Here is a 72,089-nt window from a genome sequence, read left to right as displayed (position 1 = left end):
CTTGTATATAATGCACTTTAACTTCTTTAATCATCTTGGAGCCAGAAAATATTAATAGACAAATAGATTTTTGAACAATAGAAATAAGAAATCCTTTTCCTGTTTTTGTTAGATTATTGTCCCACATTCTGATGACTTATTTTCTATGCCCCACCCTCAACAATTAATATGTAGCGACGTAGACATCTACAGTACATCTACTCCCAAGGTCACCGAGCACTTCCAAACGCTATCTGTAGTGAAGCAGCAGCAGCGGTTTCTCAAGGCTTACTCTGGCTTATTCTGTTATTTTTTTCTCTGTGCTTACTAAAACCTTGGACATTAGCAAACTACAATTGGAAAAGTAATGGGAACTATGCAAGGTCACACATCTGCTGCTTTGCACACTGTGTTATCAGTGATGTCACAGCCATCAAGGACCTTCTATTCATTAAAACAGTTGAATCACCAAGATGATAAAATATGCTGCTAAAACATTATTTTCCCTACGGAAGCTTAAAGAATACCACTACCTGTGTATTAGATAGCTAAATAATATACATGAAATAACCACAAGGTTTTCACAGAACTAAATTATTCCTCCATACTCTGTTTCACCCCTCTGCATGGTTTATAGGTGCCAGTGAACAACTTTAGAAATTAGCAAATCTCCTGCGGTTCATGGAACATTTTGCAATAGGGGCTGATTCATTTACACATCTTTTATCACAGGTCAAACAAAAAAGTACTTTAAGGGTATAAATATAATTTATAATTTTCTGCCTCCTCCCTGGTAAGTTACTTGACTTTGGACAACAGCCTAACAATAGCTAAAAAATGGTCTGGCCATTCAACCAATCAACAGGCAGTGACTGGAGATCACTCCAATTATTTCACAGTCGCTCCTCCCCTCCTCTGTGTGTGGTGGTCTTGTGCAGTCTATGGCCAGCTTAAGTGGCGCTGTGGCAGGGACTGATGTTAATAATTAAACATTCTCTGCAAAGCTCTGTGTAATAATACATTGGTCTAAATATTTTATCTTTTTATTTTGAATCAAGTTATTGTTAACCATTAACTTACAGAACTGCACTACCACCTACCATGAACATTTCAGTGCACCACTTTAAAATGGCTGCAGAATGGGAGTGTGATCTGAAGGACCATTATAAACATACAATCCGTAATTGTGGATTCACAGTGGGGATCCAGCTCACCCCCCCCCCAAAAAAAAAAAAAAAACACAAGCAAAACAACCCTCATGCAACACCAGCACCATTAAAACAGCTGCAGTGAGTCACATTGATGTCTTAGCAATGCTCCTCTCCTTGCATATGGGGTATACCAGCTTAATGATAACTGTGTTAGAAACAGCACTTAAAAAAACAGGTTGTCTCTCTCCAACACCAGCCGCTAGCACCAACAGCCTTCACTGGCACTGGTCTACAGTCATGCTGTAGTGCACATTGCTGACAGACAAGAGACAATGCTTCCTAACTGAATGATTAACTTGTAGTTGTGCTGATTACCATTCTGGTCCATATTCTAGGCAAAAGCTATATGGGAGTAATTTTTTCTATCAGATTCTATTTAATTTAAACTCATGGTTTTGTGCTAGAGATGTTCAGTTTGGTTTCCGCATTGATATGGATCAATTGATAGAAGAGCAGGAACAGCAACCCAGTACTAGTGCTGCTGAACATTTGATAGAACATTATCAAGTTCACAGTCAGGATATGAAAGACTAATTCCTAGCAAAGAAATACGATAGACAGTTGGTAGATGAAGCGTACCAGAAAGTTGAGGAAATGAATAGGGGTACACTACTCAAATATAAGGAGAGACACAAAGGGGCGAGTAAGCCCTTCAAAACTGCATTCATTACCGAATATAATAAAGACACGAGGAAATTGAAACACAGTTTGAACAGACACTGGCATGTACTGCTAGAAGACGAGATCTTAGCAGACATATTACCAGACAACCCCACAATTATATACAGAAAGGCCTAAGATCTGAGACAAAGATTAGTGAAGAACCACTTTAAAAAAGACAAATTGGTTCAAACTATACTACACCATACCAACATAAGGGAGGGGTTTTATTACTGTGGTACCTGCCAAAATTGCAGGAATGGATATAACACAACCAAGAGGATAGACCAATTTAGATCCATTTCCACTAATATAACCTACAAGATCAAACAACATATCAGCTATGACAGCACAGGGGTCATTTATTTGATTCAATGCCCCTGTGGATTACAGTACATAGATAGGACCACACGGAAATAAAAAGTGAGAATTTCAGAGCACATTCTTAAGGTGAAAAAAAGGATTGGACACGCATAACCTTTCACTACAATTTAAGGAGAAACATAATCAGAACCCACAGGGCCTGAAATTCTTAGGGATTTCCATGAATGAAAAGAATTGGAGGCGGGAGGCTTAGAGAAGGTGTTAAATCGAAATGAACTAAAATGGATTTTCATCCTGAAAACCCTAAAACCCTGCGGGCTAAATGCAGACAATGAAATCAAGGCAGTAATCAGCAATTAGTAGACATAGAACCACTTGATAGTACTGACACAATGAGAAATTCTCCCAAAAAAGGATTAAAAACCAATGATCAACAATGATACTTATAACATAGGATTGACATTCCATCACCCTAACATAATATTATTACTTAGATATACTCTACTACTGTCAGAATACAATCATCATAATATGCACAACCTGGGGATCCGAAAGGGTACTAAACATAGTGTCAATTAGAGTCACCTAGGAGACACATTGCCATCACTAAATATGGAACCATCATAAATTTGACCACTACAGACATTGCTCCCATAAAGAATACCAAGAATTCCCACGAAGGTGAGAGAATTATGTCTATACCACAACAAAGATGGTGTCACACCCAATTCCTAATAAGTCACCACACTAAAGATGGCGCATACTGAATTTGCTGAGGAAGGCCTAACAGCCGATACGCTTTGGAAGCAACCACATTCAGACCTGATCCCACATCAAACACCGCCAGAACAACACCATCCTCACATTGGTTGAGTAGAGCAACTGGCCCAGAGCTGAGGTACTGGGGGCTGCGCAGTCTCGCAATAGCCTGGTCTCCCAGAGTCTTGCGACGGACCAGTGAATACACTGCTGCCAGTTAGTGTGTGGTCCTACATGCTAGCACACAGAGGCGCAATGGCCGGAGGATACAGAGGACAGCCGCAATGCTCACAAGGAGGTGAGCGCAAAATTGGGTAAGTTGTGCACCTGGGGGACACGGGACGCCGCTTCACCAGTCACAACCCCCGGACATTATTACTAACTTTCACTTTGGATTTTATACGAACTGCAGAAATACAGGAGAACTGTTCATTATAACCATACCCGATTAGGGTATTAATGACATTTATATTGTATTCAAAACCCCGGTTAGGGTACTAATGACATTTATACTATATTCAAAACCCCATTCCATTGATTCAGAGAAGTATGGACCTCATTCAGAGTCGGTCGTTGCGGTCACACGGTCGTATGCCACCGATGTTCTCTAAACTGCGCATGCGTCAAATTCGCAATGTGCGTGCGCAAACTAGCTATTACGATCAGAAATTGCTCTCTCCTTCAACTTGGCCAGGTCGTTAGTTTGAGTGACAGGATGAGGCGTTTGTGGGTGGTAACAGGGGAAGGTGCTTGTGAACGGGGGAGTGGAGATCCGAACGCAGGCGTGTCTGACTATGCAAACGGTGTTTTATGGGAGTGCATAATTAACTAAATAGTGTCATGGCACATGTGACATGGGAGGTTTTTATACTGACTTGATCGTAGTGCTTAAGAGAGGGTATGGTCAACCTCAAGGTCTACGACCAGCTCCGATGGTTCCCGATGGTCTCGAGTAATCCTTATATGCATCCTCCCCTCGCTCGTCCAGCTAACGATCCCATCTTAACGACGCAACTTGCGAGCGCTTCATTTGCATATCCGGTCCCTTTTACCTTATGACCATGCGGCCGCAACGACCGACTCTGAATGAGGTCCTATGTCTCTAGCACGGACTCATTACATTAATTAATAAATAGAATTTTAAAACAAACTCTCTAGTCTGAGCATACATCTTAATGACATATTTTCATCACAGGTGGTAAGATTGTTTTCTACCCCGGCATCCCGTACCCAACCTGTGCTGCAGCTGCTGCCAGCAGTAATGATAGTACTTCAACATCTACTAAAGGTGGACTAAGGGAAATAAAGTTTGAAGAAAAGCATTTGAAATCTAAACAATATTTCACAATGTTAAAGAAAGCATCACTTCTAATAAAGGAGGGGAAATTTACTGCCGAAAAACATAAAATTGCCAACATTCCATATACTACACACAATGGCAAGAAAAGGTTCAGGCCATGGCCTTCCTTTGCAAGTGCTACTGCTTTTCATGCACTAGAATGCCTATTGCGGAAGATGGGGCCAAACACAGTCAGGCATCTTCTGAAACCTCACATGCAACACCTTTTCACTTTAGGTCTATATGTGTCACCTTTAAAAACAAGCATATCAGTTCACCAAAACAAAAACTAATGCTAAAGAACAAACTGCGTGTTCATAAACTTCACAAATCCCTTTTCACATTATTTTAGTTTCACAAAAAACTACTCCAAACCCTTAAATTCGTAAATTTTTAGTAAATCGTAGGGGAAATGGGGGGAGCCCTGCTTAATGCCATCTCCAGGTGACGTTAATATCAATGTATGTTTTTTACAATTTTCTTTGGTAAATTTGAAGCAAATCGCATTTCCCATACTGAAACCATCTAGGAACCAGGGGCGTATCTATAATGGGTACAGGGTGTGTGGGGAACAAGGGCCCCTGGGTCCAGGGGGGCCCCGCACCGCACACCCTGCACCCATAATATTACTTACCTCTCTGGAGTCCCACGTCGGTGGGGGTCTGGTGCTGTAAAATGACTGGAAAATGGCCGCGGTGGCCATTTTCCTGTCATTTGCGCATGCGCAGTACAGGGAAAATGGCCGCCGCGGCCATTTTCCCGGTGACCTGTGCATACCCTATAGACTCTGGGCACACTCTAGTGCCCAGAGTCTATAACTCCGGCGCTGGCCACGCACAGCTCTGTGCGCTGCCGACCACCGGGCGGAGAGGAGGGCGCCCGTGTCGGAGACTGCACACGGGCCCCCTCCTCTCTAGAAAACCCCCTGCTAGGAACCTCCTCCTTGTTACGTCATTTGCAGCGAGTTCATGCAAAATTATTTGGGAAAAGCTCAAAACTCCTGTAAAATAATACCAAGCTGTGTATCATCAGATAGCAGCAGCATGGAAATATCCCAGCACATGCAATCTCCACTGCCAACATCTTCACCATCAATCTCCTCATTAATTATTATTATTATTATTATTATTATTATTATCCTTTATTTATATGGTGCCACAAAGGTTCCGCAGCGCCTTACACAGTACATAAATGAGCACACAAGAAAAACAGTTATTAGCCGTACAATACAATGCAGGACAAGAACATGGTTTATAGACATAGCTGCATAACACAAGCAGCAGGACATAAGCAACCAAGTGTTAGGTGCTGTTGTGGGGAGTTAGGAGTAAATTATACTATACGTAGGGGGAGGAGAAGCACATGAGGGACGAGAGCCCTGCTCGAGAGAGCTTACATTCTAAAGGGGAGGAGCAGACAGACAGGGGCAACACAGATGGGGTAGATAGTGAGGAAGGAGCATGGAGCAGTGGGTTAGGATATGTGCTGCGGAATGTGTGTGTATAAGATGACCTGATATGTCAAAATTAAGTCCTTCATTCATATATCTCCATGTCAACAAATAGATTTTGATTGTGTTATTTACATGAGAGATGTACAAAATAAAGTTGTAGCACTTTAATTATTGTGTGTTACATTGTAGCATCTAAATACATCCTGATAGAAAATGCAGCTATTATGGGATTGTCCCGCCATCCTAATACAGTAGTGACTACTTTAGTCCCAGCTGCTGGGTGCTATGCCATGCTCCTCTGAGTAGGTGCATCTCACATGCTAGACCCATCCACAAATGATCGGAGGTAGTCCTCCTGCATCTAATTTGTGAAAGCTAACTGACTTCTTCCCTATCCAGGATTCCCCAGAAGAATCCTTGCACACTAGGGCTGCTGCTGCTGCTGTTGGGGGTGAATCTTCATCCCAGTAGGGGACCAAGAAGACTAGTTTCAAACAACAATTGACAATCCTTTGCAAGAAGAAGCAAGTACAAAAGCAGCCATCCAGTTGCACAGCGGATCACTGAAGCCATGACAACTTTGCTAGCATTAGATCTGTGTCCAATATCCACCATCAATGCATGTGGTTTTAGACAGGTAACAGATGTTCTGTGTCACCACTACCAAATTCCATCTCTATTCCATTAAACAAAGACAGTAATTCCTCGTCTGTACCGTGACGTTAAAAAAAACTAGTTCTAGGCCTAGAAATTGCCATTGTACCCACTATCGACTTAAGTGGACAAGTGGTGCTGGTCAAGCTAAAGATTACATGACTGTGACAGCTTACTGTGTGGGTGTATCATCTTCAGCAGCAGCAGTATCTAATACACAACACCAGCTCATTCACAGGCAGGCTACTCTCTGTATCACATGCTTCACTAAGAGAGACATACCAGTGTCAACTTGTTAGAAAAACTCAGAGATATCATAGGAAAATGGCTTACCCCACTAAGAATCTCCTCAGGACTATAAATTCTGATAACATGAGTAACATTGTGAGAGCATTACAACTGAGTGAATATGAACACATCCTATGTTTTGCCTACACAATGAATTTAGTGGTTCAAATGTGTTTTTAAAATAAAAGGGAGGTGTAGGAGATTCAATTCAATTCAATTTCAACTTTATTGGCCAAGTATACATACATACATAAATATACAAGGAATAAGTTCCGGATTAACACTCTCCCATAGAACTCACAACAACAATGCCAATCAATCATACCTCAATGCCAGCCCCTACCCCTCTACACCCTCATCTATTTAACACAATAACAGCCTATGGAAAAAACCTGTTCAGATGTCTAGAAGTTCTCACCCGCTGCGACCTATACCACCTACCAGAAGGCAACATTTGAAACAGATGCTGGATGTGATCCAAAAAATATCTGGACATTTTCGGCATTCAGCAACTGCATGTAGAAGATTGCAGTGGCTGCAAGAGCAGTTCAATTTGCCATGCCACCAACTGAAGCAAGAGGCACTGACCAGGTGGAATTCCACCTTTTATATGCTTCAGCGAATGGAGGAAAAGCAACATGCCATCCAAACTGCCACAGCAAACCATGACAAAGGGAGAGGAGGGAGAATGTACTTTAGTCCAACACACTGGAGAATACTGTCTATTTTATGCAAGCTACTGAAACCATTTAAAGTAGTAACTAATGAAATGAGTACAGACACTGCCTCCTTGAGTCAGGTGAGTCCATTAATGACACTACTGGAAAAGCAGCTAGAGAAACTGAAGGAGGAAATTAAATGAAGTGATTCCGCTAAGTAAGTTGGACTTGTAGATCAAGTTCTTTATTTGCTTCATCAGGACCAAAGGGTTGTTAAGTTCTTGCAATTGGATCACTACATTTTGGCAACTATTCTTGATCTTAAGTTTAAGAAATACTTAATGTCTTTCTTTCCAACTGACACAGATCTTAAGAAATGCAAACAGCTCCTTGCCAGCTCAAATGGCATATGACAATGTTGTCTCCTGCTTCAGTTTCTCCTGCAAGTGCTGCTGCCATGAAAAAAAATTACCTTTTCCAAGAGACCCACTGAGGGTGAGAATGATAAGTCAACTAAGTGCACCAAAGTGAAACACCATTTTGACCAGTGGCGTAACTAGGGCAGGGCGAGTGGGGTGCGTGCCCTGGGTGCCGTGGGACTGGCGGTGCAGGGGGACGCCGCCGGCCACGGTACCGGCCCGCCCGCCCTAGTTAGCCAGTGTAGCACCGACCGCAATGAGTGCGGTCAGCGCTACACATTTACACAGGACCGGAGCTAGGCTTCCAGCGCCGGTCCTGTGCTGCACAGCTGAGCCCGTTCCCTCGCCCTGAGCGCTTGCCCAATAGCGCTAGGAGGGCTCAGGCTGTCCATAACACACGCATTGCCACCAGCGCTGGCGGCGATGCATGTGTTAAACAGCAGCCAATGAGCTTCCGTCCGGCTCCTGCAGTGAGTAACGGGACAGACGTCATGACATCATGATGTCTCTCCCATAATGCTGAGCGCGCCAGCCCGGAAGGACTGGCGGGCGGCAGCGGGAGCGATGTCGTGGACCGGAGCAGCAGCAGCAGAGTGGATTCAGGTAAGTATATTTTTATATATATTTTTTTTAAACCTGTCTGCACTACTGGGGGCACAACGGGGGAGGGGGGTGGCTACTACTGGGGGGACCTCTACTGGACCTCACCATTATTGGGAGGACCTCTACTGGGGGGGCTACTACTGGGGGCACTTAATCGGGAAGGGGGAACCTCTACTGGGGACTACTACTTGGGGGGGGGACTACCACTGGGGGCATTATAAAAGGGGCATACTACTAGAGGCACTGCACTGGGGGGACCACTACTGGGGGCAATAATAGGAAGGGCCACTACAGGGGGCACTGGATCACTACTGGGTGCCTGCATAAGGGGGACCACTACTGGGAAAACTGCATGGGAGGACTACTGCTGGGTAAAGGGTACTGCATAGGGGGGGACTACTACTGGGGGAATTATATAAAGGGCACTGCATAAGGGGATACCGCTACTGGGCGCACTGCATTGTGGGGACTGCTACTGGGGGCACTGCATAAGGGGGAACACTACATGGGGCACTGCATTTGGGGGGCCATTACTGGGGGTACTGAGTAAGGGGAACTAATTGGGGGCTGTGTAAGGGGGACCACTACTGGGGATACTGTATAAGGGGCACTACTGTGGGCCTGCATAAGAGGGACCACAACTGCATACTGGGGGTACTGTATAAGGGGTACTACTGGGGTTAAGGTGCATATGGATAGAAATGTTCAGTGTGAATGAAAATAAAGGGGTGTGTCATGTTGACACGCCCCAATTTTAAATGACCACACCCATTTTTTGGGGCGCACGCACATCGGGGGGGGGGGGGGCTCCCTTTTCAAATTTTCCCTGGGCTCCAAATACCCTAGTTACGCCACTGATTTTGACATCTGGTCAGGCTTCAAATAATTGCCAATTATTGATACCTCTACCATAATTCAATCTAATACACTAAGCAGCAATAGAATGGTGGAGGATTATTTTAATGACAATGTACAAATTAGCATGTCACACAGTCCTTTTAATTCCTGGAATGAAAAAAGGCAAATTGGAGCCCTTGTACAAACTAGATTTGGGGTACTTAAGCTTCCCACACTCCAGTGTTTATTCGGAAAGAGTTTAGAAGGCTATGTCCAAAAAAGTAAAAAAATTCATGTTCATAAAAATGAACTTCAAATTCTATGAGGTAGACTTTTGCCATCAAATGCAACAGAGACTTCTATAATGGTGTATTCCAGTGGGAGTGAGCTAATATTGTGTGATGATGATGTTAACACTGATGAGGGTGAGGAGGATGAGGATGATAATGACATCTTCCCAATGTAGAGATGATTAACAATGCTGTTAGCCACCTTAAGCCTATTGGTAGCTATTGGTAGCTTGCTTTGTGGGAGCCCAAAGAAGCCAAACGTGGCAGTCTCTGTTGCTTAAGTGCTTGATCTGTTAAACTGTGCATGTCCTTTTTAAAACACAACATAAGGGTTGGTGGGTGGTAGGGCCCAAGGACAATTCTATTGTGCACCATTTCCATTATGGGCTTTGCCAAGATTGTGTGTGTTTGACAGGCAGCGTATACTGCAGTACCTTACTGGGGCATTGGTGTTCTGTAGCTTGCAATACCATCTCTTTTTTTCTGTCTCTGAATAGTTATAGTTTCTTTTTGTATCCATGTAGTTTTATTGTAACACAGCAACTTTAACAGTTAAAACTGAGCATTCTTCCTTTCCAGGAAATAAAAGTGTGAAAAAAGCAAGAAGCTAAACTGCATGGCTGCCGTCGGTGTGTGTGTGTGTGTGTGTGTGTGGGGGGGGTGGCGAGACTGCCGAGACTATTGTCTCGGGGCCAGACAGAGAGAGGACCCGCTGCTGCAGCTGTGGATGAGGGCTAACTGTATAGAAATATCTTTAAACAAAATGGCCACCACCATGGAGGAGCTAAAACAACCAACAATATGGACTAACAATACATAGGAACACAAGGACCCATAATGTTTAACAGAAGTCAGAGAGAAGGCAACATTATTTCTGCAGGATCTCAGCAGACCAACTAGCACACTGGGAAACTCTGTCTGACAGAAGTGAGGCATGGCTAGGATATATATATCTGTGAGAGCAAGGTAGCTGGGATATATGCATGTACGATGGAGTTGGCCGGTACAGGGCTGGGGTATATGTGTGAGAGGGAGATGGCTGTCCCGCCGACGTCATCCATAGCGGCCGCACTCGGCCAGACGCCAGCGGCACGTGGAGAGAGAGCCAAGGCCAGGCTGCTCTCCACCAACGCAACATCAGAACCCGGACCTGTCCCGCTGTAACCATCCATATGAGGGCAAGGTAGGGACAGTTTTGGACTTATACAGTGCGGTATTACAAACGTGCAAACCGGACCTCACCTTAAACATCCTCATAAAGGAGCTATAAACACTGTGTTTTAACGAATTACTTTTCTTTACAGGTGCCACCAATTTATTCAATTCCTTTATAGCGCTCATAAACATCAATACTTCATTCTTATGAAATGAAAGGGACAACCAAGGTAAATAAAATAAGTGCGGACATGAAACTAAAGGGTAAAGAGGGCCCTGATCATAAGAGAGTTTTCATTGTAATAGAAGATGAGTTTTCAGAGAGCATTTAAAGCCTGTATGAGCATCTGATTGGGAGTGGTAGGGATTTCCATAAGTAGGCAGTTACATGGGAGAAGCCTTGTAGCTGCGAGTAAGAGATAGTTATCAGATGAGGGCAGAGGTAACTTTAGCAGGCTGAGAGGGAGAGTATTTTGAGGTGAGATTTGCGGTGATCAGGGACAGAACAGGGCATACAGTAAGCGATAAGAGTTGTTTTAGTGAAAATGAGAAGTGGATCAGATCAGCAGTGTTTAGGTGTTGTTATGGGCATGTGGATTTAGGTGCAGGGCAGAAGAATGAGGTAAGATGAGTTTGAAGGAAAGAATATTTTAATCACAGAGTGAAAGAATGAAGGACGTGCGTGCATTCATAAATGTACCATTGGGCACCGCCTTGAGGAGATGGGATGAACCTCACTGCTTTTAGCATGAGGATGGATTTTTCTATTAGAGTGAGCTGCATTTTTTGTGGGCCCGATTTCTCTATCCCTAGGCTGAACAGGCTGAAGCTGAATCCCATTATGACAGGAGTTCATCCCTCTGCAGCTTGTGCCTGTTACAGTGGGACCAGGGTATTGATTTTTCTGTGACTATGCCAAAGGAAAATGCAGATCTTATGCAATAAAGCAGATGTATGTCCAATTCTAAATGAGCCTCTCAATGTACAGTACCTCTTTATGGAACAAAATCAGTACATTTGTATTCTTTGTGGTTGGTAGCAATTTGATGTAATGTTGGGCTACACAGTAACTGTATATACTATAGTGTATTTATATTCTAATGGATTAAACATATGTTTTATTAGTTTCAGCTATGGAACATTCAAGATGACATATGCATTGAGATATATAGATGACTAATCTTTAAACGCCGGAGAACAAAAGAGACATTTGTGTACTTTTTAAGCTGGGGACGATAATGATTATTACTATGTTGGTTTACTGTTTGATTTGCTACAGTTATTTGTTTTTAATATAATGTGATATGTTTTTCTACAGTAAAATATGCTTAAATACCAATTAAAATGTAGATTCATGGTTCTTGTGTGAAAGACAAATATTACAGTGATCTGGAAACCCCCAGAAATAAAATTTTCCATTGCTAAGAGTAAAAAGCACCTGAGAAGTGATTGCTAGGATATGCAACGGTCACAAAATTAATTGAAAACAGAAAATAAGACAGCAAAATAACAAACTATCATTAACAAGCTAGAAAATGATTGTATACATTGTAAGAATTACATTTGCGTAACACCCACTGGAAACAACTCTGCCCTTAAACTACCCCTGAACTATATTTATTTATTCATAAAAATAATGTACTGTAACTAGGAGTGTGTGAGCAGCATTGCAGCCCAGCGTACAAGGCTGTGGGGACGGCACCATCACTGTCCAAGTGGCACCTATGCTGTATTCGGATTGCAGGGTGCCTTGATTGGCACCCTGCAGCCTGGAGAACCACCTGGTGGGTCTTTAGGATGTTTCCGGCACTCAGATTCCTGGTTACAGCCCCCTCTTCTATAAAATCATGATGTCACATGTGCTAAAGACATAAGGTGGCAGGGCCAGCCCGGGGCATATTATTGCCCTGCAATGGCAGTGTGTATAAATGTATGTTGGAACATGATATAACCTTTAAACTTACAAAGTTTTTTGCTATTTTGTATGAATTAAATTGTACATAATAATAATAATAATAATAATAATAATAATAATAATAATAAGAATAAATAAAATAATAATAATAATAATAAATGAAAAAAAAAAAATAATAATAATAATTGATTTTTCCTACTCCTTAATAGCCTGCAAGCAAGTAACTAAGAGGCCAATTTATCAAAGGGTGAAAAGGATTATTTCTTGTTAAAAAAACAAGTTGCCAATGATGGGTTTGTTGACGATTCACCCCATATATGTAGGGGGTTACTAATGTATCACAAGCTACTGACTCCGAAGTGTTCCCCGTGGTTTTACATTGGCTATTAATAAAGTTACATAAGAATAGACTGATACAATCAAGTTATCAACCTCACATTAATACATAAGTACAATGTGCCATTAGTATAATAATGTAAGGAATACAAAGGGAAGAGGACCCTACACAAGTTTCAAAGTATGGAAATATGGGGAAACATAATAGGGCAGTGTAAAGGAGGGCACAGTCTAGAGAAGTAGGAGGAGGGATGCTAGGATAGAATGATAAAAAATAGCTTTAAGGTCATGTTTTAAGGCTGGGAGGCTGGATAAAGTTTATTCATCTATTTTAAATGAATATGGATGTTACACAGAAAATAGATGTTTTTACGAGTGGCAAATAATTGTAAATACACTTTAACTTAAAATAGTAAATATAAGTCAAAAAGAGTTTTCAATTCAATGGCCCCCAAGCAAGCTCAGGAAAGTAGAACAGGGACCTGCAGAGTAGTAGGTAATTCTTATAACTCTAGTCTAGATAGTTTTTGCTGTGTATTGTATATTGCTGTAATAAATGCAAATTTAACAAATTGGCTCCTTAGATCTAAAATGTAAATGAACAAGAAACATAAAAACAAGTTCCCTCAAAAATCCAAATAAAAATACACAACTTATAATAAATAATAAAATACACAAAACACAAAAATTGGACAGACTGTATGGACTTGTAGGTTAATTTCTGGCATGTTTCTATGTTTAATGAAGAATCTTTTTAGGAGAGATGACAACCATGGTATTTTCATATGGCTGTTCGTGCAATAAAATTTTAGATGGTCATGAGAAGATATGCCGTCAATCCACCCAACTCCTTCTTTTGTACTCATGCAGATGCCACTTTCTTGTCCTGCAGATCCATATGGTTTGACCACAAAACTACACCAAACACCTTTGCACTGCTGTGTTGCACTTTTGTGGTTTATAAATTACATTTAATGATAAACATTTTTTTTATTTTAAATATGGAAAATGCATTATATTCTTAAAGTAATTTAGGGGGTCTATTCATGGAGCAGACAAAAGTCCTGTTTTGCAGTAAACAGGGCTTTTCTCTGCTTGGTGCAATTCACAAAGCGGGGTTATCGTGGAGAAGTTAATTACTTCTCCAGCGTCTCCCCCGCTCCATGGCTGAATCATATCGACATACTTTTGTATGGTGAGTGCGATTCATTAAAGGATGGATAGCTCTGCTTTCCTCTCTCCTGTGTGTTCAGATTCGCCATCTGCTTATAGCGTAATCTGAACACCGTCACGCAGTGGGCAGAGAAGTTGGCGCTGGCTCTACCCTCTTGATGTCCCAGCAGCTATTGCAGCCTCCCCTGATCTCAGCCGCCGGCGCATGCACAGGAAGGACCTGCCTTTGTTTCCCATCTACTCATCCTGGACATCAAAGCCGAAGACAGGACCACTGGAGCCCTAGATACCGGATCGCATCGCCGGAAAGGTAAGTATACATAAATTGCTACTTAACAAGGCTATAGATCGCATCGAAGCAATGCGATATATAGTGAAAAGTAACAATTCAGTTTTAATTTCCTTTATGAATAGACCCCTTAATGAGCGAATATCCTTAAAGAACCAAAATGCTGGCAGTGATTACCCAATGACGAAATACAGATTACTTTTTTAACAGGAGCAGTCATGTGAAATAGTGGATGTATCTTTATTTGGGGAATGACTTTATTATTATTTTAGACATGCTCTCTAAGAATGTATGTGTGTGTTCGTGTGTGCGTATGTTGGACAGCATACCATATCTCATCACACATAATAATTACTCCAATTTCCTACTTGGTAAATTACCACCAGTCTCCTACCAAGCAATAGACCACCATTTCACTGTGCAGGCACACAGAGGTCCTCCTGAATGGTACAGTCGGGATCCTGGCGATCAGAATCCCGATGCCGGGATCCCGACAGGGTTAACATACCGACACTTGTTGGTCAATATGCTAACCCTCCCCCTCTGCCTATTTTAACCCTCCCTCTTGGGTGCCTAACTCTAATCTCTCCCCTAGTGCCTGAACCTAACCTCCCCCTCACTGCACCCTAAACCTAACCCTCCCCTCTAAGTGCCTAATCCTAAACCCCCCCAGTGCTAAACCCTAACCCCTAAACTTAACCCTCCCCCTAACCCCGCTACTTACCTTCGGTATCCCGTCGGTCGGGATGCTGGTGCCGGACTATATCCGGCGTCAGCATTCCAGCACCGATAATGTAAGCATTGGCATCCTGACTGCTCGGATGCCGAACTCATCCCCCAGAACCTGTAGATCAGTAAAATGGAGCCACCAGGCAGAAATATCACTGGTTGAGGTCATAGAACACAGGTTCCCAAACTTGGTCCTCAAGGCACCTTAACAGTCCAGGTTTTAAGGATATACATGCTTGACCACAGGTTACATAATTAGTACCTCAGTCAATGTGATTTAACCATCTGTGCTCAACCATGGATATCTCTAAAACCTGTACTGTTGGGGACCGTGTTTGGGAACCTCTGTCATAGAGGATTCAGCACTCATTGGTCTGAGAAAATATGTGCAGTCACATGGGAGGTGGCAATAAATATGCAGCCAAGCACATTAGAAAGAGGAATGGTGTACACAGGTAAGGGAGTACCATGCCCAATATGTTTTCAGAAGTATATACAAATATTTTTTTTTAAGTTTGTGAGACATAGTCATATTAAAAAATAATCATTACAAATCGGTACCTCATTAATGCCTATATTTTATATACACATTTTATGTACAATACATTTAATTTAACTTTACATAAGCTTTATATGACATTATCCGTTTTATAGCAGCACATAATATTTTCTATAGTATATTCTTAATATGGTACTTTAGTTATTTTACAACTGTAAGTCTAATACTTTTACCTAAATACCAATAGAAATAAAGCTGACGTCAATAAGTCACTCTTCTGATATGAACTTTGAAAATGTACATACAGAGAAGTGAGCCTGAGCCTAGCCCTGCTTTTCCTGAATTACTTAGTTCTTGCTAGTCTGGCCCTTTCTTACTTGTTGTTTCAAAAACACAGAGAAAGAGCTACTGTATGGGGATAAAATACATGTCAGGAGGGAGAATTAGGGCTTATATACAGTATCATACATACGTGTGGCTCCAGGTGCCATGAAGAAAGTAAAAATAAATGTTCTTAAGAAATAGTGGCATAAAATCGACATGCAAAAATGGGATTAAGGGGCAATAAAATATGTTTAATGCTATTAGGGTGGTTACATATATACTGATAAAGGAAAACATAATGGGCAGGATGTACTAATGGGAAAATCCGTCAAAACTCTGAAAACTGTCAAATTCGGAGGTTTGACCATATTTCCCATATGTATCAAGCTCCGAAAAGCAAAACTTTCTGGAGCTTGTACACAGTAGGCAGCGCCATCTATACAGGACATTGCCTAATAGAAGGCTATGGGCTTCTTTCCGCATAATTTCCATAGTGGGATTCATTACGATGGCTCTTGCACCGCTAAGGACAGCTCTTAAAGGAAGACCTATCCTTTGTGGTTTTAATCGTAAATCCACATGCATACAGCATTAATAAATGGTGCTATGCATGCGGTAAGTGGCGGGATGTATTGCATTGAAAATGCGATGCTTGATACATCCCACCCAATAATTTATAGTAATTACAATAAAATAGGCAGTTTAAGGAGTGATTTACTAATGTGCAGCTTACCCATTTTTATGAGCCATTTGTAATTTTTACAAATGGAAAGAAAAAAATGTATCAAGTTAGACCAAATGTAATAGCCCGGAATATGCGGTAGCCGGCGTAATTTCAGTGAGCTATCACTAGATTTAAAGTAGCAATTAGTTTAAAGAAAGAACCAACCTGGTTTTGCCTTTAAACTAAATGATGCTTTAAGTGTAATGACTATTTCGCCAGGATCACACCAGCTCCTGAAAATCCCAGGCTAATACATTTGGTCCTCGGTCTGCAAAATTGCAGGTCAGGCATTTTGCTTAGATGTGGTTCTGATAGGCGAGATTGCATGACATTTCAATATGAGTTGGGTTCTATATTATCTGGAGTGATTTTATATACTATAGCTAAGTGATAGGCAACACAGCAGTATTAAGTTTATATATTTTAATGGAATAAAACAATTATAAATAGTATTCCAAATGTTCTTTACATGTGCTGTTAACTAGTCTTTGGTTGGTATAAGTGATGTCACCTCCCTGAAATATTTAGAATTTAATATGAGTTTTTTCTTTTAATTATATTCCTTTAAGGGAATGGACAATTTTAGAAAATAATATTGTGCAGAGGGATCACATTCATAATCTTAATTTTAAGAAGTAAAAAATAGCCCCACATGCCCCTAAAAAATAACTGCAGTGGCAGCCCCACATGACTCTACCCAAAATACCACACATGCCCCTACTTGCCAAAAAATGATCCCACAAGCATTCAGATCCCACTTGCCATAACAATTTGGACCATATACCCTCAGAACCCATAAATAGTATAAAGCTCCCCCACATGCCCTTCAGACTTTCTCACTTGTCCTAAAGGCCTCTCCAAATGCCACTCAGACATTCCAATATGTCACTGAAACGTTCCCATATGCCCTGCAGATGTTCCCATGTGCTACTGAAACTATGCAAACTCATTTTTAATTTTTGATGTGGAGTGCCAGCTATCCTAAGGGAAACTTCGGAGGGAACTAGTTACTTAGATGGTTTGATCAGCCTTTCGACTGATATTCACACCACACACAGCTACCAAACATGCCATTTTTAATCTTACTTTGTCATCTATTTATATTGCATGCTCCATGCCAGATTCCAGCATTAATATAAGTGAGCCAATATTCTATATAGGTCATTATCAAAATAAATTATTTATAAACCTAATGTGCAGGGGCGGATCCAGAACAAAATGACAGGGGGGGCACTATGATGGAAGGGGAGGGGGGACTTTTTTGTGTGCGCCCTTGGGAAAGGGGATGTAGCCTCACAACAAGGGGCATGGCCTCAAAGGGAATACTGTATCTACAAGTCACGCCCTTGTTGGAGAGGCAATGGGTGACTCCAGGAAGAGGTAATGGGTGATGCCAGGGAATGGGTGACAGGGGGAGTCAGAGGGTGATACCAGGGGATGGCAGTGGGTAATGTATAGGATGATGGGGAGAGGCAGTGGGTGACAGGAGAGATGGGTGATGAGTAGTGGGAAACGGAGAGGCAGTGGGTGACAGGAAAGGGTGATGGGGAGAAGCAGTAAGTGATGGGGAGAGGGTGACGGGAACAGACAGTGGGTGATAGGGAGAAGCAGAGGGTGATGCCTTGCAGAGGGCAGAGGAAGACAGGAGAAAGAGGGTCATGGGGAGATAGCGATGCAGGGAAGAAGCAGAAGGTGACAGGGAGAGGGTGACAGGGAGAGGCAGAAGGTGACAGGGAGAGGCAGATGGTGACAAGGAGAGGGTGACAGGGAGAGGCAGTGGGTGACAGGGAGAGGGTGACAGGGAGAGGCAGAAGGTGACAGGGAGAGGGTGACAGGGAGAGGCAGAAGGTGACAGGGAGAGGCAGACAGTGACAAGGAGAGGGTGACAGGGAGAGGCAGTGAGTGACAGGGAGAGGGTGACAGGGAGAGGCAGAGGGTGACAGGGAGAGGGTGACAGGGAGAGGCAGTGGGTGACAGGGAGAGGCAGATGGTGACAGGGAGAGGCAGTGGGTGACAGGGAGAGGGTGACATGGAGAGGCAGAGGGTGACAGGGAGAGGGTGACAGGGAGAGGCAGTGGGTGATGCCAGGGATAGGGTGTCATGGAGAGGTAGTGGGTGATGCCAGGGATAGGGTGTCATGGAGAGGTAGTGGGTGACACCAGGAATAGGGTGACAGGCAGTGGGTGACGCCAGGTAGAGGGTGAAAGGCAGTGGGTGACAGTTAGAGTATAATCGGGAGAGGCAGTGGATGATATATAGGAGGACACAGGGCTGGAAGGAAAGAGGGCATATATGGTGGTAGGAGAGGGGAACACTAAGCTGGAGAAGGGGTACACTAGGCTGAATAATGGAGGGACACTGTGACTGGACTGGTTGGGGGTTTCTTGCTGAGGGGCAGTTAGATGGAGGCAGTGGGATGGTTGGGGAGGGAAGGGGGTAGACACTGGGATGGGGGAGTCAGGGGGACACTGGGATAGATGGGGGGCACTGGGCAGGATGAGAAAGGGGGCAGTGAGAAAGGGATGGGAGGGAGGATCACTGTGACTGGACTGTTTGCATAGTACCTGTGCTAAATAGAATTGCACATAGTACAAGTGCTGGGGTTTTGGAATTGTAGAGAGAGAACAGATCAATGATCTGCAACACAAAAGATGTGATCTGTGGAACTGCTTTTCCACATCTTTTGTTTTTACAGCTCATTGGACTCTCTCGCTGCAATTCCAAAACCTTGGCACATGTACTATGGGCCTGATTCAGAGCCGAAACGCTCTTTCAGAGCTCTGAATCAGGGCCGTCCTTCTCTTTTTTAGAGCAGCCTCCTGGCTGCTCGCATAGCTTTGGGTGACCACCCACAGCTATAGCGAGCGGCCAAAAAGATGGGTGTGATGGTCAAGACCATCACGACCATCGGACTTGCGACGAGACCCTTGTGGTATGGTCTCGTCTGCCGCAAGCCCTGGAGTGCTTTCGGCTCTATCAGAGCCGAGAGCAATCCCACTGACATCACTTGTGATGTCAGTGGGGCCGGCCTCAGATGGTAGGCGTTCCCATGGGAATGCCTCACTCTGGGCAACCACGCCCCTGGCATGCCCCCCAAAGGGGGCATGCTGTCACTCACCATCGACAGCACGCCCTCTTTGTAGCGAGACCCATAGTGACAGCTTGCCCGTCGCTATCTGAGTCTCGCGCATGCGCACTACGGAGCCGCCTCTGTCGTGCGCATGCGCACTGGGCTAACATCGACCTGCTTGCGAGCGCTCATCGCTCGCGCGCGGGTCTGAATTAGAATCTATGTGCAATTGTAATATATTTGGCACAGGCACAGCATGTGAATACGAAATAAAAATACACCTGACCTTACCTATATGGTGGTTTCTTTGCTATGGGGAACCTCTGAAGTAATTGATCCTCCCTGGGCAGACAATGTCTTCAGTCGGTATTCACTATTCATGTAGGAAATCCCATTGTCCAGAAGATGCCTGTTTGTGTAGGAATATAACTAATGTCATTATCATACAACAGAGGTTCAACCAGATTCGCCACCTGTGTCCCCTCTGGCCTCCTGCCCACGTGTCACTCCAGCCTCCTGCTCCATGTCTCATCTCTCCCCGTGTCTTTCCAGCTGCATGTCCCATGTCATCTCCAGCCTCCTGCTCACTGTGTCACCTCCAGACTCCTGCTCCCTGTGTCACCTCCAGATCCCTGGAACATTCCAGCTTCCTGCCCTGTGTCTCCTCCAGCCTCCTGCTCACTGTATCACCTCCAGACTCCTGCTCCCTGTGTCACCTCCAGATCCCTGCAACATTCCAGCTTCCTGACCCTGTGTCCTCTCTGGCCTCCTGCCCACGTGTCACTCCAGCCTCCTGCTCCATGTCTCATCTCTCCCCGTGTCTTTCCAGCTGCATGTCCCATGTCATCTCCAGCCTCCTTCTCACTGTGTCACCTCCAGACTCCTGCTCCCTGTGTCACCTCCAGATCCCTGCAACATTCCAGCTTCCTGACCCTGTGTCTCCTCCAGCCTCCTGCTCGCTGTGTCACCTCCATATCCCTGCGCCATTCCAGCTTCCTGCCCTGTCTCTTTCAGCCTCCTGCTCCCTGTGTCACCTCCTGCCCCATGTCCCCTCCAGCCACCTGTATCTCTCCAGCCCCCTGCCCCGTATCGCCTCCAGCTCCGTGTCACCTCCATCACCATATCCCCTCTGGCCTCCTGTATCTCTCCTGCCCCCTGCCTTGTGTTACCTCCAGCTGTTTCACCTCCAGCTCGCTGTGTCATTCAAGCTTACTACTCTGTCATTCTAGCCTCCTGATCCCTTACTGCCTTATGACACTCCAGCCTCCTGCCCCCTTGTCTTTCCAGCCTTCCATCCCCTTGACAATAAGAAATTATTGGTCACTGGGATGTATCAAAATACACATCCAGGGACAGGGGCTGCGATATGAGTTTGTCCCTGCAATGTGTAGAAGTAAAGTGATGGCCGATGATCACCTTCACACTTTTTACTGGATTCCATGGCACTACTGTGCATGCGCGGTCTACTGACCATGCATTGTCAGCTAATGCCATATAAAAACGACGTTAGCTGCTCACCGAAAGACATTTTATCTGACAGGCTGAAACCCATCAGATAGTGTGGGCATTCAGTGTATAGCCACCAAATCTGCTGTTCTCCCCTGCAGAGGAAACATTTCCCTGTTCCTACCCGGTGAATGAACAGGAGAAATTTTGAGTGGTCGGCTGCGGCACAGAACACGCCAACAATTGGATCAGTTGGGCATGTTTGGGAGATCTTTTATGCCCTTCCGACCGATCATTGCTGATCAGTCGTGACCATACACTTTGCAAGTACTGGCCCCATCTGTTGGATCGGGCTGATAACACAGGTCTGCGAGATTTAAGGTATTGAATGCTTTTTTAATAATACTTTTATATTCTTAATTATACTCCTGCGTACATCAAGAAATAGTATATTAAAAAAATTGCCACATCACATTTTTACCCTCAATTTTTAAGAAAAAACAAGAAGTTTAATTGTTTTTGACATATTTATTGTGAAATCCAAAGAAGTGTAGATGATATCACTGTGTTTTTGTCTTAATTACATAATAAAATAACAATAAAATCAAACAACAATAGAAACAAGACCATAATTATTGAAAAAATTGTTAATATCTTGTTTTTTTTTTGTCTTCAAACTTCGTTTTGACACTTTTTGCTTATAAGCTTTTTGTCGTCTCTGTGTATCATCCAGCAGTAGTCAGCCATCATGCTGATGTCCCAATGACCCTGGTGTCTTCTTTCTACATCTTTAACGTCTGGGTGGAACCGTTCGCCCTTTTCTTCACTGTAGTCTCCGAGATTATTAGTGAAATGCTTAATATGGGAATTCAAAAAATGTACCTTTAAACTCATATTGCAGCCAAGGTTTCTGTAACTATTAAGCATTTCCCTGACAATTTCTTTGTAGTGTGGAGCCTAAACATATTGAAATCACTTGTACTGTATGAGTGGTGTGTACTGTATATGTACTGTGCAGGGGCGTAACTAGAACTTTGTGGGCCCCATAGCAAAATTGTGAAGGGCCCCCCACCGACTCGGGTCTACAGCAGTATCGGTATCCTAACAGTTGGGTTGCCGATTACATCCCATATGTATTGTATATACATACATAATATATATATATATATATATGTTGCAAATGTGTTAGGTGACCAGCGGCTGACGTATAGTGAAAAGTGTGTAAACATAAACCTGTGAAATATAAAATACACAGTGAAAACTATATAATCACAATTTATTGTTTATAAATTTAAAAAAAAATATATATCTCTCTCTCTAAATCCTGTGCATACAAGCACGGATGATTCAAAATAACAGGTTACCACAATGTGCAAAAGAGTGCTAATAAATATTTAAGATGACGTTATAAAATACATTTCATACTCATAAATACATCTTAAAAGCAATAGGAGTATATTGATTTAAATATTTAAAAAGCCAAACCGCACAAAGAGATCAGTGGATAGAACCAAGTAAAGAGAATATTTTTAAAAATTCTTTAAAAAGTATAAAAACTTTTTCTAAGAATATAAATGGGAAATTTCTGCAAAAAGTGCTTATCTGTATAGTTCATTCAGTCATGAAGGCAGCTCTCTCAACGCGTTTCATCCATGGGACTTCATCAAGGGGATCCCCTTGATGAAGAAAAAGTTTTTATACTTTTTAAAGAATTTTTAAAAATATTCTCTTTACTTGGTTTTATCCACTGATCTCTTTGTGCGGTTTGGCTTTTTAAATATTTAAATCAATATACTCCTATTGCTTTTAAGATGTATTTATGAGTATGAAATGTATTTTATAACGTCATCTTAAATATTTATTAGCAGTCTTTTGCACATTGTGATTATATAGTTTTCACTGTGTATTTTATATTTCACTGGTTTATGTTTACACACTTTTCACTATACGTCAGTCGCTGGTCACCTAAAACATTTGCAACATTTTTGAATAGGGCTCATCCAAAAAGTCCTTTTATGTTTGGTTTTAGCTGACACCTTTTACACTAAGGGAGTACGTATTTTATATGGTTCTTGTGTATTTGATCTTCTGAAAAACCTTAAGGTGGCGCCGACACATTTTTGGTATATATATATATATATATATATATACATACATACACATATGTATAAACATGTATTTATGTATATACACATGTACAGTATATACACATATATTTATAGACACACACATACAGTATATATAAATACATTATATGTATAAATACATTATATATATATATATATATACACATACACATATACACACACATATAATGTATTTATATATCTATATGTGTATATTTTACTCACTCCTTGGTGGGTCCGGGTGTGCAGAGGGAGGGGTAGCCCTGAGTGGTCGTGGCAGGCCAGGCAGAGTGCAGCACTGGTGGGTCCAGGTGGGGTGGCAGGTAGGGTGCAGGAACAGCTGGGGTCCTCTCTCTGTCTGTGGGCCAGCGGGGACTGTATTGTGGCCTGGCAGCTAATCAGCTCACTGCCTGATGGCGCTCCATACGCCTGTATAGCTGGAGTATCGGGCCGGCCCTGCAGTCGCCGGGAGTCCCCTATCCCCCATCTGCCGAGGGGAGTCAGTAGACTCTTAAGTCCAGGGGAGGAACCTGTCCCATGGGGAACCAGCCAGGACTCCCTCTATCCCGCCGACCCTCTCTTTAAGCCCGGGGAGGGAGGTTTGACAGTATCCTCATTCCCCCCCCGATCACCAGTAGCCGACTTTTGGGCTCCGAGGGGAATAGACCCAGCCTCCCACCCACTGGCCTTTTCTTTAAGCCGGGGGGGGGGGCAAGTGTTTGTGAGTAACCCTCCCCCACTCCCACCTCGGCACGGCCGCCCGCTTTACCGCCGCAGAGTTTTAATAAATAGTGGAGGGGTAGAAAGGCTGCAGGGTGCAAGGAGTTGCTTGCTGGGCCGGCGGGCCCCCTAAGCCGCCGGGCCCCATAGCGAGTGCACCCCTTGCACCCTCCATAGTTACGCCACTGGTACTGTGTGTGTGTGTATGTGGTGGTAGGCAGGGGTTAAATGAGCTGGCACAGGGCAAAACTGTTGCATCTGTTGTATTTGGTTCCACGTTCGCCAACTTACCTTGTAGTTGTAGTTGTTGTGTGCGTGCAATGTTCCTTTAGACAGTATGGGGTTTAGGCCCTTTGTAAATTTCAGCTCCAGGCCCATGTGGACCTTAATCTGGTACTGGGCTGGGGGAAGTTTTATGATGAGAACTGAATTGCAACATTTTTATTTATTTTAATTTTTTTCTACGGCCGCTCGCAAAGCTGTGGGAGACCACCCACAACTTGTGCGAGTGGCCAGGAGACCATCGCGATAATCGCGACCATCGGCCTTGCGATGAGACATTGCGGTAGGGTCTAGGCTGCCCCAAGGCTGGAGCAGGAAGTCCACTACTGACATCAGTAGTGATATCAGTTTGCCCGCCCAATAAATGGCAGGCATTCCTAAGGGAACGCCTGCGTTTGTCCAGGAACCCCTGCCACCCTCCCACAAAATGGGGCGAGCTGTCACTCACCATCGACAGCCGTCCCGTCTTGTTGTGAGCCCCGTAGCGACTGAATTTCAGTCGCTCAGCAGGGCTCGCGCACGCATCGGGCCGCTTGCGAGCGCACAGCGCTTGCGAGCGGCTGTGAATGAGCTCCAATGTTTTATAATAAATGTAGGCAGAATACATATATAAGTTTAAAGAATATGAAAAAATTTACATTCATTTGCAGAAAAACGTGATGCGATATGCAAAATCGGGAGTCATTTTCTTGTTCAGAAGCCAAAAATCTATAAGTATCACATAAATTTGTTAAAAAAGCTTTTTCATCGCAGACCTGTGTAATTGCATAATATATGCCCAGCTTAAGAAAGCTCTTATATAGTGTAATTATTAATTTCACTGCTTGAAACTTTTCGCTACTTCAAGTCTGGATACAGAAGACGTCTGACCACATGTACTTATTATTCATCACAAAAGCTGAAAATGTGAAGTCATTTTTATGCAGCAAATAATAAATGATATTATTAGCAAAGGCAATATAAATTAAGCACAATCAGATAACTGGTTTAACGACCTCTTAAAACATAGACTTGAAATGGAGCCAGAATGAACAGGTTGGGAAATTACCATAAAAGAGCGAGCTTTTAAGTATGCACTGTTTGCTTAGCGCTGATCTTATGCTGATGAAGGTCTGACACATTCTCTTCTGTTGCGTCCTTTGCCGTGTCTGTCAGCGGTTACTGTCAGTGATTCTATGGCACCAGAATTTTTTTTTAATATTGTATCTCTGTCTCCTAATATTTTGTTTTCTGCTTAACAGAAGCGTCTTTCCGGAAGATAACCAGCAGACATGGCTCATACTATTTATTTATTTGTAAAATATTGCTATGAAATCCTACAAGTCATGAAAAGGCTGCAAATGACTAGTGACATTTTACTGATCACAATAATCTGAGCATACTGTTACTCCACAGCAGGTTATGCCTTGGAGTGCTTTTATTGAACAGAGGAGCTCATTTAGACCCGTTTGCTATGTTGCGCTCTCTCGCAGCCGTCAGGGGGCGGATATGCAAATTCCGCGATCGCACGGCCAGGCTTAAGGATGACCTCTATGTTTTAGAGAGCGACGACAGAGTGATTGCACGCCGGTGTAATGACGCCCACTTTTCATTCTAAGCACACATCATCTCCAGGAAGTGTATGATTAATCAGTAACAACGAGAGCCAGCAGAGCTGCTCGCAACCCTTGAGGTAGACCCTATACTGCGATCACTGCAGGCTGAAATACAACCAGGTGACGTGTAATATATCGCTTCCATGTTAATTATGCACGGCCAAAGAACGGCGTTTGGATGGTCAGACATGCCTACGTTCGTTCATCCACTCCCCCATTTTCCTGGACCTTCCCATGTTACCACCACAAATGGCACGATTTGACACTCAAAGCAGCGCTCAGTCTTTGTGCTACGAGTGCACGATTTCTGAACGCAGTGACTGGATCACGCACGCGCACTGCGACTTATACACATGCACAGTTTGCAACAATCACACGGCTGCGAGAGAGCGCAGCATAGCGAACGGGTCTGAATGAGCTACAGAAAACAATCATCATATAGACATATTGGGCCTAATTTACAGTTACAAGCAAATTGGTACAAAGAAGGATGCACAGAGATGAGTATATTAATGATACTGCCTTAGAACCTCTATACACTCCTTCCTATACCTTCTAATATCCTGCCTATACCTTCTAATATCCTGCCTATACCTTCTAAGGATGACGCTAATTTGCGTACGCAGTCATACAGTAAATAAAGACTTCAGACCTGGAATCTGTGGTTCCAAAGCACAAGTATTATTCAAGTAAAAGTACAGTCAGTTACACGCTATTGATCCAGACACAATTTAGGCGAAAAAGGATTATACAGACCCAAGTACAGTATACATACGCAGTGCTTCGGACCAGATGTTAGGCATCAGCAAGAAACCCCTCGTCAATCAGCATTCAGCACGAAGACTAAAAACCCAGTGTTGAAGCACACATATTTATACCCCCCAGAAATAGACAACACAATAGAGAAGTTTGTTGCTGATGCCATTGGTTCCCAAGGGGGATGCATCTGTTACGGAGCATTTAACAGGCTGATTCAAATAGACCCAACCCAGCCTCTAACAACTGGGGGTCTCTGGATTCCCGCCTCATGCAACATCCTAACAGTTGTTCATATAATATACATTTTGTTGCTTGAAGTCTCTGCGGTCCATAAGTTGAGAATGCATGATGCGATCTCCACGCCGATGATACCGGAATACTGTGGAAAGAGTACGCATCAGTACAAAACCAAACACGGCTCACTTAGCATGTATAAAACCTTAGTTACCAAATAATCTTTATTTCACAGCATTTATACTAAATGAACAAACTTAAATCTTATACCTTAAAGCTTATGGAACCTTGTATGTGGATATGTAATGTGTGAGTATGCGGGGTTTGATATAAAGATGCTAGTTAACTTGGAGCAGATGCGTGCGCATAAAGCTAATAAACATCGTTTTCATATAGGATCTTATGCATTCGCTAATATGCGACTAGTTAACAGCGCAATTGTGCGTATTAATGTGTATATGAGGAATGGTGAAAGATGCAATCGCATGGTGCTAATAGTAATATCGCCATATGTACTTAAATGTGAATTTATCTACAATGGCCCTTGGGTGGCCATTCGCAAAATGGCTTCTTGCGATCTCATTTCCAAGATGGCGTCTTGCGGCCAGTCGCAAGATGGCGTCGCTGCGAGTTAATTTTAAACTGATCTTGTCTCAGCCAATAATCCAGCTTCGACAATATTCACCTGTGTGCAAGTGTATGCATCTTGCGGTAGACCGTCCCCTATATGTATTGGCAGACCCTATAGATGATATAGATGCAGCAGTGTGTGATGGAGGGCAGTCCACACTATAGATAAGTTAACCAAGTCTTTATGTTATTTACCAGACAGAACAGGTTATCAGAATGACACAGGTTTCATGTAGCAGGTATGAACAATGAGTACATAGTGCACATATAATACAGTGGCATATCTATAATGGGTGCAGCGTGTGGCACGCATCAGAGTCTACTCTATGCACTGCCAGCTAAAGAAGAGACGGCCTCAATGGAGACTGCACACGGACCCCCTCCTCTCTTAATACGCCCCTGATATAATTGATGTACCAGATCCAGCCAGGAATGTATAGGTGAGCAGAGGTGGTATGCGGATGAATGGTAACACACACCTGTGTGTATACATACAGTGGTGGCAGTGGAGTATGCACATACTGGTTTTTATATATATATATATATATATATATATCTATATATATAGATATATATATATATATATATATATATATTGAAAGGGAAGGATCCCGGCGCCAACTTAGAGATTTAAAGAGGACTCTTTAAAAGGTGTATCAATATACATTCTCCCTTCAGGTAAAAGGGTGTCTGCTATACCCAGAGTAATATAATTTTTGGTGAAATCGTTATGTGTAAATGTTCAAAGTGTACCAGGTAATACAGCGACTGACGTATAAATAAAATGGTTTTTGTGCAATAGTGCTTGCAAGTATGGTACCGTATATACTCGAGTATAAGCCGACCTGAATATAAGCCGAGGTACCTACTTTTACCCCAAAAAACTGGGAAAACTTATTGACTCGAGTATAAGCCTAGTGTGGGAAATGGCAGCAGCTGGTAGTGCCCCCAGTAGTAATTCCCCCTGGTTGTGCCCCCAGTAGTAATCCCTCCTGGTAGTGTCCCCAGTGGTAATCCCCCCTTTCAGTGCCTCCAGTAGTAATCCTCCTCTGGTAGTTCCCCCAGTGGTAATCCCCCCTGTAGTAATCCCCCCCTGGTAGTGCCCCCTGTAGTAATCCCCCCCTGGTAGTTCCCCCAGTGGTAATCCCCCCTTTTAGTGCTCCCTGTAATAATCCCCCCCTGTAGTAATCCCCCCCTGGTAGTGCCCCCTGTAGTAATCCCCCCCTGGTAGTTCCCCCAGTGGTAATCCCCCTTTTACTGCCCCCTGTAGTAATCGCCCCCTGTAGTAATCGCCCCCTCGTAGTGCCCCCTGTAGTCCCCCCCCCAGTAGAGGGAGACGTGACAAGAATTTAAAAAAAAAATCACTTACCTGAAACTCCCGCTCCTGGTCCCGCCGCTGTCCGCTCCTCCGGCCGCGTTGCATGGAAGAGACGTCGTCATGACAACGTGTCTCCCATCACCCACTGTGGGAGCCGGAAGATGGCTCCCGCAGTGGGAGCAGCAGCAGCCGCTGAGAGCCTGACAGACTCTCAGCGGCTGCTGATTACACCAAATACGCAGCTGCCAGCTCCGGCGGCTGTGTGTTTGGCAGTGTGTAGCGCTGACCAAACTCCGTCCGGTCAGCGCTACACTTGACTCGAGTATAAGCCGAGGGGCACTTTTTCAGCACATTTTTTGTGCTGAAAAACTCGGCTTATACTCGAGTATATACGGTACATACAACATGTGTTTATAAGATGTGCAAATAGTGCTTGCAAGTATAATACATACAACACGTGTTTATAAAAATAAATAACACATTTTAATATTAAAAAAGGGGGGACCTACATAAGTTAGGTCTGTTTGAATGAATACAGCAAGTGCAATTGTTAAATATATACAAATTTCAATCGTGCTGATAAATCAATAAATAAATAAATAAATATGCCTTATATAAGATTCATATATTCATATAAAAGTTAATGGAAGGATATATAAATATATAAAAAACAGGAGAAACATATAAGGTCAAAGCATAAAAGGATCAATATATATTAACAATTTTAAACTGATATTTAAAAGGTTCTTAAATTGTTAAAAAAGGGAGGTAAATAGATAATCCAAGAAGTAGCTTAGAAGGTATATCTTATCTGTATCAGTTCATTCAGGCAAAGGCAGCTTTTCCCAACGCGTTTCAACCGTTTAGGGACTTCATGAAGGGGTACAGACATTCAGTGGTTACCACTTTATATACCCACTGTTAAACAAGATTAAAGTGTCTCAGTAGACTAATTAGTGATGTCACTTCCGGTTAGTTAAAAATCGGAATTGTGTTAATTCTCTTTAGTCTCATTAATTAATGTACGTAATGGGAGTTTATGCAGTGATATAAGTCATTTCCAGATGGTATTGCAATTATAAGCCATATCCCGATCGTTTGCCAGCTTGCGTTCTGGCCCGCTTCCACTTACGCCCACCGATGTCATCATTACAAGTTCCGGCGTGTGCATAGGTGCAACATGACGTTCTCTCCTACCGCTCCGCTTCATGATGAATCTTCTGCCATGTTGTTGTGGTCCGTCTGGTGTCCGCATCATGATCACTTAGCCGCCATGTTTTCACAGTCCGTCTTAGCCCTTTTCAGGTATAGTCGTAAGCATCCTCAGTTAGTAATCTCACTGCCCCGCTCTGTGTTATGGTCATGTTGTATCACATGGCCTTTCTCTGCATCATCGTTGCTAGGATTACCCGACTGTTATTCCTTTAGGTTCCGTTTGCAACTAATGATGGTTAGAGAAGGAAAACATTTTCAGCAATATAACTCATTTAAAACACGCTTTAAATGCCTAACTATCACATGAATCGGCATGATAACTAAAAAAGTTATTAAATTTGTAGCAGGACGAAAAATATGTTCAGTATAAAATTAGAAGAAAAAGTACTAATTCCTATGTATGTGGATCCCAGAGAAATAGAAGCCCATGAGTCAAGGTAGAAAATTTGTATTTCTGATATTTTGTGAAAAGTGCTTAATGAAGAACAAAGAAAAAATGTACATAATAAAAAGTTTTTTTAAACATTTTTTGGGGTAATCCAATGTATATAATCCATGAAAATGTAAAAAATATAAAAAATAATAAATAAATTAATAATAAATAAATTCAAGTCGATAGTCCAGTTCTTCTTAGATGTCCAGATAATGGATTGGAGATGTAAAAATGGCTTTAGCAAAGTTTGTGATTCTTAGGCTTGCATGTGGACCCCTTTCCTTAATAAATGGTCTGAGTGGCTACTCTGTGCTCTGCTGTGGATAACATCAACTACAACACTGGGTATTCCCAGGAGGTCCCCCATTCAAGTACTAACCCAGCTCAATTATACTTAGCTTCCAAGATCAGACGAGATTGGGCGTCAGTACAATGGTAAGTTTGTAGGTAATACAGGGTATCCACAGCTACCAACTCATCCATCATAGGAAAGGGGCAATCTCGTAACTTTTGTTAAAGCCATTTGGAGTCATCGTGTTTAATTGGAAAATCCAGAACATTTCACGCTGTGAGAGTTTCTTGCCAAGGTCTCCTCCTCTTTCCCCCAAGGTTACTTGTTCTATGGCCTTGAAAGTACATTCTTCAGGATTAGATCTATGATGACTGATAAAATGTCTGGATACTGCGTGTCCTTCAACTTTGTTCTTGATATTGTGGACATGTTCTTGAATCCTTAGTTTTAGGGGTCTTTTGGTCTTCCCTACGTACTTCAGACCACATTGGCATTCTAATAGATAGATGATCGAAGTTGAATTACAATTCATAAAGTGCTTTATCTTGAATTCTTGAGAGTCGTTGTGATTATAAAAGACCTTTCTTCTTGGATGGAGGTATCTGCAAATATTGCAGCGGCCACATTTGTAGCATCCCAGACATGGAGGAAGTATGTCATTTTTTCTTCATCTCTCAGCATACTTGGCGAAAAGGAATCTTTTAGACTTTTTCCTTTTCTTTAGAGGACAGTGGGTTTAGGAGGAAGAATATATTTTAAAATCGGGTCCATGAGCAGTAGATTCCAATGTTTCTGGAAGCTCCCCTTGATTCTGTTCTCATGTCCATTATACCTGGTCACAAAAGGTACAAAATTCTTTTTGTCTGTAGTTTCCTTATATTTCAATAGGTCTTGTCTCTTTAGATTTTTTGTTCTTTCGGCTGCCTTGTTCAAAAGTGCCACTGGATATTCTTTCTGCGTGAACCTTTCAGTATATATTTTGATCTGGTCTTCGCAATCACTCTTTCTAGTGCAGTTCCTCTTAATTCTATGGTATTGGGATTAGGGAATATTGTTTTTCCATTTCCTTAGGTGTCCACTCTTGTAATGTAAATAGCTGTTGGTATCCACCTCTTTTATGTGGGTTTTGGTGGTCACTTTCCCTCCCTCCTGTTTCAGAACCAAATCCAAGAATTCTACTGAAGTGTCACTAAAATGGGACGTGAATTTTAAATTCATGTCGTTATTCTCGATATGTGTTAAAAATAGTTTAAAAACCTCCTCTGTTCCATTCCAGATAATAAGGATGTCATCAATGTACCTTTTGTACACGATTAGTTTATCCTTGTAGGGATTGTTAGTGTACACATATTCTTTCTCCCAATGGCCCATAAAAATATTAGTGAAACTTGTCGCGAAAACAGTGCCCATCGCTGTGCCACACACTTGGCGATAAAACACATTTAAAAATTTAAAATAATTGTGTTTAAGTATAAAAGTCATAAGATCACATAAAAATTTGCAGTGGTTGGTACCCATATGTTCATCTTCCTCCATAACTGCTCTACAAGCATCTACACCTTTTGTGCAGGTGTACAGAGCTTGTACATCTATAGTGATCCATTTGTAAGTGTCTTTCCATTCAAATTCTTCCAAGTTTTGTAATAGATTCATAGTATCTTTTAAATAAGAATCTAGTTTGACCACATATTTCTGCAAGAATACATCCACATATTCTGAAAGGTGTGAAGTGAGTGAGTCAATGCTTGCCACAATAGGTCTTCCTGGTGGATCAATCGAGGATTTATGGATCTTTGGTAGAAAATAAAAAATGGGGGTAGTAGGATTGGTTGTCATCAGATATTGATATTATTCTTTACAGAGAGTTCCATTACGGAGACCTTGTAGAAGTAATATTCTAAGTTCCTCTATATATTTGTCTAGAGGATCCTGTTGTAGCATTGTATTCAAGGTGTTGTCTCCCAACAGTCTGGTTGCTTCCTTCAGATAGGCTTGTTTATCCATAATAACCAAGCCCCCCCACTTTATCAGCTTGTTTGATGATAATCTTTTTGTTCTTTTGTAATTCTTTGAGGGCATGTTTTTCGTCATTTTTAAGGTTCTGCCTAGATATCTTCTGTATGCTCGGTTGACATAGATCCTTCTTCACTTTTTCATAAAAAATTTCTATGTGGCTGCTTTTAGACTCCAACGGGTAGTATGTTGATTTGCCTTTTAATCCAAATTTTGACATTGATTCAAAAATCTTAATTGACGCTATTTACTTCCTTAGAAAATGCCTTTTCAGAGTTAAATTCCTCACATACTTATTCAAGTCTATGAACACTTCGAATTTATTCATGTTTGTTGTTGGTGCATAATTGAATCCCTTGCTAAGTAAATTTATTTCTGGTTTCGTCAAAATGTGCGAAGAAAGGTTGAAGATGACAATGCTTTTGAGGTCTACTGGAAGTTCCTCCTTTTGACAATTCTTCCTCCCATTGCCCCATTTTCCTCTCCTTCTCTTATTCTTCTTTTTAACGGTGATGCTACTGTAGCTGTTTCTTTCAAGAGAGGGTTGACTGGGTCGTGCCATGTGCTTGGGCCCGGTGATAAAAAATGTTGTTCAGTGTCACTGTTTGAATCCAGTCTCTGTAGTGTAGAAAATCTATTCCTTAGATTGGGTCTGAATTTTGGTGATGGTCTGGGATCTTCATCCCTAGAACTAATCAAAGTCCTCTGTGGTGGATACTTCCAATGCTGTTCGATCCTGCTCCTATCGGTTCGTTGTGTGTGATTCGTAGTAGTAAATCTGCTCCATTTCTTAATTTTGTTAGTAGCATAGTCCTGTTTGTTTCTTTGAAATTTCCTTTCTTTGCCTTTAATGACTGTTTTCTCTATTTTCTCTAGCTTCTTTATGAGAACTTTTTAATTTTCTTTATAATTCTCCTCTGATTTAAATTCCTCCATAATTATTTCTTTATTCTTAATCTACTGTTCCAGCTGTGTCATTACAGCATTTTTCTCACTGATGATCAACTGCATGAGATTTAGGGAACATTTATGTAGAATTTTGTCCCATTTTTCAATAAAGCTCTCTTTGTCGAGGCTAAAGATTGGATTCTTTAAAATTCTTAAACCTCTAGGGACCCTATTGACAGATTTAGTTAAAAGTTTTTCCATATCCCAAAAGTGATTGTCCAAATTTTCTATTGGAATTTCTGTGACTGGTGTTGTGCTGGTCTCATTAAAAATCCTCTGACATAGGTCATTCCTTCTATTGGCTCTTTCATTCATTCGAAACATTTTTATATATAATGACAATGATCTAAGGAGGCTGCCGAGGTACAATAAACCAAAAGTAGTGATGTTTTGAAAGGGAAGGATCCCGGCGCCAACTTAGAGATGTAAAGAGGACTCTTTAAAAGGTGTAGCAATATACGTTCTCCCTTCAGGTAAAAGGGTGTCTGCTATTCCCAGAGTAATAGAATTTTTGGTGAAATCCTTATGTGTAAATGTTCAAAGTGTACCAGGTAATAGAGCGACTGATGTATAAATAAAATGTTTTTTGTGCAATAGTGCTTGCAAGTATGGTACATACAACATGTGTTTATAAGATGTGCAAATAGTGCTTGCAAGTATAATACATACAACACATGTTTATAAAAATAAATAACACATTTTAATATTAAAAAAGGGGGGACCTACATAAGTTAGGTCCGTTTGAATGAACACAGCAAGTGCAATTGTTAAATATATACAAATTTCAATCGTGCTGATAAATCAATAAATAAATAAATATGCCTTATATAAAATTCATATATTCATATAAAAGTTAATGGAAGGATATATAAATATATAAAAAACAGGAGAAACATATAAGGTAAAAGCATAGAAGGATCAATACATATTAACAATTTAAAACTGATATTTAAAAGGTTCTTAAATTGTTAAAAAAGGGAGGTAAATAGATAATCCAAGAAGTAGCTTAGAAGGTATAGCTTATCTGTATCAGTTCATTCAGGCAAAGGCAGCTTTTTACCAACTCGTTTCATCCATTTAGGGACTTCATGAAGGGGTACAGACATTCAGTGGTAATCGCTTTATATACCCACTGTTAAACAGGATTAAAGTGTCTCATTAGGCTAATTAGTGATGTCACTTTCGGTTTGTTAAAATTGGAATTGTGTTAATTCTCTTTAGTCTCATTAATCAATGTAGGTAATGGGAGTTTATGGAGTGATAGAAGTCATTTCCAGATGGTATTGCAATTATAAGCCATATCCCGATCGTTTGCCAGCTTGCATTCTGGCCCGCTTCCACTTCCGCCCACCGATGTCATCATTACCGATTCCAGCGTGTGCATAGGTGCAACATGACGTTCTCTCCTACCGCCCGCTTCATGATGATTCGGCCGCCATGTTGTTGTGGTCCGTCTGGTGTCCGCATCATGATCACTTAGCCACCATGTTTTCATAGTCCGTCTTAGCCCTTTATCAGGTATAGTCGTAAGCATCCTCAGTTAGTAATCTCACTGCTCCCGCTCTGTGTTATGGTCATGTTGTATCACATGGCCTTTCTCCGCATCATCGTTGCTAGGGTTACCCGACTGTTATTCCTTTAGGTTCCGTCCGCAACTAATGATGGTTAGAGAAGGAAAACATTTTCAGCAATATAACTCATTTAAAACACGCTTTAAATGCCTAACTATCACATGAATCGGCATGATAACTAAAAAAGTTATTACATTTGTAGAAGGACAAAAAAATATGTTCAGTATAAAATTAGAAGAAAAAGTACTAATTCCTATGTATGTGGATCCCAGAGAAATAGTAGTTCATAAGTCAAGGTAGAAAAGTGTATTTCTGATATTTTGTGAAAAGTGCTTAATGAAGAACAAAGAAAAAATGTACATAATAAAAAGTTTTTAAAATATTTTTTATTTTTTGGGACATCAAAGGCCTTGAGCATTATATATCTGTCAATAGGGTCCTTAGAAGTTTAAGAATTTTAAAGAATCCAACCTTGACATCTCGACAAAGAGAGCTTTATTGAATAATGGGACAAAATTCTACATAAATGTTCCCTAGATCTCATGCAGTTGATCATCAGTGAGAAAAATGCTGTAATGACACAGCTGGAACAGGAGATTCAAAGAGACAAACAGGACTATGCTACTAACATTAAGAAATAGAGCAGATTTACTACTACGAATCACACGCAACGAACCGATAGGAGCAGGAATGAACAGCATTGGAAGTATCCACCACAGAGGACTTTGATTAGTTCTAGGGGTGAAGATCCCAGACCATCACCAAAATTCAGACCCAATCTAAGGAATAGATTTTCTACACTACAGAGCCTGGATTCAAACAGTGACACTGAACAACATTTTTTATCATCGGGCCCAAGCACATGGCATGACCCAGTCAACCCTCTCTTGAAAGAAACAGCTACGGTAGCATCACTGTTAAAAAGAAGAATAAGAGAAGGAGAGGAAAATGGGGCCATGGGAGGAAGAATTTTCAAAAGGAGGAACTTTCAGTAGACCTCAAAAGCAAGGGCATCTTCAACCTTTCTTCGCACATTTTGATGAAACCAGAAATAAATTTACTTGGCAAGGGACTCAATTATGCACCAACTACAAACATGAATAAATTCGAAGTGTTCATAGACTTGAATAAGTATGTGAGGAATTTAACTCTGAAAAGGCATTTTCTAAGGAAAGAAACGGTGTCAATTAAGAATTTTGAATCAATGTCAAAATCTGGATTAAAAGGCAAATCAACATACTACCTGTTGGAGTCTAAAAGCAGCCACATAGAAATTTTTAATGAAAAAGTGAAGAAGGATCTATGTGAACCGACCATACAGAAGATATCTAGGCAGAACCTTAAAAATGACGAAAAACATGCCCTCAAAAAATTACAAAAGAACAAAGAGATTATCATCAAACAAGCTGATAAAGGCCCCCCCCCTTTATCAGCTTGTTTGATGATAATCTCTTTGTTCTTTTGTAATTTTTTGATTATTATGGATAAACAAGCCTATCTGAAGGAAGCAACTAGACTGTTGGGAGACAAAGGCCTCCTATACAATGCTACAACAGGATCCTCTAGATAAATATATAGAGGAATTTAGAATATTACTTCTACAAGGTCACCGTAATGGAACCCTCTGTAAAGAAGAATATCAATATCTGATGACAACCAATCCCACTACCCCCATTTTTTATTTTCTACCAAAGATCCATAAATCCTTGATTGATCCACCAGGAAGACCTATTGTGGCAGGCATTGACTCACTCACTTCACACCTTTCAGAATATGTGGATGTATTCTTGCAGAAATATGTGGTCAAACTAGACTCTTATTTAAAAGATACTATGAATCTATTACAAAACTTGGAAGAATTAGAATGGAAAGACACTTACAAATGGATCACTATAGATGTACAAGCTCTGTACACCTGCATTGAACACACAAAAGGTGTAGATGCTTGTAGAGCAGTTATGGAGGAAGATGAACATATGGGTACCAACCACTGCAAATTTTTATGTGATATTATGACTTTTATACTTAAACACAATTATTTTAAATTTTTAAATGTGTTTTATCGCCAAGTGTGTGGCACAGCGATGGGCACTGTTTTCGCGACAAGTTTCACTAATATTTTTATGGGCCATTGGGAGAAAGAATATGTGTACACTAACAATCCCTACAAGGATAAAATAATCATGTACAAAAGGTACATTGATGACATCCTTATTATCTGGAATGGAACAGAGGAGGTTTTTAAACTATTTTTAACACATATCGAAAATAACGACATGAATTTAAAATTCACGTCCCATTTTAGTGACACTTCAGTAGAATTCTTGGATTTGGTTCTGAAACAGGAGGGAGGGAAAGTGACCACCAAAACCCACATAAAAGAGGTGGATACCAACAGCTATTTACATTACAAGAGTGGACACCTAAGGAAATGGAAACACAATATTCCCTACTCCCAATTCCACAGAATTAAGAGGAACTGCACTAGAGAGAGTGATTGCGAAGGCCAGATCAAAATATATACTGAAAGGTTCACGCAGAAAGAATATCCAGTGGCACTTTTGAACAAGGCAGCCAAAAGAACAAAAAATCTAAAGAGACAAGACCTATTGAAATATAAGGAAACTACAGACAAAAAGAATTTTGTACCTTTTGTGACCAGGTATAATGGACATGAGAACAGAATCAAGGGGAGCTTCCAGAAACATTGAAATCTACTGCTCATGGACCCAATTTTAAAAGATATTCTTCCTCCTAAACCCACTGTCCTCTTCAGAAAAGGAAAAAGTCTAAAAGATTCCTTGGCGCCAAGTATGCTGAGAGATGAAGCAAAAAATGACATACTTCCTCCATGTCTGGGATGCTACAAATGTGGCCGCTGCAATATTTGCAGATGCCTCCATCCAAGAAGAAAGGTCTTTTATAATCACAATGACTCTCAAGAATTCAAGATAAAGCACTTTATGAATTATAATTAAACTTCGATCATCTATCTATTAGAATGCCAATGTGGTCTGAAGTATGTAGGGAAGACCAAAAGACCCCTAAAACTAAGGATTCAAGAACATATCCACAATATCAAGAATAAAGTTGAAGGATACGCAGTATCCAGACATTTTATCAGTCATCATAGATCTAATCCTGAAGAATGTACTTTCAAGGCCATAGAACAAGTAACCTTGGGGGAAAGAGGAGGAGACCTTGGCAAGAAACTCTCACAGTGTGAAATGTTCTGATGACTCCAAATGGCTTTAACAAAAGTTACGAGATTGCCCCTTTCCTATGATGGATGAGTTGGTAGCTGTGGATACCCTGCATTACCTACAACCTTACCATTGTACTGACGCCCAATCTCGTCTGATCTTGGAAGCTAAGTATAATTGGGCTGGGTTAGTACTTGGATGGGGGACCTCCTGGGAATACCCAGTTTTGTAGTTGATGTTATCCACAGCAGAGCACAGAGTAGCCACTCAGACCATTTATTAAGGAAAGGGGTCCACATGCAAGCCTAAGAATCATGAACTTTGCTAAAGCCATTTTTACATCTCCAATCCATTATCTGGACATCTAAGAAGAACTGGACTATCGACTGGAATTTATTTATTATTTTTTATATTTTTTACCTTTTCATGGATTATATACATTGGACTACCCCAAAAAATAAAAAAAAATAAAAAATTAAAAAAAACTTTTTATTATGTACATTTTTTCTTTGTTCTTCATTAAGCACTTTTCACAAAATATCAGAAATACACATTTTCTACCTTGACTCATGGACTACTATTTCTCTGGGATCCACATACATAGGAATTAGTACTTTTTCTTCTAATTTTATACTGAACATATTTTTTATCCTGCTACAAATTTAATAACTTTTTTAGTTATCATGCCGATTCATGTGATAGTTAGGCATTTAAAGCGTGTTTTAAATGAGTTATATTGTTGAAAATGTTTTCCTTCTCTAACCATCATTAGTTGCGGACGGAACCTGAGGGAATAACAGTCGGGTAATCCTAGCAACGATGATGCAGAGAAAGGCCATGTGATACAACATGACCATAACACAGAGCGGGGCAGTGAGATTACTAACCGAGGATGCTTACGACTATACCTGAAAAGGGCTAAGACGGACTGCGAAAACATGGCGGCTAAGTGATCTTGATGTGGACACCAGACGGACCACAACAACATGGCGGCCGAATCATCATGAAGCGGGCGGTAGGAGAGAACATCATGTTGCACCTATGCACAAACGATCAGGATATGGCTTATAATTGCAATACCATCTGGAAATGACTTCTATCACTCCATAAACTCCCATTACCTACATTGATTAATGAGACTAAAGAGAATTAACACAATTCCAATTTTAACAAACTGGAAGTGACATCACTAATTAGCCTAATGAGACACTTTAATCCTGTTTAACAGTGGGTATATAAAGCGATTACCACTGAATGTCTTTACCCCTTGACGAAGTCCCTAAATGGATGAAACGCATTGGTAAAAAGCTGCCTTTGCCTGAATAAACTGACACAGATAAAATATACCTTCTAAGCTACTTCTTGGATTATCTATTTACCTCCCTTTTTTTAACAATTTAGGAACCTTTTAAATATCAGTTTTAAATTGTTAATATGTATTGATCCTTCTATGCTTTGACCTTATATGTTTCTCCTGTTTTTTATATATTTATATATCTTTCCATTAACTTTTATAAGAATATATGAATTTTATATAAGGCATATTTATTTATTTATCAGCACGATTGCACTTTGTATATATTTAACAATTGCACTTGCTGTGTTCATTCAAACGGACCTAACTTATGTAGGTCCCCCCTTTTTTAATATTAAAATGTGTTATTTATTTTTATAAACACATGATGTATGTATTATACTTGCAAGCACTATTTGCACATCTTATAAACACATGTTGTCTGTACCATACTTGCAAGCACTATTGCACAAAAACCGTTTTATTTATACGTCAGTCGCTCTATTACCTGGTACACTTTGAACATATATATATATATATATATATATATATTGTGATAGAAACACTGGAAAAGTTTGGAATGGCTTCTATGTGTGTCCCAGGTTCCTGTCCTATGTCTTTTGAAATCCCAGGAGAAGTCTGTTTGACAAAACAGACTAGAAATGTCGACTTTGGTGAAAAGCCAGAATGGGTCCTGGGGGTGTGGATGTGAGGAGAGGGAGGGCTCCATCCACAGGCCACTCCAGGTGTTGGGCCTTTCAGCCTGGAAGCAGGCTCATTAGGGCTTGCACCTGGAAATGGCTGATATAAGCTGGGTTTAGTTGTGGTTGAGTGTCTCACACCTGGGAGAGCAGGCCCACAGGATAGCTTGGTCTGAGACACTGTTTGAGACAAACCTGTAAGTACTGTGGATGTGAACTTGTTTAGTTTTCTCATAGTGAGGGAACCTACTGTCTAGTTAGAGCCCAGACGGGCTAGGATTTTGTTTATGTTTTATTATGTTTATATGTCTTGTACAATAAAGACTGGCTCCATCCAGCTTGCATGAGAACCCCAGAACTGTGTCCTGTTCTCTGGCTGCTGTGTTTGTAAAGAGAGAGTCCATCTACCCCAGGAGAGGAACCCCTATCCCAACTGTGTCACAATTCGTGGAGAATGTGGGCAGTCACACACTGAAATTGCAGCAAGGAAAAATTTTCCTTTAAAATTTAAAGGGACAGACACGAGATTATGGAATCCATGAAGATGGCGTCAGCAGATGCTCAGAGAGGCCAGGTTCTGCTTTCAGCCTACCCCTAAAGACAACATGAAGGACATTGCAAAAAGCCTTGCTTCAGGCTACGTCCGCTCAGCAAGATGCTACCAGGGCTCAGCAGGAAGCTACCAGAGCTCAGCAAGAATCCACCCAGGTGCAACTATTGGCCTTGGAGGCAGCCCTCAGGCAACAACAAGTCACTATCAAGGAATCCCACCAGGCCATAGTGGAAAACAGCCAAGCCATAAAATAACACCTAGTAGCCCAGTCTGGAGATGCTTCCACTGACCCTCCAACCCACACTTGCTCCATACGCCCTAGTAATTTTTTACAGAAGATGACTCCAAGTGATGATGTGGAGGCGTATCTCACGGCCTTTGAGAGAACTGCAGAAAGGGAGAGTTGGCCCAAGGAACAGTGGACAAGTCTTGTGGCACCCTTCCTGTCTGGAGAACCACAAAAGGCCTACTATGATTTGTGCCTGGCTGATGCAAAGGACTATGTAAAGCTAAAACAGTAGATCCTAACTCGCTTGGGAGTCACTACATTTGTTCATGCCCAACGAGTCCACCGCTTGGAGTTACAAATGGAAAAGCCTCCACACACAGATGCATGACCTCGTCCATCTAACCACAAAATTTTGTGAGGGAACCTACAGTCTAGTTAGAGCCCAGACGGGCTAAGATTTTGTTTATGTTTTATTTTGTTTATATGTCTGGTACAATAAAGAATGGCTCCATCCAGCTTGCAAGAGAACCCCAGAACTGTGTCCTGTTTCTCTGGTTGCTGTGTGTGTAAAGAGGGAGTCCATCTACCCCAGGAGAGGGACCCCTATCCCGACTGTGTCACAATACATATATATATATATATATATATATATATGTCTCGTATACACAGTGATGCACTTCAGCGCAAAATAGTTCTTAGAGTATCCAGATAATTTTCCAAGATGTATCGGCTGCTTGATCCAAACAATCCTCTTGCTGGGAGGATTCCAAATTTTCTAAGACATGCAAACAAAATAGGAACAGCACACTCGTGAGGTATCAAAAAAATGTTTCACTTGTAATAATGCTCAAACACATAGAAAAAAGAAACACTACATAACCCGGTCAGTAGGTCTCATCAGCCGGAAGATTTTCAACCACTGCCGCCGAACGCGTTTCGTCGATGACACCCCTGACAAAGTCATCGACAAAATGCGTTGGGAGTGGCTAATACGGATGTGAGATGCTGAAGTCACCTGCTACACCTAGAAGCTGCGGTGGCGGCGGTTGAAAATCTTCCAGCTGATGAAAGCTACTGACCGGGCTATTTACAAAGTTTCTTGAGTTTCATGAGTGCGCTATTCCTATTTTGCAAGTGTGTCCTGATGAAAGGGCTGATGCCCTGAAAAGTAGACCAATAAAGGCACTGCTATGTGACATTTTGATAGAGCCCATCGAGTGCTGTGTTCTTTTGGACTGCTTATATATATATATATATATATATATATATATGTGTGTGTGTATAGTGGTGGTAAAATGGAACTAGCAGGGTCATTGTACCGCCATCTCACATACTTTTATATAGAGACTCTCATGTCTTTTCACTATGGAGGATGGAGCTGAAGACACATGGTATGGCCATGCATGCGCAGTAGCGCACAAGGTCGCAGAACACTCTCTACTAACAAAAAGTACACTTTGGATATGGCTCACTTGCATCTACTACAGTGGTGGAGCTAGCAAGTGATGGGCCCAGGTGCATACATATGCTTTGGGTACCCCTCCACGCTAAAGAAAAACAAGATTGGAGGGGATGACAGAGAGGATGGGAGAAAGGAAGGGTGATGACGATGAGAAGAGGCGATGGAGGAGACCGGAGAGAGGATTGGTGGAGGGGATGAAAAGTAGTGCTAGAATGGAGGGGATGGGAGAGAGGAAGGGTGGAGTGGATGAGAAAAGAAGGGAGGGGACAGGAGAGAGGGGCAAAGTAGGAGGGTAGGGTGAAATGGACAGAATACAGAAGGGGAGCAGGAGAAAGTTGAAAGGTAGAGGTTCATTTAACTAACTTTGATTGACATGCTTCCCCTAAAGACCCATGTTTGTGCCTCCAAGTTTCCCAGTCCTTTATAAAGTAAAAAGTGACTTATAAGGGGCATGGGAGGTACATATTTTATTAATTACACTACTCAAAAATGTTTTCAAAAATCACATATCTTGCATGTGAACCGGGCCACCATCAGGGGGACTGCCGGGCCCTGAGTCCTGGCACGGAGAGCACGGGGGACCCGGATGGCAGCGGTTCAGTTATGCACCGGCAGTCAGCAAGAAACAGCACCATGGTTGGCATTTCAAATGTAGCACCGACTGCCAGATAATCACAGCTCGTGAAACAACAGCCAATCAGGAGCAGCTGCATATCTGCACCACTGCTACCCGGACCCCCAGCTCTCTCTGGTCCCGCTGAAGAAATGAGGTAGCCTGGTAGGTACATAGTCCCTGTCCTGTACCCCTCCATCTAGTGTAGATAGCCTTCCCTGCCCCCCTGTAGCCCAGCCACTTTTCCTGACCTGTGCTTCCCCCCTACTTCAGCCAACCTTCCCTGTCCTGTGCCCCCCCAGTCCAGTCAACCTTCCCTGTCCTGTGCCTCCCCCCTACTTCAGTCAACCGTCCCTGCCCTGTGCCGCCCCAGTCCAGTCACCTTTCCATGCCGTGTGGCCCCCCTAGTCCAGACAGCCTTCACTACCCTGTCCCCCCTCCCAAGTCCAGCCTTTTTCTTTCCTGCACTGCCCCCCCCGACAAGCCAACTTTCCCTGTTCCCCATTAAGGACCCGCCTATCCTGCACTGTGCCCCCCCCAGTCCAGCCTCCCCTGTGCCCTCCCAGTCCAGCCTTACCAGTCCTGTGCCCCCCATATCCATTTGTCCCTGCACTGTGCATCCCCATTAAGGTCCGGGGGGGAGCTGCCTATTTTGTCAGTACCAGGCAGCCCTGCATGTGAATATGTGCGTTCGCCTAATTTAGGGATGTTGAATTCAGTGTAAAAATCACATTCTGTCTAACACATCACATTTATTAGATACACACAAATAGCAAAAGTGGTAATAACTGTATCTGAAAGAAGTAAAATAAGTGAAAATTTTCATTTATCTCTATAGAATTTAAATATTCTCATCGTATTCATTTATAAAATACTAATAAAACGTGGTTGGGAACCCCTACACTAGAACAAAGAGAGTTTGCAGAGCATAAATTCCTTCAAACTATTGTTTCTTCTAATGTAAATAGGATGAACAATTTTGTTTCTCTTCAGGTAACAAGCATCGTAGGAAGATTCTAACATTGCAGATGGTCATAAATAAGGAACCGCAGTGTGCCCATCAAGCAGGCTAATATTGTAATATGTGGTTTAAAAACTAAAGTTCTTCAACTTCTCCTGCCAGGCTACGTAGTGCGTCCTGCATCTACAGTATTTGGGTATAGTATTTCTAGCTGACCATCACTAAAACTGTAATAGTATACTTTTTGTCACACTGTTACATACTGCAAGCAAATACTTCATACCTATTGAGTGGAAATCATTTACCTACAACCACTGCATAACATGATGATATGTTTCTGCAAATCAATTTTTATTGTATATATACACAAGAGGAATAGAATAAACTATTCCACTTGAGGGTGCGCAATATCATAGATTAACTAAGACACAGATGTAAAAAATCATTAATATTTAATAATATAATATAAAAGTACCTAGTTCTTGGCTAGGCTTGCATAAAACCATACACCACACAATTCCAATAATACATATATATATAATTATAATGGAACAATATCCTGATATATCCCCACTTGACTGTTGATAAACAATAACGTGCCTAGAAACCACTAGAGCATGTATCTGATCATATTCTTTCACAATCTCACTCTAGGTAGCAATGCTACAATGCTGCCAGGATTGTTCATATATCTTATCCAATATCAATTGATGATCTCTTATTCATTTATAGAGAACTTTACTGACCTTCTGAAGAAACTGCCATTTGAACCAGGCAGAGAAACGCGTCAAGGACATTTATAGGGACATTGTTTGGACCAGTCCTGACCCCTGGCATATCTGTGGATACTTACTGGATGATATTCGTGGAGACTCAGATGCTGGATGCGATTCCCTTTATACATGCTATACGCTAAAAAGATTAACACCGGAGCCAGCCAGGAGTGTCTGATACAAGACTGTGAGTATGCCCATTATTATTCCATATGGGGCGATACATGACTTATGAATGATAGTAAATATCCATTACTCCTTGGCAAAATACGGCGGGTGTTGCGCTAACAGCGGTGAAGACTGATGTCGGATTGAAAACGGGATACGGCCAATGAGAGCTCTATTATATCGGAGCAGTTGATACCATTATACCCTACTGCTTTTTGTTTCTTTTTTTTCCACAAGAAGAAGCCACTTAAGAGGTTCTATTCCTCATTTGATAAAGGACCTTTCATATTTTCTCTATAAATGAATAAGAGATCATCAATTGATATTGGATAAGATATATGAACAATCCTGGCAGCATTGTAGCATTGCTACCTAGAGTGAGATTGTGAAAGAATATGATCGGATACATGCTCTACTGGTTTCTAGGCACGTTATTGTTTATCAACAGTCAAGTGGGGATATATCAGGATATTGTTCCATTATAATTATATATATATGTATTATTGGAATTGTGTGGTGTATGGTTTTATGCAAGCCTAGCCAAGAACTAGGTACTTTTATATTATATTATTAAATATTAATGATTTTTTACATCTGTGTCTTAGTTAATCTATGATATCGCGCACCCTCAAGCGGAATAGTTTATTCTATTCCTCTTGTGTATATATATATATAATCTCTAACCATTAAGTAGTAACAGATCTACTTTATTGGGGAGCGGCGTACTATAGATTACGATATTATTAACAATCTAACATCATCAGATCAATTTAATAGCGCCTGGAGACTGAGTTTGTGGTTAACTCATTGTTTGTTCTAAATTTCTATTGTGCTTTAAAATTTTTGTACAAAAAAGACTGGATTTTTTTTTTTTTCTTTATATTATACATATAGAAATAAATTAAACATTATGGGCAGAATTCAATTGATTCCTGCCCCCATCGCGCCCGACGAAGCTATTAAATTCTTGCTCCTGTCGGGCATGATCAGCTGACAGCGCTACATTTCAGCTCGCAGCCCCAGGGGGGTGAGAGCTGAAATGTGCGAAAAGTGACATGTTTGGGCGCCCAAACATCACTTTTCGCGATCGCGCCCAGCACTTTGGTCGGGTTTAGCTGCTTTACGTGGCTAACCCCGACCACTTTGGGCACAATCAGCACGAAAATCTGGAACAATTGCATAGTGGCCCGTGAACTCCTGTCACTTTAGATGGGAGATGCGGGCCACGAAAACGATTGAATTCCGCCCTATAATTGCTGAATTAATTTAGTTTTTGTAACTTTTATATTTTTTGCAATATATATGTATTAGTTTTATCTTTTACCTTTTATTAGATTGGCAATAATCCATGCCCCCTTTAATTAAAATATGAATAATCGTTGACCCCTTTAGGTTCGCGATATATATATATATATATATATATATATATTAGGGGTGTGCACCGGCCACTTTTCGTGTTTTGTGTTTTGGTTTTGGATCTGGATCTTTCTTCGTGTTTTGGATCTGGATTGGTTTTGCCAAAACCACCCTTCCGTGTTTTGGGTTCTGGGTTTTGTGTTTTGGATCTGTATTTTTTTTTAAAAAAGCATAAAAACAGCTAAAATCACAGAATTTGTAGGTTTTTCTGCTCCTATGCTATTATTAACCTCAATAACCTTAATTTCCACTCATTTCCAGTCTATTCTGAACACCTCACACCTCACAATAGTGTTTTTATGTCCAAAAGGTTGCACCGAGGTAGCTGGATGACTATGCTAAGCGACACGAGTGGGCGGCACAAACACGTGACCCATCTAGGCGTGAAACTGCAGTGGCAGACAGGATGGCAGTTTGAAAAACTAGGCCCCAAACTGTACATAATGCAAAGAAAAAAAAGAGGTGCAAGATGGAATTGTCCTTGGGCCCTCCCACCCACCCTTATGTTGTATAAACAGGACATGCACACTTTAACAAACCAATCATTTCAGCGCCAGGGTCTGCCACACAACTGTGGCTGAAATGATTGGTTCGTTTGGGCCCCCACAAAACAAGCTGGCAATTAATGTGTCCCTGCACAAACTGGCTCTATGGAGGCAAGATGTCATCCTCATCCTCCTCATCCACCGATTCCTCACCCTCTTCAGTGTGTACATCCTCATCCTCACAAAGTATTAACTCGTCCCCACTTGAATCCACCACCACAGGTCCCTCTGTACCTTCTGGAGGCTGGTCTCCCTGGAAGAGCTGATAATTCATTTTGATGAACATCATCTTCTCCACATTCTGTGGAAGCAACCTCCTACGCCTTTCGCTGACAAGGTTCCCGGCTGCACTAAACACTCTTTCGGAGTACACACTGGAGGGGGGGCAACTCAGGTAAAATAGAGCCAGTTTGTACAGGGGCCTCCAAATTGCCTCTTTTTCCTGCCAGTACAGGTATGGACTGTCTGCCATGCCTACTTGGATGCTGTCACCGATGTAATCCTCCACCATTCTGTCAATGGTGACAGTATCATATGCAGTGACAGTAGACATGTCAGAAATTGTTGCCAGGTCCTTCAGTCCGGACCAGATGTCCAAACTTGGTCCTGCCTGCCCTGCATCACCGCCAGCGGGTTGCTTAGGATACCTAAGTTTTTTCCTGGCAGCCCCAGTTGCAGGAGAAAATGAAGAAGGAGCCGTTGACGTGTCACGTTCCGCTTCAGCTGACAGTGTGTTCACCAGCAGGTCTTTGCACCTCTGCAGGCTTGTGTCGGCCGGAAAGAGAGACACCACATAGGCTTTAAACCTAGGATCGAGCACGGTGGCCAAAACGTAGTGGTCTGATTTCAACAGATTGACCACCCTGGAATCCTGGCAAAGCGAATGAAGGGCTTCATCCACAAGTCCCACATGCCGAGCGGAATCGCTCCGTCTTAGCTCCTCCTTCACTTTCTCCAGCTGCTTCTGCAAAAGCCTGATGAGGGGAATGACCTGACTCAAGCTGGCAGTGTCTGAACTGACTTCACGTGAGGCAAGTTCGAAGGGCTGGAGAACCTTGCACAACACGGAAATCATTCTCCACTGCGCTTGAGTCAGGTGCATACCCCCTCCTTTGCCTATGTCATAGGTGGATGTATAGGCTTGTATGGCCTTTTGCTGCTCCTCCATCCTCTGAAGCATATAGAGGGTTGAGTTCCACCGCGTCACAACCTCTTGCTTCAGGTGATGGCGGGGCAGGTTCAAGAGTGTTTGCTGGCGCTCCAGTCTTCGGCACGCAGTCGCTGAATGGCGAAAGTGGCCAGAAATTTTTCGGGCCACCCAAAGCGTCTCCTGCACGCCCCTGTCGCTTTTCAGAAAATTCTGCACCACCAAGTTTATTGTGTGAGCAAAACATGGGACGTGCTGGAATTTGCCCAGATGTAATGCCCGCACAATATTGGTGGCGTTGTCAGATATCACAAATCCCCAGGAGAGTCTAAGTGGGGTAAGCCACTGGGCGATGATTTCCCTCAGTTTCTCTAAGAGGTTGTCGGCGGTGTGCCTCTTACTGAAACCGGTGATACACAGCGTAGCCTGCCTTGTAACGAGCTGGCATTTCTGAGATGCTGCTACTGGTGACGCTGCTGCTGTTGCTGCGTAAGGTGATACATCTACCCAGTGGGCTGTCACAGTCATATAGTCCTTAGTCTGCCCTGTTCCACTTGTCCACATGTCCGTGGTTAAGTGGACATTGTGTACAACGGCATTTTTCAGGACACTGAGGACACTTTTTCTGACGTTTCTGTACAGTCTCGGTATCGCCTGCCTAGTGAAGTGGAATCTAGACGGGATTTGGAACCGGGGACACACTACCTCCATCAATTGTCTAAATCCCACTGCACTAATGGCGGATACCGGACGCACGTCTAACACCAACATAGCAGTCAAGGCCTCAGTTATACGTTTTGCTTCAGGATGACTGCTGTCGTACTTCATCCTCCTCGCTAAGGACTGTTGGAGGGTCAATTGTTTAGTAAAAGTAGTGGTGTTCCTACTTCCTCTCTGGGATGATGAACGACTCCCAGCAGCAGCAACAGCAGCAGCGGCAGCAGTAGGCGTAGCAATGCAGGATCCTCCAGAGGAATCCCGGATAGGAGAGTCAGTCATGCCAGTGACATGGCCTGCAGGACTACTTCCGATCCTGACTAAGGAGGAAATTGACGAGGAGGGAGTTGACGGTGTGGTTTGCAGGCGCTTGGATACAACAGGACAACGGGATTTAGGTGTCCCTGGACTGCTTACGGTCTTAGCCAAAGTTTCTGAACTTGACAGTAACTTTTTATGAACGCGCTGCAGGTGCCGTATAAGGGAGGATGTTCCTAGGTGGTTGACGTCCCTACCCCTACTTATTTCACCTTTACATATGGTACATATGGCAAGACAGTTGTTGTCCGGATTTGGATAGAAATATTGCCAGACCAAAGAGGTGGAATGTTTGGTCTTCTGCCCAGGCATGACCGTGATGGGCTTTTTCATCCCACGGACAACAACTGTCTCCCCCAGAGCCTGATTTAAACAAACCACATCACCATCAGAATCCTCCTCGCCAACTTCCTCCTCAGCACCAGCTACACCAGTATCCTCATCCTGTTGTACTTCAACAGTGACATCTTCAATTTGCATATCAGCAAGTGGACTGTGGGTGCTCCTTTCAGCACTTGCAGGGGGCGTGCAAATGGTGGAAAGAGCCACCTCTTCCCGTCCAGTGCTGGGAAGGTCAGGCATCGCAACCACCACCACACTTGGACTCTCCTTGGGGATTTGTGATATCTTCTTAGAAAGCACAGTTCTTCGCTGTGCTTTTGCCAGCTTAACTCTTTTGATTTTTTTAGTGGGAGGAGGGCTTCCATCGTCATGTGAAGCTGAACCACTAGTCATGAACATACTAGGGATCGACCTTAGCCGTTCCTTGCCACTCCGTGTCGTAAATGGCATATTGGCAAGTTTACGTTTCTCTTCAGCTGATTTAAATGTCTTTTTCAAGGTCATTTTCCTGAACTTTGCCATTTGGGATTGTATGTGCCCTCTACTATGACATTGGGCATCGGCCTTGGCAGACGACGTTGATGGCATGTTATCGTCTATGTCATGACTAGTGGCAGCAGCTTCAGCACTAGGAGGAAGTGGTTCTTGATCTTTCTCTATTTTATTTTTATCGGAGAAAGTTTGGTCCTCCATTTATGTTATATCGATTTGATATATACGTGCGGCTAAACACAGAAAATAAATTTTTTTTTGGTTCGGACTGGAGTGTACTTTGTGGGTTACAGCACCCTTTAACGGTCAAGCCAGCCGGCCCTTTACTTATGACACAGGCGCACTCTTGGCACTACTTTGTTGATGCACGTGCGGCTACTGCGCACACAATTCACAAACACAGAAAATAATTTTTTTTTGGTTTGGACTGGAGTGTACTTTGGGGGTTACAGCACCCTTTAACGGTCAAGCCAGCCGGCCCTTTACTTATGACACAGGCGCACGCTTGGCACTACTTTGTTGATGCACGTGCGGCTACTGCGCACACAATTCACAAACACAGAAAATAATTTTTTTTTGGTTTGGACTGGAGTGTACTTTCGGGGGTTACAGCACCCTTAACGGTCAAGCCAGCCGGCCCTTTACTTATGACACAGGCGCACGCTTGGCACTACTTTGTTGATGCACGTGCGGCTACTGCGCACACAATTCACAAACACAGAAAATAATTTTTTTTTGGTTTGGACTGGAGTGTACTTTCGGGGGTTACAGCACCCTTTAACGGTCAAGCCAGCCGGCCCTTTACTTATGACACAGGCGCACGCTTGGCACTACTTTGTTGATGCACGTGCGGCTACTGCGCACACAATTCACAAACACAGAAAATAATTTTTTTTTAGGTTTGGACTGGAGTGTACTTTCGGGGGTTACAGCACCCTTAACGGTCAAGCCAGCCGGCCCTTTACTTATGACACAGGCGCACGCTTGGCACTACTTTGTTGATGCACGTGCGGCTACTGCGCACACAATTCACAAACACAGAAAATAATTTTTTTTTTGGTTTGGACTGGAGTGTACTTTCGGGGGTTACAGCACCCTTAATGGTCAAGCCAGCCGGCCCTTTACTTATGACACAGGCGCACGCTTGGCACTACTTTGTTGATGCACGTGCGGCTACTGCGCACACAATTCACAAACACAGAAAATAATTTTTTTTTTGGTTTGGACTGGAGTGTACTTTCGGGGGTTACAGCACCCTTAACGGTCAAGCCAGCCGGCCCTTTACTTATGACACAGGCGCACGCTTGACACTACTTTGTTGATGCACGTGCGGCTACTGCGCACACAATTCACAAACACAGAAAATAATTTTTTTTTGGTTTGGACTGGAGTGTACTTTCAGGGGTTACAGCACCCTTTAACGGTCAAGCCAGCCGGCCCTTTACTTATGACACAGGCGCACGCTTGGCACTACTTTGTTGATGCACGTGCGGCTACTGCGCACACAATTCACAAACACAGAAAATAATTTTTTTTTGGTTTGGACTGGAGTGTACTTTCGGGGGTTACAGCACCCTTTAACGGTCAAGCCAGCCGGCCCTTTACTTATGACACAGGCGCACTCTTGGCACTACTTTGTTGATGCACGTGCGGCTACTGCGCACACAATTCACAAACACAGAAAATAATTTTTTTTTGGTTTGGACTGGAGTGTACTTTCGGGGGTTACAGCACCCTTTAACGGTCAAGCCAGCCGGCCCTTTACTTATGACACAGGCGCACGCTTGGCACTACTTTGTTGATGCACGTGCGGCTACTGCGCACACAATTCACAAACACAGAAAATAATTTTTTTTTAGGTTTGGACTGGAGTGTACTTTCGGGGGTTACAGCACCCTTAACGGTCAAGCCAGCCGGCCCTTTACTTATGACACAGGCGCACGCTTGGCACTACTTTGTTGATGCACGTGCGGCTACTGCGCACACAATTCACAAACACAGAAAATAATTTTTTTTTTGGTTTGGACTGGAGTGTACTTTCGGGGGTTACAGCACCCTTAACGGTCAAGCCAGCCGGCCCTTTACTTATGACACAGGCGCACGCTTGGCACTACTTTGTTGATGCACGTGCGGCTACTGCGCACACAATTCACAAACACAGAAAATAATTTTTTTTTTGGTTTGGACTGGAGTGTACTTTCGGGGGTTACAGCACCCTTAACGGTCAAGCCAGCCGGCCCTTTACTTATGACACAGGCGAACGCTTGACACTACTTTGTTGATGCACGTGCGGCTACTGCGCACACAATTCACAAACACAGAAAATAATTTTTTTTTGGTTTGGACTGGAGTGTACTTTCAGGGGTTACAGCACCCTTTAACGGTCAAGCCAGCCGGCCCTTTACTTATGACACAGGCGCACGCTTGGCACTACTTTGTTGATGCACGTGCGGCTACTGCGCACACAATTCACAAACACAGAAAATAATTTTTTTTTGGTTTGGACTGGAGTGTACTTTCGGGGGTTACAGCACCCTTTAACGGTCAAGCCAGCCGGCCCTTTACTTATGACACAGGGGCACTCTTGGCACTACTTTGTTGATGCACGTGCGGCTACTGCGCACACAATTCACAAACACAGAAAATAATTTTTTTTTAGGTTTGGACTGGAGTGTACTTTCGGGGGTTACAGCACCCTTAACGGTCAAGCCAGCCGGCCCTTTACTTATGACACAGGCGCACGCTTGGCACTACTTTGTTGATGCACGTGCGGCTACTGCGCACACAATTCACAAACACAGAAAATAATTTTTTTTTGGTTTGGACTGGAGTGTACTTTCGGGGGTTACAGCACCCTTTAACGGTCAAGCCAGCCGGCCCTTTACTTATGACACAGGCGCACGCTTGGCACTACTTTGTTGATGCACGTGCGGCTACTGCGCACACAATTCACAAACACAGAAAATAATTTTTTTTTAGGTTTGGACTGGAGTGTACTTTCGGGGGTTACAGCACCCTTAACGGTCAAGCCAGCCGGCCCTTTACTTATGACACAGGCGCACGCTTGGCACTACTTTGTTGATGCACGTGCGGCTACTGCGCACACAATTCACAAACACAGAAAATAATTTTTTTTTTGGTTTGGACTGGAGTGTACTTTCGGGGGTTACAGCACCCTTAACGGTCAAGCCAGCCGGCCCTTTACTTATGACACAGGCGCACGCTTGGCACTACTTTGTTGATGCACGTGCGGCTACTGCGCACACAATTCACAAACACAGAAAATAATTTTTTTTTTGGTTTGGACTGGAGTGTACTTTCGGGGGTTACAGCACCCTTAACGGTCAAGCCAGCCGGCCCTTTACTTATGACACAGGCGCACGCTTGGCACTACTTTGTTGATGCACGTGCGGCTACTGCGCACACAATTCACAAACACAGAAAATATATTATTTTTTTAGCACTTGGGGGGAGCACCCCTGATGGACAGAGCACCCCCTGGACAACACTACAGCACCCCTTTAGGACTGGGACACTGCACAGGACTTTGGAGTGGACACAGCCCCTATGGAGAACTGACTGCACAACACAGTCCAGCCAGCCCCTATGGACTTTGAAGTAGTGGACACAGCCCCTATTAACAACAGCAGCACAGCACAACACAGCCAGCCCCTATGGACTTTGAAGTAGTGGACAACAGCAGCACTACACTACACTACACTACACTACACAGCACTAACTCCCACCCTCCCTCTTCACTGTCCACAGCCGAGTGAGAAAATGGCGCCGACGCGGGTACCTTATATAGGATCCAAAACCCGCGAGACTCGGAAGGCGGGATGATGACGTTTTGCCTCGATGTCAGATCCGAGTCAGGCGGGAAAAGTCGAGCCTGACTCGGATCGGACTCGGATCGGGGGGGCTCGGGGGGGTTCGGATTTCAGAAATCCGAACCCGCTCACCCCTAATATATATATATATATATATATATAAGCACACACATACAGTGTTCTCCCCAGAAAATTTTTCCAGCCAGGTATCAAGAAGTAGCCATGTGGGGCCTTCGCAATAATAAAATGTTTTAAACCCTGACCTTATAATGATGTAAACTTGAAATAACATTTTTATATGTTAATTAGAGGCCCAGTTGTCTGATTATGAAAAGCTGCAAAGTCTGTAGGATCTGGTCCTATTTATACAGTTCCCAGATACTGGGTCTCATTCAGACCCAGTCGCAAGCGCCGATGTGCTCGCAACCGGGTCGATGGTCCCCACAGAGCATGGGCATGACGGAGCCGGCTCCGTCGTGCGCATGCACGAGACCCGGCTAGCGACAGGTGCTCTGTCGCTAGGGGTCTCGTAGCAGACGGGGCGAGCTGTTGATATTGAGTGACAGCTCGCCCCATTTGCTGGGAGGGCAAGGGGCGTGCCCGGCCAAACGGAGGCATTCCAGTCAGACCGCTTGCTGTTTGGGGCCGGCCCCACTGACATCATTGATGATGTCAGTGGGGAACTTCCTGCTCAAACAGAGCAGGAAGTTCCCTGGGGCTTACGAGTGCCCAGACCCAACCTTAGGGTCTGGTCGTAAGCCCCGATGGTCGCGATGGTGATGACCATCGCGACCATGATCCTGATCGCAAGCTAAGCTGTGGGTGGTAACCCACAGCTTAGCTTGCGACCTGGAGGCAGCACTTCAAAACAAGAAGTGCCCGCCCTCATTCAGAGTGAGCGATCGCTTCTTGCGATCAACTCTGAATGAGGGCCACTGTCCCCACTTGCAGGCCCCCAAAGTGCCGGGTGGTGCACCCACAAAAAACAGCCTGGGGAGAACACTGTCCTCCCTTACCATTCCAGCCTGACAGGTATCAGGCTGCTCCCCCACTGGCTCTCAGTCAAAAGTGCCCATTATGCAGTGCCCCCTGTATTTGTGCCCTTTATACAGTGCCCCCTATAGTTTTCTACCATTATGCATTGCCCCGTGTAGTTTTCCCCTTTATGCATTGCCTCCTGTAGTTTGGTCCCGCCCCTATGCAGTGTCCCCAGACTGGCCCCTTATGCAGTGCTCCCAGACTGGCCCCTTATGCAGTGGCCCCATATGCAGTGCCCCCAGACTGGCCCCATATGCAGTGCCCCCAGACTGGCCCCATATGCAGTGCCACCAGACGGAGCCCAGCCCAGCCCCAGCCCAGAACTTACCTTAATATGCTGCTCGGTGCTCCCACTCCCGCTGCCTCACTCTGGCTGGATCTAACTAGATCCAGCAGGCGTGCAGTGGAGGGGGAGGTTAGGTTTAGGCACTGGGGGGGGTTAGGTTCAGGCACCGGGGATGGAGTGTTAGGTGAGGGGAAGGATTAGGATACCTACCAACAGGTGTTGGTATCCTAACCCTGTTGGGATACCGGCATTGGGATTTTGACTGCTGGAATCCTGAGAGCTGGTATCCCGTACCCATCCCCTATACACATACATAGTATACATACATTTACATATTATACACATACAGGAACACATGGGGGAGGGTTTGGATCACACATAATTTTTTTTCTCCTTTGTTACCTGCAGACATTTCCTTGAAGGAGAGACATATAGCAGCTATCAGCATGGGAATGAAAGCAGTAGCACTGGACAGCCTGTCTGACTGTCACTGCAGTCCGTGGAGAGGAGGGGGCGGAGCCTGGCTCCTCTGTGCCACATGGTCTCTGTGTATCTGGACGTTTCCTGTTCCTGCCTCCTCCACCTCCCTGAAGCAGCCTAGGCTCTTTCAGCCTCCTCCACCTCCCCCTGCAGCAACCTCCGTACTTCCAGCACCCTGCCCAACCTCCCCTTGTGACAGCCTGGGTGCTTCTAGCATCCAGCACATCTCCTGCAGAAGCCTGGGCGCTTCCAGCATCAGCCGCACACCTCCCCCCGCAGCAGCCAGGGCGGTTCCTCCCCTCTTCCTGCTGCAGCTGACTTGCTCCAGACTCCTCCGCGCCCCCCCCCCTCGGCGAGTGACGTCACCGGCAATTTCAGAAAATATTAATCAGTGATGCAGACAGTGCCAGAGAAACTGCCGCCCACTGCACTCACACTCACCCGCCTCCTGCCATCCGTGACCACAGACTGACTGTGACAATCTAACAGCCGGTGATCAGCGCTAGGCCACACCCTCCAGCAATAGAGGGCATGGCCGAATCCCCGGCAGCCCAGTCCAAGCCTGCCTAAGAGCAGGGTCCTCCTCCCCACTGTCTCACAGCCTTCTTCTCTAGCACCTCTATGACAGCCTTCACCTTCCCAGCTGTACTGTGTATGGAGAATTGTGTTGCTAATTGTTACTTGTGCTCTGTTTATAAGTTGGTAACTGTATTGTAATGTAATGTTCTGTGTAGCCTTTACTGTATGTACGGCGCTGCGGACCACTTGTGGCGCCCTATAAATAAAATGTAATAATAATATTAATAATAGCACCTGCGTGGAAAAAAAGATTTCAGCACAGACGGGCTGCGGAGTGGAGCAGCACACTCCTGCCATGCTTAATGGGCTTACTATATTCTACCGGCCCTGTGAACATCTCCTTTTTTCGGGGTGTATGGAACTCATGCCAGGTCCATTACCCTCAACTTATCCTATCATATGTAAAAATAATTTGGAAGAATATGCAAAAGTACTATTTCCCCAAGCCTCACAGAACCAAGAATATAAAATGTTGCCAACCTCCAATTAAATTCAACATTAAATTCTAAGTACATTGTCCCTATGACATTACAAAAACTATCAACACAAAATTATTTCAACATTGTCTATTATTATTATTATTATTATTATTATTATTATTATTATTAATAATAATAATAATAATAATAATATATAATAATTTTATACATCCTTGGAGTCAGCATGCAGGCTCATGGAGTACCTCATTAGGGGTACTGTTTCATTCTAATGCTCAGTAACATGACCAAGATGTCTCTTTCCCATAAAACAAAATGTAAAATGTCCTAGGGTACCTCATTAGGGAGTACTGTTTACTGTGATGAGTAATGACTGAGATGTCACCCGCATAGACACACCGCGAATATAGGAGTAATCATTTATAAACTTTGGCCGTTACAGATGGGAGGGGTCAGAGCTAAGACCAACTGTCAGTAAGTGCAATGCGGCTGTTACCTAGTAACTGTGTTATTAGGTTACTCCTTTCATTAGGGCAAATCTACAGAGACAGTAGTAATGCTTTGACAGTAGACAGTAGAAATGCTTTGTGAAACCCTAGGGCCATCTAACAGCCTACACAGCAACTGACCCGACAGTGATCGCTCTGATTAAATCTCAAGGTGGGTACCCATCAGACGACCCACGATGCGACAGATGGCCCAGCCAACCCACGATCGGGTGACATATCGTCTAATGTGTACCCACCTTCACACATTGGAAATATTTATACCACCACTCTGGGCCAGCTTGGCCAGGCCACTCATCCACCTTCCTCACTAACCTATCCAATCATTAATCATTTGCCTACAAACCGCGATTTGATTGCTTTCTCCCCAGCCAGTGAAGCAAAGGATTGCATAAAAAAAGCATTACTTCCAGTATCTTCAGCTGGTATTCACTATACATATAGGAGGCCATACTGTATGTGGTATACAATCGGGAAGCCGGCTGCCTTAATACCGGCAGCTGGCTTCCCGACATATCCCGGCGAGGGTGAAATGCCGGATGTAGACGCCTGACATTTCCCCGACGCTGGGAGATCGGCGCACGGCATCCCTATCGAATGGATGCCAGGCGCCGCGAGCGGACAGCCGTGGTGGGGGGAGGGTTAGGTTTAGGGCACCGGGGGGGACTTAGGGTTAGGGACCCCCTGGGAGGGTTAGGGTTAGGCTAGGGGGAGGGAGGGTTAGGGTTAGGCACCCCCGGGGGGTACTTAGGGTAAGGCACCCCCCTAGGGGACTTAGATTTAGGCAGCGGGGAAGGGGGGGTTAGGGTTAGGCACTTAGAGGGGGGATTAGGGTTAGGCACTTGGGGGGGAGGTTAGGGTTAGGCATCCCTAAGGAGGGTTAGGGTTAGGGTGTTAGGTTAGGTTAGTCAATACTATTGACGATTGGGATTTCCAGCGCTGTCGGGCTTCCGCTGCTGGGAACTCTGCTTTGGTTGGCCAGGCGCTGCCGGGAAATTGCGGCAGGCGGTATTTCATACCGATTCCCTGTATGTTTGCCTAGGAATAAATGTCATCATCATACACCAGATACACAGTAACAATGCACAGTAACATTTGCACTTTGGGCAAAATGTGAACTTCCCTGATCAAACAATTTTGCATCATTAAACTGTGGGCCTGATTCAGACCCACTCGCAAGCGGCTGTCCGCTCGCAAGTGGGTCGATGGTGTGCACTGAGCATGCGCACGACGGAGGGAGCTCCATCATGCGCATGCGCCAGACGCGACGAGCGAAGGAAAGTCCTTCGCTCGTTGTGTCTGATCAAAGGGGGCGTGCTGTCGATGTTGATTGACAGCACGCCCCCTTTGGTAGGCGTGCCGGGGGCGTTCCCACTGGAACGCCTCCTGTCAGAAGCCGGCCCACTGACATCACTAGTGATGTCAGTGGGAGTGATTTTGGCTCTGATAGAGCCAAAATCACTCCAGAGCTTGCGGTTGGAAACCTCAACCGCAGGCTCCGGCACGCAGTTTCGATGGTCGCGATGGTCAAGACCATCGCGGCCATCAAACTGCACGCTCGTATAGCCTGTGGGTGGTGACCCACAGCTATACGAGCGTCCAGGAGGATGCTCCATTTTCATGGAAGGCGGCCCTCATTCAGAGCGTGCGCTCTGCTCAGAGCGTACGGCTCTGAATGAGGGCCTGTATTTGTTAATTTTAGTATATCATTTCTATCAGTAATGTGTTGTCTGTAAAATTGGTGTCTTAATGAAGATTACAGTGCCCTGACCTTTTTTGCCTTTTTCAGTCAGAAGACCATCACTTTATGAGCAACATTCTGGGCCCGATTCAGAGCCGGACGCTATTTGCGCTCGCTCGTTCAGAAAAAGGGGCCGGATATTTAAATAGAGCGCTTGCTCTTTGCAGTCTGTTGACGCCTCTATGTCTGAACGAGCGAACGAAACATGCGCTCGCTATTTTTTTAAAAATGCCCCCTGGCCGCTCGCATCCTACATCATCTCCGCTATTTATCAGATTAATCGAGTACATCGAAAGGCGTCTCAACTGCTCGCAGTGCTTGTGGTTGGATTTTCCTACCGCAATCATGCGAGCAGTTCAGGCTAAAAGACAACCAAGTGACGTGGTCGATGACGCAGCTTTGTTAATTATGCACACCCTTAAAACGCCCGTTTTGACCATTTGGCACGCCTGCGTTCGAATCTCCCCTCCCCGTTTTCAAGCACCTTCCCCTGTTACCACCCACAAGCGCCTCATTCTGTCACTCAAATTAGCAGACATTCGCTATTTTGCGAGCACACAATTTCCGACCGCAATGACTGGTTCACGCATGCGTATTACAACCCATACGCATGCGCAGTTGTGCAAACATCGCTCGGAGCGAACGAGCGGCCGCTTACGAGTGGCTCTGAATCAGGCCCTCTGTGAGCAAACATATTCTTAGCCTACCCCAACCAGTAACGCCTAGGGATCAATCCACTTGTTACTTGTTTATTTCATATTGGGTCTTGGGTAGTCCACGATCTTTTAGGTGGGTACACACCTGATATATATCTGCAGATCGAGTGATCTGCAGATATACTGTATCCAGTGGCGTAACTAGGGTATTTGGAGCCCAGGGCAAATGTAAAAATGGAGCCCCCCCTGCTATGTGCGCGGGGCGAAGGCGCGCACGGTGAAAAATGGGCATGGTCACCTAAAAATGGGGCGTGTCAACATGACACACCCCTTTATCATCACATTACTTTCCATATGCACCTTAACCCCAGTAGTGCCCCTTATACAGTACCCCCAGTATGCAATGTCCCCAGTAGTCGTCCCTCTTATGCAGGCCCATAGTAGTGCCCCTTATACAGTACCCCCAGTAGTGGTCCCCCTTATGCAGCCCCTCATTAGTTCCCCTTATTCAATGGCTCCAGTAGTAGTCCCCCTTATGCAGGCCCCCAGCAGTGATCCCCCCCTATCCAGTGTCCCTTATACAGTGCCCCCTGTAGTGGTCCTCCCTATTTAGTGCCCCCAATAGTGGTCGCCTAGTAGTAAGCCCCTTATATAGTGCCCTCAGCAGTAGCCCCCCCCATGCAGTGCCCCCAGTAGTGGTCCCCCTTATTCAGGCCCCCAGCAGTGATCCCCCCTATCCAGTGCCCCCTATACAGGGCCCCCTGTAGTGGTCCTCCCTATTTAGTGCCCCCCGTAGTGGTCCCCTAGCAGTAAGCCCATTAAATAGTGCCACCAGTAGTAGTCCCCCCCAGTAGACGTTCCCCCTCCTGATGCAGTGCCCCCAGTAGTAGCTCCCCCCAGTAATGGTGTCCCCAGTAGTAGCTCCCCCCAGTAATGGTGCCCCCAGTAGTAGCTCCCACCCAGTAATAGTGTCCCCAGTAGTAGTAGCTCCCCCCAGTAATAGTATCCCTAGTAGTAGTAGCCCCCCAGTAATAGTGTCCCCAGTAGTAGTAGCTTCCCCTAGTAATAGTGTCCCTAGTAGTATCAGCCCCCCCCAGTAATAGTGTCCCCAGTAGTAGCAGCCCCCCCAGTAATAGTGTCCCCAGTAGTAGAAGCCCCCCCCAGTAATAGTGTCCCCAGTAGTAGCAGCCCCTCCCAGTAATAGTGTCCCCAGTAGTAGCAGCCCCCCCAAGTGATAGTGTCCTCAACAGTAGTAGTAGCCCCCCCAGTGATAGTGTCCCCAGTAGTAGTAGCCCCCCCAAGTGATAGTGTCCCCAGTAGTAGTAGCCCCCCCAAGTGATAGTGTCCCCAGTAGTAGTAGCCCCCCAATTGATAGTGTCCCCAGTAGTAGTAGCCCCCCCCGTAGTGCAGACACACAAGTTACAAAAAAATAAATAAAAAAAATACACTTACCTGAATCCACGCTCCTGCTCAGGCCACCGCTCCTGCCGCCGCACGTCAGTCCTCCCGGGCTATGCATTATGGGAGAGACATCATGACCTCATGACGTCTCTCCCATTACCCACTGCAGGAGCCGGATGGAAGCCCAGCTCTTGCAGTGGGCGCGCAGCAGTCAATGAGAGCCTATCTGACTCTCATTGGCTGCTGATTCACACACATCTCCGCCAGCACTGGCGGAGGATGTGTGTGCAGCAGCAGCCAATGAGAGTCAGATAGAGTCTCATTGGCTGCTGAATAACACACATATCGCTGCCGTGCTGGCAGCGATGTGTGTGTTAGCACAGCCTGAGCCCACCCGCCTGCCACCCTCCTCCTGGCACTATTGGGCAAGCGCTCAGGGGGAGGGAAGGGGCTCAGCTGTGCAGCACAGGACCGGCGCTGGAAGCCTAGCTCCGGTCCTGAGTAAATGTGTAGCGCTGACTACACACACTGAGGTCGACGCTTGCATGAACAGGCTGGGAACAGGACAGGAAACATCATATGGGAATCTAACCCTGAGGATATTCCGGGGAAATATCCAAAAAGAAACCATTATATGCAGATTACAGCATCTATATCATGTGAGTAGGGTACGCATCACTTCACCCCTCATATTTTTTATGTGCTATGATATAAAGGATTTGTTTGGAATAACAACTGGGAAGGAAGAATAAAGAAACCTTTTTAGGATTTTAACCACACTTCCTAATGTGAGTGGGGTACGCATTGATTATATGTGACTATTTGACAAGAAGAACGTCATTTTACCTATAGAGATTATTAGGAATACTACATCAGACTATTAACACATTTTTCTATCATTTATTTGTTTGTTACATGTACCATATGGATAAAGTATGAAGATCTTGAGAACTCCAGATATAAAAGGATAACCATCAGGATTTCCAACTGACGATAAGGATTAAGTACTATCTCAATACCCCGTGTTTTGTACTATTTTATTTTTTATCCAGCGCCACTGGATGACACAATAATTTTGTTTTGTTGGATTATATGTATTGGAGTTGGGTGAGCCTCCATTTTTTGTGTTGGACCAGGGGCGGCAGGTTTTGCGCACCATACTTTTTAGTCATTTTCTAATAGACAGCAGTCAATGAGAGCCTATCTGACTCTCATTGGCTGCTGATTCACACACATCTCCGCCAGCACTGGCGGAGGATGTGTGTGCAGCAGCAGCCAATGAGAGTCAGATAGAGTCTCATTGGCTGTTGAATAACACACACATCGCTGCCGTGCTGGCAGCGATGTGTGTTAGCACAGCCTGAGCCCACCCGCCTGCCACCCTCCTCCTGGCACTATTGGGCAAGCGCTCAGGGGGAGGGAAGGGGCACAGCTGTGCAGCACAGGATCAGCGCTGGAAGCCTAGCGCCGGTCCTGAGTAAATGTGTAGCGCTGACCACACACACTGAGGTCGATGGTCTTGACCATCGCGACCATCGGGCTTGCGACGGAGACCCTGCAGTAGGGTCTCGCTGCCGCAAGCCCAGGAGTGATTTTGGCTCTATCAGAGCCAAAATCACTCCCACTGACATCACTAGTGATGTCAGTGGGGCCGGCTTCAGACGGTAGGCGTTCCCATGGGAACGCCTCCGTCTGGCAGGCACGCCCCCGGCACGCCCACCAAAGGGGGCGTGCTGTCAATCAACATCGACAGCACGCCCCCTTTGGTGCGAGACCTGGAGCGATGGAGAGCCCGTCGCTCGCCGGGTCTCGTGCATGCACACGACGGAGCTCCCTCCGTCGTGCGCATGCGCAATGGGGGAACATCGACCCGCTTGCGAGCGGGTCTGAATGACCCCCTAAGTCAGTAATATCACACTACAATCTGCATTAGCAATGCGGATTGTAGTAAATAGAGCCCTAAGTCATGACATATCAGGTCTGAAATAGGTCATGATGATAATAAAATACACCTAATTTTATGACATTATTTTGACTATTTTTATTTTATTTTTATTCATATTTTATTGCCTTTATATGTGGAAACTACAGATGTGTGCTGACCCCGTGTTTTGGTTTTGCAAAACCACCCTCTTGTGTTTTGGTTTTGGATCTGGATTTTTTTTTTTTTTTTAATGATAAAAAGGTTTTTAAAAACAGCTTGTAATTTTTGCAATTCAAAACCCTGAATTCCGAACCACTGGAAGATCAGAACTGTGATTCGAATTTATCCGGATTTCCTCAGGAGATAAGAACGGCAACTCGGATCTGTCCGGATTCACGATATTCGGATTTCTGGAGAACCTGACTGCACATCTCTAGTGGAAACCAAGATCAGCTAGTTTCTAAAACAAGCTCATTAAATAAGAGAAATCTATCGTTTATTTGTTTTTATTACATATAAAGGCAATAAAATGAGAATATATTTATTTTTCCCAAAGAAACTCCTGACCCTACAATAAACCTGTAACTAACCAATCTCAAACTTTATTAATAACTGCTCTGGACACCGACATGTGCAACACCTTCAAAAGGAATTTTTTTTTTCGGATAAGACCTCATTTCAGTCTGGGTCACTGCTGCTACCAACCTGTGCACTGTCTGACTGCAGTGTTGATTCTCACCCAAACAGGAATGATGAGGTTAAAGAGACCTCACACAAGGCAATTCAGATGACAAAGGTTGCATTTACACCTGGCTAGGGAGTTTAATCATCTACTTTTGCCAAACATTATAAACCTTCAGGGTGGGTTCAAAATGATGGTACAGCTGTTAAAGCCATATGATTGGCCAGGGCACCATTATCTACAGACAAAGAAACTCCATTGTGTAAACAAAAATGGGGTTACTTTGGCAACCTGCGGTTGATCAGCAATAAAAGTTCACATCATGTTTTTTTTTTTTTGCTCAACTCTCTATTATAACATTAGTACTTACATTTTTTTTCATTACAAGAAAAAGTTCAAAGGAAGTTTGTGACCCTTGCAGTATATGAGTGTTAATGAACCACCTGTTTTTGTTCTGTGATTGTATTAGGAACTATAGAAAAACACGACATATTTTGCAAGACAGATTTCCTTTGCAGGTGTTATTACATAGAACAATTTCCTTTATGCATAGATAACGCTTACAATTCCCTGTATATTATTTTATGACTGTATTTTTCTTAGACTGTAATAAATATATATAGTTTTCTACCAAGTTTGCAACTGTGACATTACATATACAAATAGCATAAGACATTCTCAGACTGGAACAAAATGAAATTATATGTTGTAACTTATACACTTCACACTGTGAGTAATGTTACTGTAAATCTATGTCTGAGTAATGTTACTGTAAATCTATACATGTCTGAGTAATGTTACTGTAAATCTATGCATGTCTGAGTAATAGTTATGAAAGAAGAAAAAGCTAAAACCTCTAGTAACTTACAAAGCCCATGACATGACTTGCCTACTCTCCCTGGAGGCTCCCGATTTTTCGGGTAACCCCCCCCCCCGCACCCCCGGAAGAGTAGGCAGATCTCCCGCATCCCGCCCACTTCCTAGTGAAGTGGGCAGGATGGGGAGATTTTCTGAGATGTTTGCGGGTCCGTGCTGAGGGGGCGGGGCTAACTGACGCAAATCGTATCATTTAGCCCCGCCCCTCCTCACGGGCTGGCAAATCTCAGTGGTTTCCTGTAAAGGGGGCGGGGCCTAATGCAGTCTATTATCTGGCCCTGCCCCCCAAAGATGAGAGAAGCAGCTGCTACCAGAAAGGTTCCCTGCAGAGTCGGTAAGTATGGCCCATGACTAGGAGGATTACTAAAAAAAAAAAAGAGTTTGGCTAATCTATGTTCACAGCCAATCAGATTATGATGCTAATATAGATCTGCTAAATTGGTGTGCAATTTATGCCTCTAGTATATGAATCTGTCTTCGGTAGTGGTAATCACAAGGGGGTGATTCTGACTCACGTGCACAGTGACTGTAATTGTGGGCAGCTGGGAAGCCTGATTTACTTCTTCTGTTCAACTAATGTGGGGCATTGTGCGCGTGCAAGAGGAACCCTGTGCCTCCCATTGAGCTTACGTCGGCAGCCGCTACCGACATCATTGCCAGTCCCATGCTAGGTGCAAGGGATCCATCCCCATAATCACGTAGCTTTTGATATATGCCCAGGACACCCCAAGGACATTCCCAGAAGTTACACACAGTTCACACCACGAAACACCCTATATCATGGAAAGACAGATCTGGCAAAGTTGTGTCTTTCTCAGAATAGGACAGACATATGCAAAAATCCGTAAATTAACTTCCGCACAACACTGTATATAAAAATGAGCCGTTTGCATCCGTGAAGTGAGATCTGTGCAACTCAGAATCAGACCACAAAAAAGATGAATGAAACTAATTGGACAGTTTTGATACAGATCTTCAATAAATATTTGTGGTCCTAGAGAAGTGGTGGAATTCCCCCCCCTCCCTCTGCGCTTTTTCAATAAAGGGACAGCACGCAACGAAAAAAGTGGCATGGTCTCAAAAGGGGCGTGGTCACACAATAGTATTCCCAGTTGAAATTACGCCACACAGTAGTACAATCTTATCCACATTACACCTCACATAGTGCCCCTGATTCACATTACACCACATAGTAGTGTCCCTTATTCATGTTATGACACACAGCAGTGCCCCTTATACACAATGGCCACATTTGTGCCCCTTATACTCAATGCCCACAGTAGTAGTGTCCCTAATAGACCTAATGGCCACAGTAGTAGTGTTCCTTATATAATGCCCACAGCAGTAGTGCCCCTTACACAGTGTTCACAGCAGTAGTGCCCCTTATGCAATGCCCATTTTAGTGGTTCCCCTTATGCAATGCCTCCATTAGTGGTGCCCCTTATGCAGTGCCCACAGTGGTAGTGCCCCTTATGCAGTGCCCCCTGTAGTAGTGCCTTTTATGCAGCTCCCACAGTGGTAATGCCCTTTATGCAGTGCCCCAGTAGTGGTGCTCCTTATGCAGTGCCCACAGTGGTAGTGCCCCTTATGCGGTGACCCCAGTAGTAGCGCTGTTTATACAGTGCCCACAGTGGTAGTGCCCCTTATGCAGAGTCCACAGTAGTGGTACCCCTTATCCAGTGCCCCCTATGCAATGCCCCCATTAGTAGTGCCCTATTAATAATGCCACCAGTAGTAGTGCCCACTGTAGTAATGCCCCCTGTAGTAGTGCCCCTGTAGTGCCCCCAGTGGTAATGCCCCCTGTAGTAGTGCACATGTAGTAGTGCCCCCAATGGTAATGCCCCAATAGTAATGCACCCTCTAGTAGTACCCCTATAGTAATGCTCCCTGTAGTAATGCACCCTGTAGTAGTACCCCCAATAGTAATGCCCAGTGTAGTAGTACCCCCAGTAATAATACCCCCTGTTGTAGTACCCCCAATAATAATGTCCCCTGTAGTAGTGCTTATACAAAAAAAACCCACAATACTTACCTTAAGCCCTGCTCCTGCATCCGCTGCCATCCTCTCTGCCTGGCTGCTCCTCGAAACTATGGGAGAAATGTCATGACATCTCTCCCATAGTGCACACTGCGGGAGCCGGAAGCTGGAGCTCATGAAGGAGCCCGGGGCGCCCGCTGGTAACAAAATCTCAGTGGGCACCCAGCAAATGAAGCCTCCCCGTCGGTGCTGGACTGAGGTGGGCCGGAAGAGGAGGAACTGGTTCCATCTCCAAATGCAAGTGACGGAATACAGTTCCCCTCTGTTCCGGCCCACTTGGGTGGATATTGAGTAGACTATACACCTGTATTCAGCCTGTAGGTGGGATGCAAGACGCATTGCATTTTGAATGCGATGCATCATGCCACTCACTGGAAGCATAAAGGCGGTTACTAAAGCCACATGCTTGAAGAAAATTACAAAGGACAGCTGTCCTGGTAAGAGCTGTCCTTTGCGATAGAAGGACTTCCCGGTTTAGTACTCAAGAGTCCTGCTGCGCATGCGTTTAGTTTTTACCTATTCCCAGGCCTGTTGGAGGGGCCCAGTTCATAAGAAACTCTCCAAGTTGGCCACGCCCCCTCCCAGGCAGCCCTGCATCCAAACTCCGGAATGTATTGCCTTTCAGGAGCTTGGTACATATGTGGCAAGCAGCCAAACCTTAGAAAACTGCATTTTCAGAGGTTTGCTGCATCCCGCCCGGTATCTTGTGTGTTTTCACACTGTGCATGCTCCGGAACTCAGTGTGCACAAAGAAATATGGGCGCTTCAGAGTCTTAAGCGGCCCATACACGGTGCGATAAAACAGCCGATCCGACTGATTGGTGCGATTTGGCCGCTATATCGCACTGTATATGGGCCTGATGTTGGACCGAGCGCCCTCCCATGGGGTCGTACATCGCACCCTCTGATCTTATGGCAGGATCAGTCGATCAGGGGAAGCGATGTGCGATCCTATGCAGCACTATGCAGGTTAGGGAGGGGGAAGCCGGCATATTGGGCGGTCGGCCCAATGATCGCACCGTGTGTGGGGACCTCCCGATATGTCAGACATCGGATCCCCCGTTGCCATGCATGGTTCCATCGCTCCGTGTATGGCCTGCATTACACATTTCATTCACATCTACAATTGTGACCAATGGGGGTGGGGTAACTGGGCTGTAATGGGGCACTCTTATGTAGACAAGGTTCAGTGAGTGTGTGGGCTATGGAGATCCTCGCTGTTTCTGTAGATATACTTTTGTTTAACATGGTGGTTTGTTTGCAATATGTACCAAACTTTTGCAGGTATGTCGTACATAGGGCCTGATTCAGAGCCGGACGCTAATTGCGCTCGCTCGTCCAGAAAAAGGGGCTGGCTATTTAAATGAACCGTCGCTCTTTGAGGTCTATTCACGCCTCTATGTCTGTACGAGCGAACGAAACATGCGGACGTGATTTTGAAAAAAACGCCCCCTGGCCGCTCGCATCATACGTAATCTCCGCTATTTATTAGATTAATCGAGTACATCGGATGGCGTATGAACTGCTCGCTATTCTTGTGGTTGGTTTTTCCTACCACAATCATGCGAGCAGTTCTAACTATAAAACAACCAAGTGACGTGGGCAATGACGCTGCTTTGTTAATTATGTACACCCTTAAAATGCCCGTTTTGACCTTTTGGCACGCCTGCGTTCGGATCTCCACTCCCCGTTTTCAAGCACCTTCCCCTGTTACCACCCACAAACGCCTCATTCTGTCACTCAAAATAGCAGGCATTCGCTATTTAGCGAGCACATGATTTTTGACCGCACTGACTGGTTCGCGCATGCGTATTAAAATCCGCACGCATGCGCAGTTGTGCGAACATCGGTCGGAACGAACGAGCGACCGCTTACGAGCGGCTCTGAATCAGGCCCATAGTTCCTGCTTCAACAGTGTATACAATTGCAACTACGTATGCAGATTGGCTGATTTTCAGCACTGTGCATGTGTATGCACCGCACTGCTAGTGCGCTGAAATCGGAGAGTGAGTGACAGGCCATGAGCGTTTGGGGGTGATGACAGGGGAGTGGTTGGAGAAACAAAGGCGTTTCTGTACATTTGAAAGCAGTTGCATGGATATGCATAAATTAGCCACTGCAATTGCCTACACAGCCTGAGTACTCACTGCGTGCCACGAGACTTGCCGTTTCTGTGACACGTCAGACCAGCTGTAATTGTGTGTCATGGGCCGATGTACTTCGATGCTACCGATGGATATGTAGGACTGCGAGGTATTACGGATGTGAGAAAGCAGCAATGGGCATCTCTATGCTGGCAGAGCTGTGGCAGACATTAGCATATTTTCGCAGCTTCATTGCGTGCGATTACACAGCTGCGATCACAATTGCGATCCGTGCTGAATCGGGCCCATAGTATGTAAAATAAAGCTACATCAAAAATAGGGGTAATCTCCAACCCCATTATTTAGTCACACAGAGCCACAGAAAAGATATTACACAAATTAATTACAAAAAAAAATGTAATGCCCATAGTTTGAATTAATGGGTACAATGTCATAAGGGAATTTGCTTCCAGTAATAACATTGAGCACTTGCCTCCTCTTTTTATTTGGATTCTATTCATCTTAACATAGAACATGAAATGCTTATGTACAGATGTATTACAGATGTATTACTTTGCTAGGATCTACCCTTTTGGCATATTCATATTTCTAGTATTACACCATTTTGACATAGGAAAATAAGTAATCAACTAGCAGATTGATACACAACTCATATGTCTGTTATCCAGATACTTCCACTCACTTTGCACAGGCTGAATAAACACTTCAGAAGGGAACAGTAATTTGCAGTCGCAGTAACATCTATATCCCAAATGGTGTTAGATTAGTACAAATATCAGCATTTTCATTGTATTACAACTATAGATATGTGCATTTAACTAAATGTAAATTAGCAAGAGGGCAAGGGCGTTTAAGAGAGGAGGGGGCCAGAGTGCAGACTACTCCGTATGGGCCCCTTTCTCTCTGTGGTGCAGTAGACCCTGGCATTGTGCCAGAGTCCACTGTGCATGTCTCCAGTAATATGGGACCCACGCCATGGTCCTGGAGACACCTCTATTGTGCATGTGCAAATATCCGGGAAAATATCAGCCGCGCCAATATCTCAGTGACTTGCGCTGCTACTGCAGCACCGACGGGGGACTTCGGAGAGGTAATTATTAAACAAGGGTGTGCAGTGTGGGCCCCCCTGGTCCCAGGGAAACGCCAATGATAGAGAGCCTGATTCAGGGGTGCACACACTGCCAATGTTGGACATAGTGGAGTGATTGTTTCGCTACTGCGCATGTGTCTAAGTCACACTGTGCATGCACCCTGATTGTGTCTGTGCAGAGTCACAGTGATTAGCGCATGTGTCTAAGTCACACTGTGCATGCACCCTGACTGTGTCTGTGCAGAGTCGCAGTGATTAGCGCATGTGTCTAAGTCACGTTGTGCATGCACCCTGATTGTGTCTGTGCAGAGTCGCAGTGACTAGCATGTGTCTAAGTCACACTGTGCATGCACCCTGATTGCGTCTGTGCAGAGTCGCAGTGATTAGCGCATGTGTCTAAGTCACACTGTGCATGCACCCTGATTGCATCTGTGCAGAGTCGCAGTGATTAGCGCATGTGTCTAAGTCACACTGTGCATGCACCCTGATTGCGTCTGTGCAGAGTCACAGTGATTAGCGCATGTATCTAAGTCACACTGTGCATGCATCCTGATTGTGTCTGTGCAGTCGCAGTGATTAGCGCATGTGTCTAAGTCACGCTGTGCATGCACCCTGATTGTGTCTGTGCAGTCGCAGTGATTAGCGCATGTGTCTAAGACACACTGTGCATGCACCCTGGTTGTGTCTGTGCAGAGTCGCAGTGATTAGTGCATGTGTCTAAGTCACACTGTGCATGCATCCTGATTGTGTCTGTGCAGAGTCGCAGTGATTAGCGCATGTGTCTAAGTCACACTGTGCATGCACCCTGATTGTGTCTGTGCAGAGTCGCAGTGATCAGCGCATGTGTCTAAGTCACACTGTGCATGCACCCTGATTGTGTCTGTGCAGAGTCGCAGTGATTAGCGCATGTGTCTAAGTCACATTGTGCATGCACCCTGATTGTGTCTGTGCAGAGTTGCAGTGATTAGCGCATGTGTCTAAGTCACACTGTGCATGCATCTTGATTGTGTCTGTGCAGAGTCGCAGTGATTAGCGCATGTGTCTAAGTCACATTGTGCATGCGTCCTGATTGTGTCTGTGCAGAGTCGCAGTGATTAGCGCATGTGTCTAAGTCACGCTGTGCATGCACCCTGATTGTGTCTGTGCAGAGTCGCAGTGATTAGCGCATGTGTCTAAGACACACTGTGCATGCACCCTGGTTGTGTCTGTGCAGAGTCGCAGTGATTAGCGCATGTGTCTAAGACACACTGTGCATGCACCCTGGTTGTGTCTGTGCAGAGTCACAGTGATTAGCGCATGTGTCTAAGTCACACTGTGCATGCACCCTGATTGTGTCTGTGCAGAGTCGCAGTGATTAGCGCATGTGTCTAAGTCACACTGTGCATGCACCCTGATTGTGTCTGTGCAGAGTCGCAGTGATCAGCGCATGTGTCTAAGTCACATTGTGCATGCACCCTGATTGTGTCTGTGCAGTCGCAGTGATTAGCGCATGTGTCTAAGTCACATTGTGCATGCACCCTGATTGTGTCTGTGCAGAGTTGCAGTGATTAGCGCATGTGTCTAAGTCACACTGTGCATGCATCCTGATTGCGTCTGTGCAGAGTCGCAGTGATTAGCGCATGTATCTAAGTCACATTGTGCATGCACCCTGATTGTGTCTGTGCAGAGTCGCAGTGATTAGCACATGTATCTAAGTCACATTGTGCATGCACCCTGATTGTGTCTGTGCAGAGTCGCAGTGATTAGCACATGTGTCTAAGTCACATTGTGCATGCACCCTGATTGGGTTTGTGCAGAGTCGCAGTGATTAGCGCATGTGTCTAAGTCACATTGTGCATGCACCCTGATTGTGTCTGTGCAGAGTCGCAGTGATTAGCACATGTGTCTAAGTCACATTGTGCATGCACCCTGATTGGGTTTGTGCAGAGTCGCAGTGATTAGCACATGTGTCTAAGTCACATTGTGCATGCACCCTGATTGTGTCTGTGCAGAGTTGCAGTGATTAGCGCATGTGTCTAAGTCACACTGTGTATGCACCCTGATTGTGTCTGTGCAGAGTCGCAGTGATTAGCGCATGTGTCTAAGTCACATTGTGCATGCACCCTGATTGTGTCTATGCAGAGTCGCAGTGATTAGCGCATGTGTCTAAGTCACATTGTGCATGCACCCTGATTGTGTCTGTGCAGAGTCGCAGTGATTAGCGCATGTGTCTAAG

The 72,089-nt window shown here is 44.1% G+C and overlaps 2 pseudogenes; one reads left to right on the top strand and one right to left on the bottom strand.

Moving 5' to 3' along the window:
• Positions 1-30,777: 30,777 nt before the first annotated feature.
• Positions 30,778-30,896, bottom strand: LOC148526894 (5S ribosomal RNA; annotated as a pseudogene).
• Positions 30,897-38,590: 7,694 nt separating this feature from the next.
• LOC148526893 (5S ribosomal RNA) lies at positions 38,591-38,709 on the top strand (annotated as a pseudogene).
• Positions 38,710-72,089: the final 33,380 nt, after the last annotated feature.

This window comes from Taudactylus pleione, unplaced genomic scaffold (genome assembly GCF_031769625.1).
Source record: "Taudactylus pleione unplaced genomic scaffold, aTauple2 ptg000093l, whole genome shotgun sequence".
NCBI lineage: Eukaryota > Metazoa > Chordata > Amphibia > Anura > Myobatrachidae > Taudactylus > Taudactylus pleione.
This window is presented reverse-complemented; position numbering and strand designations above follow the sequence as displayed.